At 46.8% G+C, this 72089-nt stretch overlaps 2 protein-coding genes across 3 annotated transcripts in view; both read left to right on the forward strand.

Moving 5' to 3' along the window:
- Positions 1-2182: 2182 nt before the first annotated feature.
- galnt18b (UDP-N-acetyl-alpha-D-galactosamine:polypeptide N-acetylgalactosaminyltransferase 18b) lies at positions 2183-48480 on the forward strand. Of its 2 annotated transcripts, XM_029143609.3 has the most exons (11): positions 2190-2979; positions 23947-24142; positions 25223-25389; positions 30035-30218; positions 30930-31127; positions 31386-31500; positions 39647-39832; positions 42250-42387; positions 44101-44196; positions 46395-46559; positions 47823-48480. In XM_029143609.3, exons 1-11 carry the CDS (start codon positions 2742-2744, stop codon positions 47964-47966), a joined length of 1827 nt encoding a protein of 608 aa, XP_028999442.1. In that variant the 5' UTR covers positions 2190-2741; the 3' UTR covers positions 47967-48480. The 2 variants fall into 2 exon arrangements, with proteins under 2 accessions (XP_055363559.1, XP_028999442.1); XM_055507584.1 differs by lacking the exon at positions 39647-39832 and having other exon boundaries at positions 2183-2979.
- Positions 48481-71613: 23133 nt separating this feature from the next.
- Positions 71614-72089, forward strand: part of eif4g2a (eukaryotic translation initiation factor 4, gamma 2a) — a 5873-nt gene continuing 5397 nt past the window's right edge. The window contains exon 1 of the mRNA XM_029144329.1: positions 71614-71720. The gene's annotated coding sequence lies outside the window, so the exon portion shown is untranslated. The remainder of the gene's footprint in view (positions 71721-72089) is intronic.

Raw genomic sequence — 72089 nt, forward strand, 5'->3', positions numbered from 1 at the left:
CTTGAACTTCATGTGATTCTCTTCTCTCTCTCGTTCCCCGTGTCCACATCCCAGCTACTCATCTTGATATGCGAACGTCCGTCCAAGTGCAAATATTCAAAACAATTCAATTTGAAATTAGAGGAAGAAGCAAGTATTTTGGACTTGGTAACTGCAGTAACTGAACACGAAATGTGTGAAGTGAAAATTTAGATGAGTAGCAATAAAACCTGAGGATTTGTCGTTCAAACCCTCCGTCCATTAGACATTTCTGAGGCCTGTGAGATGGTTTGAAAGCTGCTCTTCTCACCTATTGACTTGTCTTGTCTGTGTTGGCCAGGCCCAAACCACACATGTTCAGTTTGTTGTTGATTAATGGCTTCTGTCTGTACAACTCAGGAACTTGCTGTGGTACCGTCTCAGGAACCTCACAGTTGACAGTACAGGATGACCTCTCACTTGGTAATTAATCAGCTCAGAACGAACCTTCAAAGTTTAAGGTCTAATTACATGTGTCTGAATCATCTTTATGGCACCAATGATGAGGCCTCGTTCTTCGGTTTACAGAGGAAACCAAAATACTGCTCACACATTGTGGTGTTTTATTAAATTAGTTGTAAACTACTCTTCTAATCGGCCCTTCAATGAACTGTCTGCTGACTTAGTGTAAATCTGGTTTTCACAAATGATTCCACCTTAATCGTATGTATCTCTATGCGTGCACAGTTTGCAGTCTGCAAAGGGGACAGTTTGAACCCAGTACAAAAAAATCAATCACTGCTTTGATTAGAAATTTACTGTGTGTGAAATATTATATATATTATACTATTATAAATCCTTCTCCAGCCTAATGTTAAAGTGTGTTTTGGGTTGAATTAGTTCACAAAGACTTTCTTCGTGAGGAAGGCTGAAATTTGGGCGTTTAACTATTGGATGTGTCTCTGTAGTGAAACGCTGACGTAACAAACAGCAATCAAAGAGTGAACTGAGCAGACTTGAGAGCTGCAGCATGTTTTTCTAGTTCTGGTAGAAACCGAAAACAAATTAGAAAACTGACAGATTTGTAATTAATTCACTAAATGCTCCCGCTGTCTCATGTGAGGTTTGCTTGGATTTAGAGTGTGCAAAAAAACTAAACCAACCCATCAATTAGAAAACAGATTGAATATCAGTGACTAATAATTTCAGCTCCAACATATTAGACTCGTGTTTGGAGCTTCAGGAGCTGGTATCAGCTACAATCATACAACAGAATGCTCTTGGTTTAGCTGAGATGAAATGGGCAGAAAATGCTAGAAAAGGCTTTTTCATCACATCCACGTAACTAGCAAATAGAAAAACCAGGGAAAAAAAACAACTTTTTGCTTTTGGCAGGTCTGTTAGCGGAGATGAATGGGCTCCATGTTCCTGCATTGATCATCTCACGGCCATAAATGGCTGCTGCTGCTGCTGAGCTTATGGGGCAGAGGAGGTGGTTTGTCATGAGATGGATTAGCAAATGAAGAGGGAAATCGGATAACAGTGATGCTCTTTGACTGCCAGAATAAATCAATGCTGATTATTGATTCATTGCTTTTTAAATATGAAGTTAAGTATTGGTGCAGGAAATAGTTGTTGTTTAAATGCTATTTTCTGACAGTCACATCCGACAATCTGTTCATCTCATGCAGTTTTCCAGTAGATTTCTGGTATTAAAGGTTTGTGATAATAGGTCTTGTTCAGGACGACTAAAGACACTGTGATTCAACCGGCCTCATTTAAACAGAACTGACAGACACGAGGTTCAGGGAGATGAGACTTGGTGAGTGGTACTTATTTAAAACCCATTTGCCTCTTGATGTGGCATTTAATAAGCTTCTGTTCTTGTAAAAACGTTCTGCACCCTGGGACGGTACAACAGGCCGTGACACGAGCAGAGGCAGAAAACTCCACACATAAAAATCAATAATCACTTTGTGCCACAAAAATGGACCGACACAGAGGCGATGTCAGAGCAAACCTGCTCCAAAGCGCGAGTTAGAAAAGGTTATGTTCCCGATAAACACAGAAATTAACACTTAGCGTGAGTGAGCAATTTATAAATGTGGGTGTTTCATGGTCTGGCTGCTCCGTTCGCCCTCGGAGCAGCTCTGTTGTAATTATTCTACCTGGTGTCGTCTCCTGCGCTGCTCTAATTACAGCAGCAGGAGACGAGAGAGGGCGCGAGAGCATCCTCTCCTCCGTCAACTGGACCGGAGCCAGAAGTTCACCGCGACGCGTCCGTCGCTTCTGATGCGGTCCCGTTGTCTCTGTCTCGTGGACTGAAGCTGAATTGCAGCCAGGAGGAGCAGAGCTCGTAGAAAAAGCTCCCAAAGTGCGCTCTGGTTCTTTCCATAGGCGTAAAACAAAAGAAGCGCCTCCGTAGTCGTGGCGGCGTATGGAAAGCACTTTGTCGGTGAGTCGGTGCGCAGAGGGTCGCGTGCAGCGCGCAGGCTGTCAGTCCATCCCTCCCATTGGCTGCAGCAGGATGCTCTCCGTCTCTCCCGCTTCCTTGATCCTCAAATGCGACTGGAGCCGACGGAGGTTCGCAATGGAGCAGGAGACGGACCCGTCACCTGTAGACATTTGATAATTCCCCGCTCTTCGCCGTCGCCTTTCGAGTGGCAACTAGAGGCAACGCGTCGCTGGAAATAACTTTTCTTTTTCCAGGTCTTCGGGCGGGCGAGCGGCGCCCCGCGCGCCGGTATAACGGGATACTGCGGGCTGCATGGAGGCATGTCGGCATGGCTTGCACCAGGAGAACCAAAACTTTGGTGTCCACATGCGTGATCCTGAGCGGCATGACCAACATCGTCTGCCTGCTCTACGTGGGATGGGTCACTAATTACATCGCCAACATCTACATCAAAGTGCCGATGCCCGTGGCGGAGAGAAAGTTGGAGGGCGACAAGCGAGGCGACACGCTGCGCATCATGGAGCGGCTGGATCGGCTGGAGAGCGTGGTGAACCAGCACATTCAAGGTAAAGCCCGCACGCCGTGCACCGCGTCGACGTGACAAACTTTTACGGTTTTACGTCCCGCCGGTGGAGGTGTGAGGCGGCGCACGCGGCTCCCGGGCGCTCGCGGCGGCCGCTCTCGTAAAATAAACGGGGCAGGAACTTGTTTCGCCCGGGCTCGGGTTATTTGGAGGGCAGAGGAGGAACGAAGGTAATAAAATCAGTACAACGAGCCGTACACATTGGAGAAGTCAATAGAGAGCTAGGATTAATTACAATATTATAATATCTCGGCAAAATGTTGCTATAATGTATAAAACATAAGCAAATTAAAATACAATCACGTGATACGCGTATCGAACACCGACTGTTAATTGTGAGCTTGTTCTTCTTTTCCCAGTGCATTTGCATCAATAGACAAGTGTGATTATGTGTCACGCACACTTCCTACGTCGTCCTTGGTGCATTTGTAAGGATGTGGGGTATTTTTCCACCTTTTACACGCCGTGCCATGAACTTGTAGTTCCAGGAATGTGAGGAATCTCTCTCTCTCCGCCACTCCTTGCGCCGAGTCTTTACGCTCGAGCGCACGGTTAATTCCGTGCCGCGTTCAAGGAGCCGTCGTTGAGAGGAGGCTGCTGTTTGTCGGGCGTTAGTGAAGACGCGGCGCCGCTGCAGAGGCGAATCGCACACAGCAGTCGACTCATGCTCCTCTCCAATGAGCCTCTGTGCTGAGCGTGGGTAAACATTCCTCCTGGAGGCAGGTCTCCATTTCAGTTCGGCACCCACGGGCAACTGCAGGGTGGAGCTTTGTTCAGGTGTCCCCAGTGACTTCCCACCAAAGCACGTTTCAACTGTGTGTTGCTCCAGCAGCAAAGATCATTCAGCGCTGGAATGAAGGGAAAACAGCATGGGAACATACCCCTGCACAGTCTCCTGGCAGTTTGAAGCATAAGTTTAGGGTTAGAACAAAGAGTTGCCCATGAACAGAAAGCACACGATTCTGCCAATTTTAACGTATAAAGTAATAAAGTCGATCTGAACCCAGCAGCTGGCAGAGGCAGAGAAGAGTGTCAAGTGGCTCTGGACACGTGTTTGTTTGCATAAGAGATCTAAAATGTCAATTAGTGCTTAGTGGGTGGATTTAATTAAGGCAAATGCAACTGGCTGCTGCCTTTTGCTGTTTTTTTTTTGTTTTTTTTGGTGAAGGTGGTACCAGCATCATTTCATAGTGTCGAGAGGAACTTTGTCCCATTTGCCCAAATGTCTCCTTATTCACACTTTAAAACTAGGACAGTCTTTATGGAATTTAGCAAAAACAAGTCTTACAAATCAAACGTGTTCCCTACTACTCTAAAACACAGCGAGTCTGCATCATTATTAACTGACTTGAAACTTTCTAGCCATTTGTTTCCATGACGCCGAAGGAAACTGAGGCGGATCGCGATGGCACACAGACAGTAAGTCTCCTCCTGGCGCGGGTTGGAGAGCGCGGCGTCACTGTTGACAGCGGGATCTGTCGTCGGCGGCGGCGGAGTCGCAGCGCGGCAGCTCTGCAGCAGCACACGCTGCTCAGACACAACGACCCGCCGCTTTAAGCGCCAGCCGTATTGTCTGCGTTTCCCTCATAATTGCTCCGAATGCATCCGGCGCAAACACGGAGCCGTAATCCCAGCCTGTGCAGTGAGTGGCCACCGGCGTCAACAGCCGGCGGGCTGAGGCAGAGCCGGGGAGTCATTAGTGCCCTTTTGACATCTCTAAAAATACATCTTCTGCCTATATCACACTGGGAACCTGCAGCACAAATTATGAATTGTGCGTTTTGCATTGCTTAGTTTAGCAGACTTGTGGTGCAGTGTCCTGCTGCACTTCAGCACTCGCGAGGCCCAGATGAGACCCCCCCCCCCCCCCCATCCAACGACAGGACGAAAGCGTCTCTGCAGCTGAGTTCCCGCGGACGATCGAGAGAGAGAGAGAGAGATGTCTCCGGTGTCATCCTCGCACTCGCGCATCACACAGAGCTTTTTCACTGCCGAGACTCTTGCGGAGTTAAGTGGGCTGTTACCAGGGCAAAGCAACATGGCAACAGCACATTAGCCAGCTGAACCGCTCCTGTACTGAGCACAGTCAGCCAAGGGGAATTTATTGGATAGTTGGACGGAGCAGGTTCACACACGCCCACCACGAGGGCCGTTCACCAGCACCAGGAGTCTGTAGCAGCTACATGTTGCCACGCTAGTCAGAGCAGTTCACATGGCGTGTGCTTCTGTTCATTGCATTTGGTCTCGGCTTTCGTTTTGTGCACAGCTAAGAGATGCTGATGGGCAGCTTTACTCGTTTACTGTAAATTACTGCAGCAAAACGAGGTCTGTGAAGCAGGTCAAGCCGAGAAGTTCAAACAATCCTGACGTGGAACCGGCACAGACACAGATAGCGACGCTGCCTCGGGGCCAACGCGCTCTGACAAAGGCCCATCTCACCGGCACTCTGTTCATTAAAGAGCAGCTTGTTACTGTACGCGGCCTGCTCCGACACGCGCCTTTCCCAGGGTGCACTCTGATGAGCCGGCCACGGGGCCCGCAACAGCCAGTCATTACCGCCGCGCCGATTTAGCTGCAAATAATTGTGACAGCTCCCGAGACGGCTCCGAGCAAATGCACCCGTCAACTCGACTGAGGAGTCGGGCAAATCGGCGCCTCCGCCGGCGCTCAGAGGACGGTTATATTTGGGCGTTTTATCTGATGTGATTTTTCCGACAACGAGCGCGGCGTCAGAATAAAAGATGGAGGGGGGAGGGGGCACGCGTGTGTTTGGGTGCATGCTGCCTCTTGCAGGTAACGCTGTGGAGATTGGGAACGTACAGATTCCACCCAGACAGTTCCTCGACGAATGCGTTCTTTCTAAAATGTCGCTGAATGGGAGTCGTAAACGCACGAGAAGGATTTCAGATGGCGACGAGTCATCGAGGCAGCGTCCGTATTGACCCGCCCCACCTCCAGCGCCGCAGAAACGTGTGAGCATCTGAAATGGCCTCCTCGTGCAGCGACTTGTTTACTGTTGCGGCTTCGACCGGTGGCGTAAGTGCGCGCGGCGCATTTTCATTTGGCAGCGACAGAGCTCATCACGTCGGCAGGTGGGAGTCCTGCTGCAGGCGGAGGTGACGCTGACGATTATCTAGGCCACGAGTCGGAAGTCAGTAGTGACCCGCGCACACACAGGGGGAAGGATGATGAGGATGAGGAGGATGAGGATGAAGGCGAAGGGGGATCAGAATCGGCAGCAGCAGCTGAGACCTGAGAACGGGCCCCTCCGTCAGGTGCAGCGCACGCAGGAGCAACGAATGAGCCTTTGGACGTCGTCATCAATTAAACCGGCTGGAGCCGCGGGGACCTCGCTGTTTACTTTACTCGCACACGCGTCAGACAGCGCAAATAGCGGGAGATTTCACACACAGCCATTAAAGAGACCTACACAGAGGACAAACATTAACCAGTCTATAGATTGAGTCCACACCCACCAGGGACAAAGCGCTGTGGGCCGCACCTCACAGACCCTGGAGCCAAAGGAACCACTCACGTAGAAGACTGAAAGAGGTGCTGCTTAAAGGAGGATTAGAAGAAGAATGAGCAGTGAAGTAGTGAAAAAACAAATATTAGCCTGAAATCATGCACAATAGCCTGCATCCTGTATCGCTGCTGGTCCCTTTCAGGGATTTGTAGTTATATATGAAGCAGGAGTGCAGAGAGTCATCTGCAGACACTTTAAATGTGTCCTGTCTTAGTCTGATATACTGTAAAAATATTTGAGGGACTATTTTTGTCCTGCTACGTTGGCAAAGTGTCATGACTTATTCAGCAGGCAGGTAGGACACCGGGCACACGGGCCCATATCTGCGTGCTGGATAGTGCTTATAATAGCCCGGCCCCTTAGAGGTCCACGGTACTGAACCGGTACTGAACCGGTACTGAACCGGCACAAGCAGACTCCTGTGGAAACACGGCGCAGAGAACGACATGTGAAATGAATGAAGCGCGGTCTATAAAGACTCTGCTGTAGATTTGTGACGAGCCCGACCCATCCGTCAGCGCCGGCCCGTCGGCTGCAGCCTGTGGGCAGAACCGCGGTCCGGGGTGAAGAGCCGGAGCGTTGATCCGGGCGCTCTCTGGATGATGACGCTAATAAATCGAAGTTATTGAAACACACGAGGATCAATTCAACGGGGACTGTTTGGTAATGATAACAATTAATTATTCTGACTCCAGAGGGCAAAATCATCACGAAGAGAATAAATTAGACATGTGAAAGCCTCTTAGCAGCGTGTGGATTCAAAGGTCGTCTCCTGACAATCGCTCCCGAATAGATCGCTTCTCTGCTGCGAGTGCTGTCAGGGTAATTTTTCCCCGCTGAATTTTCTGCTGCCACAACAAAAATCGGGGAAAGGAGCCTCGTGCGTGAGGCGACACTCGAGCTCCACATCAGCTCGTCACTGTTTCTGAGCTGATCAGGGAACAAAACAGCACCGCGTCCCACCTGGTTTGTTGTCTCCGACCCCTGGGGTCGTGCTTAGTGTGACCTGTGAGTCCGGCTGCCTCACAGAGGTCCTCCTGGACCCGGTGGGTTCTCCTTCGGGCCCCGAAGCACTGGACCTCACGTCCTTTGACTCCATGGGTGGAGCCGTTGTGTTGTGGAGCTCTCAGGTCACTACTAGTACAGGTCCAAAAGAGGTCAGGCTCCTTATTCACTAAGAAACAGTATGTCAGGTTGTAAGATTTTAATATAGACAATAATTCACCTTTTAATATAGACATTTTTAGAAACGCCATGCGGATATTTTCCTTCCTTGTTCCTCCTCTGCACTTTCTTTTCATAAATAATGGCGCAGAGTGAGCGAGCGCGCTCGAACGCACCGTGCCATTATGATCGAATGTTTTCATCTCCCATCTTCATGACTGTGTGCTGAACAACTCCTCTCCTGTCACTGTGGACTCTCAACTCGTGTTTTCACAGCAGGTGCTATTTGTCTGTTTGGGAGTCTGTAGATTTAATTGACACAGTCAGACTAATACATCAACACAATTAATACTGGCTTTATAGAGCAGTGTGGGATTTAATTAATGTTGCAGTGGGATGGATTCTCTTAACTAATCTTTTAAACTTCACTACATTAGTTATGTTGGCGGGAGCAGCTTGATGCATTAGGCGGAAGCTTCAGCACTGAGCTGCCTGTGTTCCCTTTGCTTTGCTGAGGTTCTAGTGGGAGAAGGATCACAGGGCGAGGCACGACAAGACAGAAGTGAATTACTTTGGCCTTGAAATGCGATTCATCAAAGCTAACTATAATTGAGATCTTCTATCAAAATCCATTTTCCCAACCTTCACTCATCCTTAATCCATCGCTGATCCAGATGAAGCTGAAACTGTGCTTATCGGGCGCGCAGAAATTCAGTGATGAGCTACAGCCTCTCAGAATGAAAGAAGTATCAGCAGGCGCGGCCCCAGATGTCCAACGCTCCTTAAACACATCACCTATGTAAATGTTTTTCCTCTAAAGCGCGCTGCAGCTAAGCTCTGTTCAGCCAAGACGGGAATTACTTGGTGTCGTCCTGCGATTTGTAATAATCGCAAAGGTTGTCTGTGTTCTGTTCATCCTGTGCTAATCTGCTGGATTTGCAATTGGTTTAAAAAAAGACAGGATTTACAGGATTTCTCCAGGGAAGGTTAGGTAGGTGTTTGTAATACCGCGTGTGCAAACCCATGCTCCTAATCTATCCAGAGTGCATGTGTTTGATATTTTGTGCACCACCTTAATGATCATAATAATACTAATCTTTTTAGGGAAAAGCACTCATGGAAGAATCTGCATTTGTTTCAGACACGGGTTTCTTAAAAACATCTTGTGATGAAGTGTCATTTGCAGCTCATCCCTCATGAGTTTTGTTACGGGGACAAGTCTGTCTTTAGCTGCCTCCAGTCTGTTTGATAAGGTTTAGAGATGTAACTGGAAGTGAGAGCAGTATCTGATAAAGGATTTTTCGCTTGACAAAGCATCAGACTATCTGCTATCTTGTAAATGAATGAATAGTGTACATTTGGCCTCTCAAACAGAAAGACTTTAGGTTTTTGGATTTCAAATGAGTCACTTTGGCTCGAGGAACTTTCATCTGGCATTTTTACTCATCATATATTTAACGGTACTAATGTTCATCTGATTCACTGCTAATAAAGAGATTTCCACTGAACCCACAGATGCTCCTCAAAACAAACAAGAGCAATAGAACTAGACTAAAACATGTTACTGTATTTGTACTGAAAAAGAGCTATTTTGTATGAATGTAAAGGAAGACAGCTTGGAGGTAAGAAGCTGAAAACTGAAGACAAACCAAATTATAGTAAACAGAGCTGGAACACACACACACACACACACACACACACACACACACACACACACACACACACACACACACACACACACACACACACACACACACACACACACACGTTTGTATTGCTTCTGAATCCCCCAGTGCTTTAAGTGAATCCCACTTAGAAAAGTCAACTGACTCAGGATTAGCTGCATTATTGAGCCGATGCCTAAAGCCGTGCTCCAGCATCACCTGTCTGTGCCTCATCCTGGCACGCCAACCATCAAAGCCTCCCAGAATCCTCTGCAATGCAAATTCCCAGCATAAAAATAGTCCCAGTCAATTTTAAGAATGTGATACAGAGCAGAAATGAAGTCATTACGCAGCCTCCCCGAAGACGCCGCTCGCTGCTTGGTTTCTGTTTGCTCGGGGATGTCCCAGCTGAACCGTTTGCGGAGGAGAACAACAGTTGGTACATCACAGCCCCAGAACGGTTCCTTCAGCACTCGCAGCCACCATCTGCAGCCTGTGACGGAGGACGCGTTTATTCCTGGCGCTCTGAGGTGAATAAAGGGGCCGCGCGGCCGCGTCGAGGTTTTATTTTTAATAACTAATCTATAAAAATAACCCAACTCCAGCCTGGGTTGTAAAAGCAGAGGGTTCATATTGATTTAATGATATTTGGAGAGCGCGGCTCTCGCTGGTGGACCTCCATGCGGAGCCGTGGCAGCCGGATGCAGCAGGACGCAGCCTCCGGGCTGTGTTCTGAGGGCCCGGTGCCGTCCAGCCCGCCTGGGCCGAGGTTCAGACCCAGTCTGTGCACAAACTCCCCTGCCCTGTGCATCTGTGTGGCGTCTGCTGCGCACTGATAAGAGCCCGGCACAGAGTTCGTGGAGATAATTACATAAGCGTCGCATTGTTGCTGGAGACGTTTCTGCCGGAGCCCAAGTCATGACTCGTGAAACGCGCAGCAGGAGCACAGAGGAGCTCAACGTGTGTGTGTGTGTGCCGGTGGTTCCTCTGCCAGAGAAACTGGGTTCAAAACGGGACCTGGCTGTGATCTCTGAGGCTTCACCCTCTGAAACGCTGCCCGTTTCCTCCCGGGTTTGTTGGTTCGGCTGCTTTTTTTTTCTGGTTGGCCTCCGATGCAGCTTGTCTTTCACCTGCACCTGCTCTCATGCAGACGCTGAACTTCGGTCTGTTAGAGTCCTAGTCCCTCCGGAGGTGCAACCAACACCGATATATTTATTCTCGGAGCTCCTCCTACTGTAAATCACCCTCTACACGCTGTGCGACACCTATTGAGCGTCGTTCGAGGCCTCCCAGACGCTGCGACGGGAACAGAAGCAGCGCTTGCTTTGGCGTCGTGATGAAGGAGAAGAGAAACTTTATCAGTGTTTATATGATGTACAGGGACGTGACGCGTTCCTCTCGGCAGCGCTCCCCGACGGGTAGCACATGTCTCCTAGCAACACCAGCTCTGTCTTGAGTCTGCACAAATTGCGTTCTTCTTCATTGGACAAATAAAAGAATATTTAAAAAATGCACACGAGCTACGAGGTATAACTTCTCGTGCACATTTTCCAATAAGATTTGTCTCGTTTTGCTCCTGCCGCTGAACAGGAAACGCAGATACGTGTGAGGAGCAATGTCTCGTTCGCTGCTTTTCGTCGTTTGCGGCGTTCCACTTGTCGTGGGCCCTTTTCCTTCCGCTAGAGGCCTGCCGAGCCTCATTACTGGCCTTTTAGCTTGTTCCCTCACCCTCAGCGGTGGATGTGAGAAGGTGAAGCACATTTAGCCAGCTGCTCGTGCGAATGGAGATCGCCCGAGGCCGTTTTTCTCCGCTTCCTCATGAATGAACACGCCGGTTCATCGTAGCATCTGGGCCGCTAATGCTTTTCGCGTGAGGCTAATGACACCTATGTCAATAAGATGCATCGTCTCTGTGGCTCATTTTATTTTTCCCTTTAACTTTTTTTTAACGTTTTGTATTTCTCAGCATGAGTAATTGTGGCAACGTCTTCATCTTGCTTGCTGAATAGTGAGTGCAGAGTTCTGCAGCTTTGGCTCTCGTGTGGTTTTTGGGGCGACGTGTTGAGATTCTTCTCGCCTTTCTTCGCAAACAAATCAGCAATGCATGGCGGCGCAGACGTCGGCACATCCATCAGCGCTGGAGCATTGTTGTAAAATTGCTCTTTGCGAGGAGTTTTCTGGCCACTGACGGCACCATCGGATTTATTGACGCCTGCACCCTCTGTGGAACACAGTCGTAAAAGCAGCGAGTTCGGCTACTGTCAAATTAAAACCTTTGCTTCTTTGACACCAAGAATAAAAACATGCAAGAGCTTTGCCTCATTTAATGGTTAATATCTGCAAGATCTGGTTGTAATTCTCTGGTTTATGTCACCGTCTTTGATTTTCACAAGTCCTAATTTAAAGGTTGTCATGTTTATTTCGAGTTTATTTCTCTTTTCAGAGAGAGAGAGAGAGAGAGAGAGAGAGATGGGGGGAAAACACGGATGAGATTTTATAAAGAATCCTCAAAGAGCTCATTAAAGTCCCCCCAGTAGCAGCAAGGGCAAACAACATGCAGGGACACTGACTGAACCAAAGCCCATGTGTGGCGTCGGCGAGCAAAAAGCGCCCGATTCATCTTCACAAACTGTAAAATTCTGCAAACCAGAAACAAGCGGAGCCGATCTCGAGCTCCTTAAATTGGATCTCGACGTAGATTTGTGTAGTTGCGAGCCGCTGCTGAGGAGCATTAAAACGCGCAGGCTGGCTCCCCTGTTTGTGTTTGTGCGACTGTCTGCGACTGTGTGGGTTTTCATCACCCAGTTCAGATATGAACGCGATGCCAGAGGCTCCGCTCCTGTACAGTGTGTGGGCTCCTACATGGAGCCTGGTCCCCACTCCTCAGCAGCAGCAGCAGCATTCACATGTTTGTTGTCGTGGGTAAAATGCTCAACGAGGAGACATGAAGCGCGCGGCCTTAGCGTGTTTCTGCACTTTGTCTGGATTTCGCGTCGCTCCTGATTTAATGATATTTGGAGAGCGCGGCTCTCGCTGGTGGACCTCCATGCGGAGCCGTGGCAGCCGGATGCAGCAGGACGCAGCCTCCGGGCTGTGTTCTGAGGGCCCGGTGCCGTCCAGCCCGCCTGGGCCGAGGTTCAGACCCAGTCTGTGCACAAACTCCCCTGCCCTGTGCATCTGTGTGGCGTCTGCTGCGCACTGATAAGAGCCCGGCACAGAGTTCGTGGAGATAATTACATAAGCGTCGCATTGTTGCTGGAGACGTTTCTGCCGGAGCCCAAGTCATGACTCGTGAAACGCGCAGCAGGAGCACAGAGGAGCTCAACGTGTGTGTGTGTGTGCCGGTGGTTCCTCTGCCAGAGAAACTGGGTTCAAAACGGGACCTGGCTGTGATCTCTGAGGCTTCACCCTCTGAAACGCTGCCCGTTTCCTCCCGGGTTTGTTGGTTCGGCTGCTTTTTTTTTCTGGTTGGCCTCCGATGCAGCTTGTCTTTCACCTGCACCTGCTCTCATGCAGACGCTGAACTTCGGTCTGTTAGAGTCCTAGTCCCTCCGGAGGTGCAACCAACACCGATATATTTATTCTCGGAGCTCCTCCTACTGTAAATCACCCTCTACACGCTGTGCGACACCTATTGAGCGTCGTTCGAGGCCTCCCAGACGCTGCGACGGGAACAGAAGCAGCGCTTGCTTTGGCGTTGTGATGAAGGAGAAGAGAAACTTTATCAGTGTTTATATGATGTACAGGGACGTGACGCGTTCCTCTCGGCAGCGCTCCCCGACGGGTAGCACATGTCTCCTAGCAACACCAGCTCTGTCTTGAGTCTGCACAAATTGCGTTCTTCTTCATTGGACAAATAAAAGAATATTTAAAAAATGCACACGAGCTACGAGGTATAACTTCTCGTGCACATTTTCCAATAAGATTTGTCTCGTTTTGCTCCTGCCGCTGAACAGGAAACGCAGATACGTGTGAGGAGCAATGTCTCGTTCGCTGCTTTTCGTCGTTTGCGGCGTTCCACTTGTCGTGGGCCCTTTTCCTTCCGCTAGAGGCCTGCCGAGCCTCATTACTGGCCTTTTAGCTTGTTCCCTCACCCTCAGCGGTGGATGTGAGAAGGTGAAGCACATTTAGCCAGCTGCTCGTGCGAATGGAGATCGCCCGAGGCCGTTTTTCTCCGCTTCCTCATGAATGAACACGCCGGTTCATCGTAGCATCTGGGCCGCAAATGCTTTTTGCGTGAGGCTAATGACACCTATGTCAATAAGATGCATCGTCTCTGTGGCTCATTTTATTTTTCCCTTTAACTTTTTTTTAACGTTTTGTATTTCTCAGCATGAGTAATTGTGGCAACGTCTTCATCTTGCTTGCTGAATAGTGAGTGCAGAGTTCTGCAGCTTTGGCTCTCGTGTGGTTTTTGGGGCGACGTGTTGAGATTCTTCTCGCCTTTCTTCGCAAACAAATCAGCAATGCATGGCGGCGCAGACGTCGGCACATCCATCAGCGCTGGAGCATTGTTGTAAAATTGCTCTTTGCGAGGAGTTTTCTGGCCACTGACGGCACCATCGGATTTATTGACGCCTGCACCCTCTGTGGAACACAGTCGTAAAAGCAGCGAGTTCGGCTACTGTCAAATTAAAACCTTTGCTTCTTTGACACCAAGAATAAAAACATGCAAGAGCTTTGCCTCATTTAATGGTTAATATCTGCAAGATCTGGTTGTAATTCTCTGGTTTATGTCACCGTCTTTGATTTTCACAAGTCCTAATTTAAAGGTTGTCATGTTTATTTCGAGTTTATTTCTCTTTTCAGAGAGAGAGAGAGAGAGAGAGAGAGAGAGATGGGGGGAAAACACGGATGAGATTTTATAAAGAATCCTCAAAGAGCTCATTAAAGTCCCCCCAGTAGCAGCAAGGGCAAACAACATGCAGGGACACTGACTGAACCAAAGCCCATGTGTGGCGTCGGCGAGCAAAAAGCGCCCGATTCATCTTCACAAACTGTAAAATTCTGCAAACCAGAAACAAGCGGAGCCGATCTCGAGCTCCTTAAATTGGATCTCGACGTAGATTTGTGTAGTTGCGAGCCGCTGCTGAGGAGCATTAAAACGCGCAGGCTGGCTCCCCTGTTTGTGTTTGTGCGACTGTCTGCGACTGTGTGGGTTTTCATCACCCAGTTCAGATATGAACGCGATGCCAGAGGCTCCGCTCCTGTACAGTGTGTGGGCTCCTACATGGAGCCTGGTCCCCACTCCTCAGCAGCAGCAGCAGCATTCACATGTTTGTTGTCGTGGGTAAAATGCTCAACGAGGAGACATGAAGCGCGCGGCCTTAGCGTGTTTCTGCACTTTGTCTGGATTTCGCGTCGCTCCTCGGCTCCATGACAACGTTATTCCTACTGGGTCTCATCGTTCCCCCAGAGTGTCGGCAGGTTGACCCACTGGTCCCTTCTCCTCTTCTGAGCAGAGATGGCCAGATTATGATTGATACCGATGTCTGGGCCTTTGGCTCACTCGTAGGTGTTGATAATGGATGGTGTGTTATATTAAACCCTAAGAGCTCCACCAACATTTGTCACGCTGAGGCCACTTTCACTCCCCGGCATTTGTCTTATTTTCTCTCATTTCACTTTCTTGTCAGTGCCTCGGCCCAAAATAATGTCACTATCGCCACTGATTTCATCTCACAACACTGGCTTTCATGTCTCACATCAGGCAGTCGCACAAACGTCTTCCTCCAGTTTTCGTCCACGTGGGTCAGCGCTTTCGGACGCCTCTCATCATTTAATGTGGCACAAACACGTGGTCCTTTCTTATTTTAATTGGGGAGAAACAGGGTTAGTCAGAGGCAGCTCCTTGATCACATTTGCGTCTACATTTGCACACATGTACACGGTGGCTGTGGCAGGAATTAGATTTCTATAAACCACGTTACGGAAGAAGTAATCTTGTAAACACGTCAAGTTAGAGCGGCTCAATAATCGCAGCTGACTAATTATGGCACGATTAAACATTTTGTGTTTTTTTTTTTTTTTACTTCCCACTCATCGCGAGGAGTGTGAACGTTACATTTCTGTGCTCCATCGTCTCCATCGCAGCCAAAAGCCTGGGCTCAAACCTCGGGAGAGGAGCTGCTTGAAGGCGGACGCCCGTCATGACTCGGCTCCTTGAGTGACCTGCACCGCGTTGTCCCTCAAAAGCGTCTCCACCTGAATAATTAACGTAGCAGCCGTGCAGAGGCCGTGATCAAAAACGAAACAGAGTAAAATACAGTGCGTCTGCGTCTGCGATCCAAATCCTTGTAGACTTCATTAATGTGGAGCAGAGACGTGCTTTTTTATGCAGAGGGCGAGGAACAGACGCCGTTCGCTGTTTTAAAGCTTCTGTTACTACTTGTCAGTGAAATATTAAAGACGGCGCGTCAGAAACCTTCACAAACCTTAAGATCTCTCCCTGTTCATTAAAAAAACGTCTTGGCGGCGCGTTCCCGCGCAGGTGAACAGCTTCTCCAGCAGCTTGGCTGGAATTATCCTCCCCGCTACCACAGGCAGCATCAAACGCTGAAGTATTGAAGAAAATAAACTGCGAGAGTTCAGCTGCCTCTCGGTAGAGTTCTACCATCGCCTCTGTAACACAGCAGATGAAATGAAATATAATAATATCACAAACCTGGGTTTTTTGCTTTGTAGACTCCTTGTTCTTTCCATGATCTTTTAAGAGTCATTTCTTTCCTAATATAACGAGGGAGGAATCATTTCTGCTCACCACTGTGAGCGATACCTTTAAATCAGGCCACGATACCGAAACACGGCTTTTTTCCCAACATCTACGAGACTGATTGGCACAAAAAGCCGCCCACAGCTCCCAGACGGGCTGCTGTATTTATTTTATCTATCCTAAAGGTCTCCCGTGAACTAATGAACAGACTGTGTTGGTGCATTTACAGTTTGTGATGTTTTTAGCTGTCACTCTGAGTCTATACAAACACTGCAGCTCAGGTGTGTTCAGATGACGAGGATGCTGAAATCTCACTCCTCCGGTTCCTGTGACTTTTTAAGCGACTGCTTAGAAATTCGCCGTTCAGGGCAATTTCAGTTTTTCTCTCCTTATTCAAAACTTAATTGTTTGCCGTTTCGTCTTGATTGAAGCGTTTCTGGCTGCTCGGGTTGTGTGACTCTCTTACAGTCCTATTGTGCTGTTATACGCTCTGACAGTTCTGCCTCATAAGCAGTAAATTGGTCTGATGGAAAACGGGAGAAAAATAGGTCTTGGTTGAAAGATTCCAGGAGATACTTTAAAACATCATTGCCAGTGAATAATTGGCGGTGGCGCTGAGAGACGGACGAGTTGGTGGTCCTTACGTGGGTCCCATCACTTTATTTCTCCTCTCTCTCTCGGACACCGTAATGTTTTTTATTGATACGAAACAGCGAGGAGAGACATTTATAAAGGAAACAACCACCGGTAGAGGACAAGTGCTCTTAAATGCAGGGCACATGCTCCATATGACTTATAAGATTGAAAGTGAATAGATACTGTACAGAGAAGAAAGGCTTTTTCACAGGCTCCGTTCTGAGGGTGTCAGATGTGATTGGAGGTTAGAGAGGAGGCATCTGAGATGACTGGATGTAATGGAATGACAAATCCAGCTTTTCAAGTCCAACAGCGGGAATAAGAAACGTGGCGCCGGCGCGAGCGTCCAGAGCGTCGGTGCGAAATAACCCCAGCGCCGTCCTTCATTATGCGCCGCAGACGCTGCAGCTCCGCGCTCAGAACTTCGCCCGGCGTTAATGACGCTGAATCTCGCTCCTGGAGGACGAGGCGGCACAAAGGACGCCTTTGTGGGCGCCGTGAAGGGCGCGGGTGATTTCGGCGCTTTAATGAGGAGAAGGCAACAAAAGGGGGGCAGAGATGACAAAGGGCCGGCGCCAGTAAACACGGGCCTCCTCCCGCATTCTGCCGCCGCGCATCTCATCTGGGGAATAAACACGGAGCGGGACAAAGCGGCGGGAGGAACATGTCAACGTTACGCGGCCGCCGCTGATGTGTCCTAATGAGAACCCCCCCCCCCTCCTCTTCCTCACGCACAGGCTGCACCTACAGCAGCCCGGACCTGCACCCAGCAAACACACTAATTGCTTATTAGCTGTATTTACCGACAGGACAGGGAGGATTTCTAGTGGGATGGAAGTAATTACATAGTACAAACTATCGCCGCTTGAGCGCAGCTGGTCGGCGTCCGTGAGCGCCAGCAGCTGTTTGGGGTCTGCGGTACTTCATAAAGCACTATTACGTGCATTGTTAGGGGTCAGGGTGCACAGCGTGTTCCATCACTTTCCTTTAGAACTACGTCTTGAGGACACAGCCGAGGCCCCACCTGCCTAATGCTGGGCCTGACTGCCTGCGGCCTGTTGAGGCCTGGACTTCCCACAGTGGATTGGACTGTTTGCCCTGCACGTCTCACAGGTGCTTGGTCGGATAGAGATCTGGGGAATGCGGAGGCCAAACAGACGGAGGTCACTGTGGGCGCCTCGACTGCAGCCACTGCGATGCATGTGTAATTTCTCCGAGCCGTGACTTGTTCTTCAGCCCGTTGGGAGTGACTGACTCCCGTTGTCCTCTTTAGGGTGAAAACAACAGGAACAAACAGGACCTTGCATACATTTTCTATAAATGTATGTGTCTGAAAAAGGCTTCTCCCAAGGCCCCGCTCCTCCTCCTCCTTTAATCTGAGCTCGGGACCAGTCAAGGTTAAAGATCTGAGACTCCCACGGTCTGGCTCTTGGAGGGCACCGATTCTAATCCCTCAAGGCGGCTCACGCAGCGATAATAAAACCCACGGCCGTGTGTCATTCAGCTGCCTATACCGGCAACGTTTTCCACTCCATGCAGCTGAAATGATAAAGACGGCAGGAAAAAAGACTAGTTCAATCACAAAGAGTTAAAAGCACCACTGACCTTCTGACGGTGTGACTAAACCCAAACAGAGCCGAACACGCCTCTGAACTTGCTCACATCAAGTCTAGACTAAAGCAAGAATAGACACTATGTGACCTGAGTAGCTGTTGATATAAGAACAACAGCAGAAGAAGAATGAAGCCAGACAACAGAAACAATATGATGCAAAACAACATATACTGTAGAGCAATGTTCCAGTCATCACATTACATTATGGTGAAACAAGCTCCGACATCCACAGCTGAAGCTGTCGAGACGTCTGAAGCTGCAAGCGATGCATTCAGGGCCAAGTGTGACTGCATGCGAGGGCTTTTCTGCGCCGCCGCCACAACTTACTTGAACGTGGAAAGTTTTCAAAACACTTGATCTTGTTTCGCCGACAGCCGCTTTGATAAGAAGCTGCAGAAACATCGCAGCGTCCTGACATTTTCATGTAGATGATGAGATCCGCTCCTTCCAGACTGGAGTTTGCGTCTTCTCCCCCCTCTCGCTGCTCGTCAGAGTGAAGGCACAATGGATATTTTGACGGCGTTTGATGTTCTGACTTTGCTCCGCTCTCGTTACGTTCAGTCGAAGGTACAGTCGCATTTAATTGGAGGTTATTTACTGATAATAATCAGGAGGCGAGACAAAGAACTACAACCTGATTTCTCAATGCATTTCTTATCAAGGTCAACAGGGAAAGTCTGATTAAAACTGTGTTAACATCAGGTTTATTTTAGATCCTTTTACTACGACGGCAGCAGTGTAAGAATTGATTCATTTTTTCTTTGCTGTAGATTTAGTGATAGTTTTTACCGACGCACTGAAACACAGCACAACAGCCATTTTAACTTTCCCACTGAAGTCTCCAAACAAGCGTGGGCCGAGGAGAAACTCACCGTCGGTATGAGGGCTCGCGCACTAATGACCCGCCCGGCTGCGTTTAACACGGAACAGACACTCACCTGTGAAAGTCGGCCGGTCCAGACAGACGCTGGCGGCACCAGCTGTACTACAGGTGTGTGGTTTCCCACGGTGAGCACCGGCCCTCCAGCTGCCCGTCAACAGGCGCACGGGGAGGAGGAACCCTGCGGATATGTCTGAAGAATAAATACCAGTAACAATACCAGTAAAAATATATAAATCAGTGTTAGAGGATTTGTAGAATGAAAATGTAGCTTAATGACAAGAAACATCTTCATTTTGTTAGTGAAGAACACAGAACGTGACCTTGGATGGGATTTATTTTCCATTTTTACACCCTTCACGTGTCTGAGGCGCTTGTTTCTAGGTGTGTCGTACTGCGTCACAGCTTATAATCGTCATCATCCTTTCATTTCCAGAGTAACGGCCGCCAAAGCCATCCAATATAAGAGGAGGTGCTGCTCTGCCAACGCACGCACACACACGCACACATGCACACACACACACGCACACACACACACACACACACACACACACACACACACACACACACACACACACACACACCGGTGCTAAATCACCAGCACCAGACTGTGATGAAAAACCGCGTCCGCACAAGAGCTGTTTTAAAAAAGATCAATGTTCGATCACATGAAAGCACAACAACGCGTGACAGAAAGAAGCGGCGTGGGCCAATCCGACGCCTGCGAACGGCCGCATTAGCACAGTATCGATCACCAGCCGTGTTGTTATAAATGAAAGCGCTGTGGAACAATCAGAACGTAAAGTTTTATTTCTTCCAGCCCTTGCTTTGTTTGGCCCGACCTGGCGCCCACTCGCCGACTCGCTTCTGTTTCTTAGTTTCTTATCCGGACCGAGTCATTGGGCCACACTTTGCTCCGCTTGTGGAAGGTGATGATCGATGGGTGTCAGAACCAGCGCTCGGCCTGCGTTGACCCTGGACGGAGCCTCCGCTGGCTCAGCCCGGGTGCAGCATCGGCTCTTCCTCCCAGAACTCAACTTATTGTGAGTCAGGAAAGCGTGTTTATCAGGAGTCTGCATCTCCAGCGCGGTGAGTTATTGGTGCAGGGAGGAGAGTTATCTGTGAGGTGTCAAAAACGATAATGATTTTAGTTTGAAATTTAAACCAGCTTCCACTCCAGGAGAGCAGAGGGTGAATAAATACAGTATCATTCGATAGCATCCCTGCATTGTAGGGCAGCTTCATCATCTTTAATGAGATCTTGTTTAATCATTTCCAGTACAGTCCGAAAGGGGAGTTCACGGAGGTGAGGTTTTGTGGTCTTCATACACGTTTCGTCATCTTTCTGACCTCCTGCGAGCGCTCCGTCCTCCGTCTCCGCCCCAGCGCGCCTCGCCGTGCACGCCTGCAGCGCGGGGAACGCGCCGCGCCGCGCCTCGGCTGCTTGGCTGCGCTTCACTTGAGCTAGCGCAAGGTTAGCAGACTGACGGTCTCCAGAGGAAAGTGAACAGCAAGGTCGCGGAGGTCATGTGACTCGCAGCCCTGGGCCACTGTGTCCACACCATTAGTGAAGCGTGGTAGTATTTGTTATTCTGTGTACTGTATTAGAAGTACTTGATGTCTGTATTTAATCATTAATGAGGAAAGAACATGGTTGTTTGGCCTCGAGGAAATATGCAAGCGTGACTCTGTAAAGTTTATAAGAGAAATGTTGAGTTTAGGATTGAATCGTCTGGAAATCAATTTGTTACAGTTCGGTTATTTTTTAAGCAATTTACTCTTTGAACGTGGTTAAGCATTCATCCGGCGCCTGCCGGCCTCATCCAGAGTGCTGTCGTGCGACGGGCTGAGCGTCGGCGCCGCCGCCCGCACGCCTTCCTCCTGCATTCTGCATGAAGCCGAGCCGCGTTCCACCGCTGTCATTAGCTCTGGGAGCGTTTCCATCCAGACCTTCTAACTCTGCTGTGAAAATATGAACATGCTCTTTTTTTTTCCTCAGCTCCTACTTTTGGGTAAACAGTGAGAAGCTTATTTGCTGGCTGGGTTTGAACCCACTTGAACTCACTTTGCCACCAGAGGCTCGTTTGCCGGCTGCCGGTCGGGCCTGCTGTGGCTGCGGGTGGTGCCAGCTGTAACGTTCTGTTCACTGGGACCGAGGCACACCGTTTTTAAAGTGGTGCAAATGCTCCTCGAGGCTCCGGACGCCTCCATAATTTAAAGGCCGAGTCCGACATCTGACTCTCCATGCGGATGGAGGTGCTCATTGCCACGTTTGCTGCTTTTCTCCTGTCAGCTTTATCTCGAGTGCTGTTGTCTGGTAGTGTTACTGTACATTACACTGGCAAACGCTATTCATCCGCTTATCATTGCGGTCATGGGAGTTGGCTATCGTGATAGTTATCAAGTCGGTTTTATTTTCCACTTCTGTGCGTGTACACTCCATGGACTGAAGCTGCATGCTAAGCAGAAAACGTTTCCTCTGTTGCCTTGTCCAAACAACACCGACCTGCTCCAACAGCAGCTTCAGGGACAAAGGAAAGTGCTGCAGTATTGCTAATTAATCAGCAGCATGCGGGTTCAGGTTTACTCATTGCACCTAAAGTCTTTCAGAGGTGTTATCTTATTGTTCTTATTGTAATTTATTATTGTTGGTGTTAATAAATAACAATAAGGACAATCCTATTAGAAGTGAAGTCACTTTAAACAAAGTTTTTCTGCCCCAGTGGTTGACGATATATATGAAGATATGTTATAGTGTATATTTGTGTTGTACTGTAGGTATAAGAGGCGTCAATACGAAAAGGCACAACGACATCTGAGGAGGTTTGGGATCAATTACAATTAGAGGCGTCTAATCGAAGTCTTCTGAGCAACAACAGCAAATAAAGGCATTTGGTTGGGATTAGGCACTAATTCGTCTGGATTAGGTTCAGGCACCAAATAAACGGGACCGGGCTCATTCTCCTCCTCAGTAACTTCCAAGTGAAGGTCCTGTGTTTTGCTGAGGCATCCATCCTCTCCAACCTTCCCTTGACAAACAGTATAAGTAAATACTGTAGTTGGTGGATGGTGGAAAAAGATATTTATTGGTTGTTGTTTGCTGCTGTGGCGAATGTCCTGTAAAGTTTTCTCAGTATAAAGGTCTGTGAAACAAACTGTCCTCTGTAGCAGGTGGTTTACAGTAGGATTTAAGAGCTTTGGATTTAAATGTTTAGCCAGTGTTGGTATCAGCAGAGGTCTAGAAACCATTAAAGGCATCCTCTAAATGCTGTGTGAAGGTCACGGTCAGTTAAAAGAGGAACTTTTAAGAAGCTTTTTGTATTTTACAGCAAGGATCTTCAGACACTGTGAATGTATTGTTTTGGTTCAGTGTCACTCCGTCACCTACTGCACCTCCTTATTGTTGTTGTTGTAAACATTGATGCAACTGTGAGTAGAAATCATTACAAACAAAAACATTCTTACGTTTCTATTTGGCATTACATTTCAAAAGCAACCACAACTCTTTATTACCTGTTAGGTTGTGAATTATTCCTCATAACCTTGGTCTTTTCAGCAACCTGGAATCTTGCAGCTCGGTAATAAAATTGGTCTCTGTTTTTTATTGTTGCAGCCTCTTTGTGCTGCAGGGGACTGATGCCTTGGCTTTAAATGAAATCATTAAGCGCTGATACAAAAAACAGTTTTCACAAAATTTCATTTCCTGCTGATTAGGACATTTTAATTAACAGTGGGCCATTATTCTCCATCACATTCAGCTTCACTCTTTTGGGCCATAGTTTATACATACTGTAGGATTAATTTTACGTTACAGTATGTGCAAACTACACACACACGTGTGTTTGATTCACGATGAGGCATCAAGCTGCTTATTGTCATGTCACTAATCAGAGTATGTTTTGATTTAGCAGCTAGAATCAGGAATCGAGTGGATGTTTCAAGAAGTTATCAATTTTATCTACCGTGTGTGGAGACCACAAACCTACGGGTTGAGGCTCACTGACTCATGAGCTCAGGCACAAGGTTGGATTTGAAGTGCGTTAAGACTGCGTGGAAGCAGAGGCTTTAACAGGTGCCCCCTGTTCTATGAAGTCTGGACATTAACAGAGTCTGTCAAAGCCCGTGATGTACTGTCCGTCACACCAGGTGCCTCTATATAAAAGGAGTCATTACGTACACTGTTGTCCATAAAGGGTTAGTTCCCATCAGTCATCACAGGTAAATAAAAAGGTTTGGAGAAGATATACCCTTTATAGCTTCAAAAATAAATCATATTATTTCATAAGCAGTTAAAAAAACACTGTATTTGGCCCTTTAAAAGTAAAGACTCCTTCAGCAGTCAGTGTCAAAAACATAAAGCTTCAATGACTTTATAAGTCACATGTAGCCATTAATTAGAAGCTAGCATGTGCAGCTCCCTCCGGGATGAGCTGTGGGAAATCACTTCTCCTTCCTCGTCCCCGTAGGTCGCGGCGCAGCGGCAGCCACACATTCAGCCGCTAGCCGTCAGTTCGGCCCGAACGTTCGCTCCAAGGACACTGCAGCGGCCTTATCGCGTGTCTGAACGCCTGCTGCTGCTGCTGAAGGACAGACGGCCGGGTTCTTTATGTAACAGGACACCCTTCACCCGCTGCCGTACATTAGCCCACGCGGAGCGGGGCGTTTATCACACTGATTGGATCAGCGCTGTCACTCGCCCCGCGTTCCTCCCCCCCGGCTCGCACTCACGCCCTCCGTCTTCCTGTGCCCCTCAGAGACCCCAGGGAGGGGAGAGGACAGTCAGGCGGACGCCTCCTTCTCCGACTCGTCGCTCTTCGCCCACTGGGGCCAGGAGCTGGGCCCAGACCACCGGCGGGTGGCACTGAAGATGTTCCAGTACTACGGCTACAACGGCTACCTCAGCGACCGGCTCTCGTTAGACAGGCCCATTCCAGACCTCAGGCCCGACGGGTGAGAGACCAGATGCTATCTGCCGATTGGCGTCGCATGCTCCAGTAAATTAATTCCACTGTGTTCTAACAAAGAATTATAGATTGTCGGTGAAATAAATTCACTTGTGGTTATCGCTTACCCTCCAATTTCACGCACTTGCACTATGGGAGCCGGAGCTTTTCTGTTGATACAACTGTGAACACCATTCTGCACACAGACAGCAGGAATTAGCCTTTGTGCTGCAAAACAGGACTGGACCATCCACAGTCCTGCAGCATCAACAGTGTCCTATTATTGTTATTGTTAATTGCATTATTAGAATTTAGGAGATGTCCTTTATTATCACGACTCTAATTTAACCTTTAGCCTCTCAGCTTCTCCAACTTCTTCGCAGTCCGTGGCCGTCCAGCTGTTGTTGACCCAACGACGGTGAAAAAATGTCAGAGGAAATGTCACAGGAGGCGACACCCCGGCGCCAAAGTTTACACAGCTCCAAGATCTTGGGGGCATTCGCTCCGCTACATTTCACTGAACCTGCCTCCCATTAATCCCAGCTCTGCACATTCATCCAAAATGGTTCCAGGGGATGCATTATTCACACACATTTTGCATCCGCATTTCCCACATGTATTTATTGTCTTTACTGAGCCTCACTGCTAATACAACAGGCTCCTGTCTCTTCTTATATAATGCAGATGTATTCTTGTCACAGGAAGGTCATTTATCCTGTTTTCCGATCAGCTCCCTCTTTTTCCACTTATAAAATGTTAAAGAAAAGGCTTAATTGATGCTGGACCTTAACACGACCATTCGTCTCATTGTAAAACCATCCCTCTCCTAAGTGCATTGGAGGTGCACCGCCGTTCCAGTAGCACTCTGATCATTACATTTCCAAAAACCCATGAACTGGTGCCAGTGTCTACATTTATACCTTTATATATAACAAACTGCATCTCGATACCGTCTGCCAGGGAGCTGAGTTGGCATGAAATCTGACCTGCTCGCTTGGAATCAATGTCAGATGTGTCTGTTAATCCTCTGAGCGAGAGGCAAATCTGGACGCTGCCTCGCTGACGGTTTGTTGTTTGTCCTCCTTAGGTGCAAAAACATCACTTATCCTTTAAACCTGCCTCAAGTGAGCATTGTGTTCATTTTCGTCAACGAGGCCTTGTCGGTCATCCTGCGGTCTATTCACTCCGCCATCAACAGGACGCCCTCCCACCTCCTCAAGGAGATAATCCTGGTGGACGACAACAGCAATAACAGTAAGCAGCCTCCTTCTATGGTGCAGCAGATGTCTGTGTGCTGGTGGATGACAGGCGTGTGATGCTTTAAGCTTCTGCAACGTGCAGGGAACCTTAACAATAGTAGCATTAGACATATATACATATATATACAACTTGTGTCATTGTCATCAGGTTTAATTACAATATTTTGGCTCTGGCCTGAATACCCCAGTATCCATACGCCTCGGGCACAGGAGCCAATCAGACGCGTGGACGGTGAACTGTAACTAAAGGCAATTCAACGCGTTTGAAGTCGCAGAATGTGTTCACATCAAAACCCAGACACAATTAAAACAAACTGGTTCAAGCTGCTTCTTTAACAGTCTGTGCCGGTTCTTGCCAATAGATATTGCAGACTCCCAGCAGGAAAGTATTTTAAAAAAATTAGTTAAATGAAGAAGACCTTTTCATAATCTAATATCTTAACAGTTGTTGACTTTTGATTTGAGAAAATGTGTGAAAAACAACAGGCTACAATATTAGTCAGGAAACCTGTTGTACGAGGAGACGCCAAGTGCGTGTGACCAGACCCGCGGGACGAGAGCCAGCAAGTTACCGATAATGACGTGAATGAGGGAATAGGTGGGAGGATTTCTGTCAAACTGTCTAAAAAGACTCCCACTTTTCAGGTTCAAGGTTGACTGGACCTGCGTTTGCTACTTGGCTGCTCTTAGCAATGGCTTAAACAACATGATTTGAACACAGCACCTGCAAACTGTCAGTTTATATATCATGCATCAGGTATGGACACACATCCGCGGTGTCTTCTGCTCCCAGACTGTCTTCTGATAGATGAAGAACTCTAATTAGCTGCAAAGCCGGGAAAATTTGCCCTCAGGCTGATAACAATCCAGCAAAGTGATGAAGTATTTGTACAGAACTTGTCGGCATTTGCAAGCCTGATTTTTTTTCTCTATTCGTATTCAGTGGATGTAGCGTAAACAGTAAGTCAGAATGAGGCTTGTTATTCGTGAGGTGACTGACAGGGGACCAGGTCACAATACAGAGTTTAAGAAACACACTGGAAGTCGCCAAATGTCGCCAGAGTGATTATACAGACTTAAGTACATTAAAAAGGCAGCAGGCAGGTTATGGAAAGGTGACGATGTTGTTCCAAGGTCAACTGTAGACAGTAAACCATCCAATAGCCTCTTCTGATTAAAAAAAAGGCGTATCAAGGACTAAAGAGGCCAGTGATGGCGATCTACATGAGAAATACTGGCACTCGCCCCCATAGTGTGTCAACACAGGATTAGAAACGATTACTCCCCCGGGCAATTATCGATCAGAACCTCAAACGAGACTTTCTCCCCGTGGGAGATTCCAACATCATATCACACGGACGTCCATAATTCATGACGCGACCGAGCCGCACGGGCTCCTTCAGGAACCCGAGGCACGCGCTGACATTTCGCTGATGGCATTTCACCCTCTTCGCCCGAGCACTCCGTCACGTCGCTCCGATCGGCCCGCTGTTGTCATTATCACCGTGACTGTGAATCCCATCGCCGCTAAACGTGGTTAGCCCGGCGACCTGCGCTGCGGCGGCGGCCGCTGAAGGGGTCGCCGTCCGCCGCCGACCTCCCAGGCTTTACATTAGTCACCCGCCGCCGCCACGCCTCACCTCCGCGAGGCATTAGCATGCGGGGGAATGTGTAGCCATCAGGGGAGAGAAGGGCAAATTGACCTAGCTGATTCCTCCTTAATTGGATAATGTCCCGAGCTGTGGCCCGAGAAAGGCTCGTCTGTGGAGGAGCGCGGTTTTGAGAAGGGCTGACTTATTGCTCTGTCAGAGGACCCGCGATCCCGCAGTTTGACTTGAGCGATAACGCCAAGGAGCTGTCAGCGGACGCACTGTACAAGGGCTTCAGACGGCGCTCGGACCGTGTCGCCGGTTCTGTAGATTTTTAATTTTAAATGGAAATTGATTTTTTTCCCCCGCCCATCAGGCTACAGAGCGACAGAATGAAACTTGGAATTGTATTTGTTTTAAAAAGTTAGAAGATAAGGCCTCTCGCGTGCAAACGCTTTTAATGTAGTGCTTTGTATTCGGAGCTAAATCTGTACCAGAGTTGAGTTCTTTTTGTCTCATTGGATGCAGACTTTAGTGTAAATGTCTGTCTGCTCTGATCTGGACACTCACGACATGCAGTGATCCTGTCGTGTGCCTCTGTCACTGGTGTCACAGTTGACCCAGCGCCCTGTTCTCAGGTTCCCTGCTTTGACCTCTGTCTGTGTGACTGCCTCCATCCTTTCCCCAGTCTGAACCACTAACATGACCCACCCCCTCCCCCACATCCCACCGCCACATGCTCCACTGTGTGGTGGGTTTCAGGCATGTGATGGGCAGCGAAAGGCTTTTGATAGACTTGAGTCAGAAATTCTGACAAGAGTCGCTGATGCTCCCATTCTGTTCAGGTGGGCAGTCCCATCCATTCTCCTAAAGCTGGCAGCCAATAGGCCAGTCTGCAATGAAAGCCTGATTAATGGAGTGCTGCTGAGGTGGACACTCCTCTGATAAGTCCTCCTGTATCACAATTATTATTTTATTACATTGTGTGAATTGGGGCAACAAACGTGCACACGTTCATAATGAAGTCCAGTCGATTCATTAGTTTCTAGATAATTGAAGCAAATAGGATGCACCTGTAGTTCAGCAAAGCAACTTGTTCTCATTTTACGGCCAAAGTGTGATTGTGGAATGAGACCAGTGGATCTGGCGTTAGCATTTACAACGCTGACAGTGTGTCGCAGCCAATAACCTTGGACAGGTTAAGCGTGGATTCAGCACCGCAGGTTTCAGGTCTGGCCAACAAAGGCTGGAGGGCACACACACGACTGGGACGGAGCAGCGCTGCCTGTTACGAAGTCCCACATTTGCACTAGAACCGTAGCAACACGTGTGTTTCCAGCAATTCTTTGCTAAAGGACCCAGACTTCTTACAACTCCAGAGCTGTGTCGTCGTGCAGTGCAGAGTACACAGCGACTGTGAGACCTGTAACCATGGCGATTTGCCATCTGCTGTGCCTCCAGTGGTGCCTGCAATGTGATGGGGGCCTTTTTAGCTTGAACACGCATCAACACACAGGCTGGCAACATGCGCTCTCATTCATATGCACTCGTTCCCAGTGATGACGAACAGAAACAAATGAAGAAATCTCTTTTTAAATTTGAAACACTTAAAAGGCAGGTTTCGTATTAAATAAAGCGTCGATGTTGGATGCAGTCATCTAGTTAACGATACAGCAGATCATGAGATTTCTTCTATCACACTGAGAAAAGAATAAAGGTGAGCTAAACGACGTGTTCACCATTACATTCACTTTTTATCGACCCTCAAATGTTCTCTCGCAACACCGAGGACATGTTGCGGGCTGTACCGCATGACTGCACAGTAATGTTACAAACCTGTTTACTTGTTGTTTCAGTCCAACTCCATCTCGGAGCCCATTGCTCTCCCGCTGAGTTTCAGCAGGGTGTCGGTCCTGAAAAAGTGTTCGCTGTTGGAAGGCAGCCATTTTTGGTGTAATGAATCCCTCAAAATGAAGCCTAACACATCATTAGTATTTTCAACTCAAACACACAAGCTGTAATTTGTTGATGGGTTGAAAATTGTTATACGCACACCCCTGTGCTGTGATGTGGTGGAAACAGCTCGTGTGACTTTATATTTAGCCAGACGTTCGGAGCGAATTCGTTTTTCCTGCGGTTCAAATAAAAGTCAATTAGTTTGCATTCATAGTTTTTCAGTCCTGGGTTGAGAACCAGCCGCTGCTGCTTCTTTGAGTTTTAAAGAGTTTTGTTTGTGCTGTGTGCAGAGGCACTTAGGTGGAGATAATTGTTCCTGTTGCCAGTTTTGCTTTTCAAGGACCAACTCTGTGCGCTGGAAAACTCTACAAGACTCTAAGACACAGCACTTGGACTCTGCCCTTCACACGAGCCCTCGTAATCACAGTCATTCGATACTTCAGTGCTTCATGAGTAATTTATAATTCGCACACGCGGCGGCATATCGCATTTTAAATTGTGCAGCGTATAATTTTACACTCACAATCGGTAACAAGCGTGAGTTCCAGGTTGTTGTACAACTGTACACAAGCCTCATGTTAAATATACAACCTCGAGCAGATCCTCTAATATGCTGGTGTGTTTATTGTCTTTGTGGGGGAATTTGTGCAGAGAATGGTATAAGCAGCACATACGTTGCTTTATGCTCTGGGGCGTGAGGCATCATAACGCAGCTCAGGTAATAATGGAGGTACCGTGTGAAACCACATACTTTAGCAAGCAGCCTTCCTCCGTCTCCTCCCCCCGTCTTTTGAAAGGCATTGCAGGCAGATTCCTCAATATTGCAATATCCCGTTTCGACCGGTGAGCTCCATGGAGGTCTGCAGCGCTGGCGAAAGCTGCTGCCTCTTTGGTCCAGTGATCAAAGCAGTGAAGCATGAGTGCGTTTGGCCTCCCACCAATGAAACACTACCCGCTGGAGGAGGACATCATGACATTTGGTGGGTGGAGGCTTGAGCATAAGCAGCGTTGACTTTACTCACCTGCAGTGTCTCAAGCGGGGGCTTCGGGGCGTCCGATCGTCATGCAAAATGCACGTGTGTGTATGTTTCGCAGATGAGCTGAAGCAGAAGCTGCAGGATTTCGTGTCCGAGACCAACGGCCAGCATCCAGGCTTCATTAAGATGGTGCGGCACGGCAAGCAGGAGGGTCTGATCCGGTCCAGAGTGAGCGGGTGGAGGGCCGCCACTGCCCCAGTGGTTGCTCTGTTCGACGCCCACGTGGAGTTTAATGTGGGGTGGTGAGTCACTCATAACATGTGCGGCGCGAGGTTAGCACAGCTCAACACAAGAGGGCTGCTTGTTGAGTCATATCACTCGGTGTGGGTTCAAAGAAATGGATTTCATTAAAAGATGAAGGCAGATTTTCTCTTTTGTGTGAAAGTGTTCTGCTGTCTGTTACATAAGGACACACACACACACACACACACACACACACACACGGGGAACAACAGGATGCTGGCACTACAACGGATAAACCTGCAGTCCAAAATGTGTCCTGACAATATCAACAGAGTAACGTGGCTGAAATCCTCAAAACAAGCCAAATAAAATAAAAGTATGTTACAAATAATAGAAAATAATGTGAAATATATGAAATAAGACTGGACACAAAGAAGTATCTTGTAAATAATTAAGAGGGTAATTAATTAATTACGATCCTGTAGTTTTGTTTTACACAGTCTCTACAGTCACAACAGGCTGTTTGTGCCCGAATCCTCACAACGAGCTCATGAAATGACGTTAAAAGTCTTTGACTGTTATTTTTTTAGCTCCTCGCATTTCATTAGTGAATAACTTGCCTTAGCTCATCACAGTCATAAATTGGCAAACTGGTAAAGTGAACTGCGTGACAGCTGTGACAGGCGTGATCTCAAGGTAACTGAGAGAGCGCACGCGTGTGTCAGAAAAAGGACCCACGGTGAAATTGCTTTCCCCGTCTGCATCTGAAGGGCCGAGCCCATTCTGCAGAGGATTAAGGAGGACAGAACCCGCATAATCTCCCCGTCGTTTGATAACATCAAGTACGACACGTTCGAGATCGAAGAGTATCCGCTGTCAGCCCAGGGCTTCGACTGGGAGCTGTGGTGCCGCTACCTCAATCCACCCAAGTCCTGGTGGCACCAGGGCAACAAGAGTGCACCGATCCAGTAAGTGAACACCGCGTCCTCAGTGGCTGAATCAAACAATGTAATGTGATTAATGCGATCCCAAATCACATAAACAAATACCAGCTCTGCTAAAAGGGTAATTTATGCAGCATTCATGAACCAATTATACTTTGTACTTGGTTACATTTCTCTTCCTCTCCGTGCTGTCACTATAGCAACTGTGCCACGCTAACATTACCTGTGCAGAAACCCACGACGGACAAACAAAACTGATCTTAATCATCTTTAATCCCCCAGGAGCCCTGCCCTGATTGGCTGCTTCGTGGTGGATAGGCTGTATTTTGAGGAAATTGGTCTGCTGGATGAGGGAATGGAGGTGTACGGGGGAGAAAACGTGGAGCTGGGCATCAGGGTGAGTAATGGCGTCACTCCCCGTGGCCCGTGGGCTATTGTTCATCCAGGTAATGTGCGGATAATTACTTGTGATAATGACACATAATGGTTCCTGGGAGCTGGGTCACTCTGGGCCTCACTCTGGCTTTGTACGTACAGCAGCCTGTACGACTAGTTGAAAAAAGCGCCGCTTAGCCTTTCGTGAGGTGATCTTTGCATTTAAATTCCATAAAGAAGTAAAGTGGCGATTAGTGAATGCAGCTGAGAAGAAAGCTTTTCAATAACGTAATGTATCCCAACTCACTTATGGATTTCTTTTCTCAGAAGGTCAAACACCTCTTACATGTCAACAGCGTGCTTTTGCTAATAAAGTAGGTTCACTGAATGCCACAATATTTAACCTCAAACCTGACTATTTGTATTTAATAGGTCACACTATGCATAAATTAGGAATGACTCCATTCACATGAGATTGTCTGATTCATGATTGACCACGATGATCATCAAGAACACAAACACATCACTATACTGATATAAAATGTACTGGATGATGCCTGGTCCATACGTCTGGAGCTCAGCAGTAGATGGAGCTTTGGAAATGATGTGAGCCGCATCACAGGGAAGCACTGGGGGGAAACCGTCACCATTAGAGCATAATTCATGGCCCATTTGGAAAAAAAAATAGCAAATACAAGACATTTTTTTCAGGCAGCAGACACATATTTACTGACTGGCTGTGGATTCCTCCACCCACACAGGTACAGTTAAACCAGACTCATCCTTCAGCAACAGAATCACACTGCACGCCGGGGCCGGTCCATTCAGGAGGAGTCTGGGACAAATAAAAACCTTGCACAATGATGGAAAAAACAAACTTCCATTTTTATTGTTCGAGCACATTTTGTGTAACGTGTGGCAGGACGGCCTCTCAGGTTCAGTCCAAATTTAAAACATTGAGTTCCTAAAGTCGTCGTCCTTTAATGTGTGGAGTGAACGGTTCAGACCAACTAAACGTTGAAACCGTTGAAATCAGCTCTGAACGGGAGCTGAAAATCGCTCAGTGTGTGCGTGCGCGTGTGTGCGTGCGTGTGTGTGTGCGTGCGTGCGTGTGCGTGTGTGTGTGTGCGGTGCCACAAGCAGATGGGCCAGAGAAAGAATAACCCTCCTCAGGGACAGCTAATGATAGAACACATCTACTGTACAAAGACCATTAAAGCAGCGATCTGCCGGTTCAATAACAGCGAGAAGCAGAAACAAGTCCTCCTTAGCTGCACTTTCACCGGACCGAAGTGTGAGACAGAAACGGAGACAAGTTCAGAGCGAAATGAAATGAATGTGGAAATATTCATCCTCTCTAATGACAGAGATGCAATCGTCAGAAGGCAGATTAGCCCTGCAAGTCATTTTCCTCCAAGAAATTATATGTATTTAAATTTCCTGGGCTTGATGATACCCTCACTGGCTGCTTCATAGCGGATTTTATCCCGTCCTATTTTCAGCCCTGTGTGTGTTTTTTGGATCTGCTGGGCCAAAGGAACGTAGGGGTTAATGGAGTCTGGGCTTGGGGAATGTTTCTGCGACACAGCCACGCAGCGACCACAAGGCTGGAGGACCCTGGCGTGGTCCCCAGATTAGCAGGCTCCCAGCAGGCTGTGCCACGGTCGCGCCTCCGGACCACCTGCCAGCGCGCAGCCTGGGCTGTTGATGGATCCTCAGAGACGCGGTCCACGCGGGCCAACGCCTGCAGGCTCTGGCCCAGGCTGCGAAGGGCTGTCCCTTCGTGATGGCAAAATGAATTGCGGATCTCCATTCACGTGTGGTCGCTAAGTGGAAGCTGACTGTTGTTGCCCGGGTGTAAAAGACTTAGAGTTCTCATTAGGACTCATAGGATACAGATTTGTTTTACCGTTTCATAAACCGCCATCCTGTGCGTAACATGTCCAGTCACAATGCCTTGTGTTTCTCCCAAATAACCATAGTCGACGTGTAGCTAGACATAAGATGTAGTCGTTGCAGGCTGATATTCCAGACAGCTCAGACGTCACGCTTCCGCAGAAGTTCTAATACACCAAACACCTGCGAAGGCTGGTGATGTGCCAGCGTGGCCAGCCTGCGACCATGCATCACACCAAAACCAAAGCAGACGTTATTACTCTCAGCGGATGCCAGGAAGGCTGTGTTGAGAAATGATGATCATTGAGGGCCATGATAAACAGCTATCAGACGGGCTTTGTGCTCAGTATTTATGGTGGGGGCAATAAAACACTATTACTGTCATCGGAATGATTTACACATTTAGAGTTCACCCAAATATTGGATTGGATCAGCATTTTAAATAGAAAGAGGAAAATATCTAATCAAAACCTCTTTATTTGAATAGACTCATGTCCCAGTATATACAGTAAATATGAATAAATAATAACAAAAATGGCAATTCAAAGAAGGTTTAACAGAAGAGATTCACTGCAAAATGACGTGCAATAGATAGAAGTGTGTGGCTTTGCAGTATGGACCATCAGGACAGATTCAATATAAATTTTAATTAAGAATATGATTTCCAAGGATCAGCAGCTTCCAGTGTGCCAACAGACAGATGCGAGCTATGCAACCTCGTCTCCGTCATGTCGTCCTTGAAAAAGGACAGAACACACAGAGAGTCGAACCCCCGAGAACGCCTTCCGCACAGCCAGAAGACAGGAAAGGAGCGCAGAGGGAGCAGGGAGAGGCCGGTACGCCTCGAGGCCAAAGATCCAGACACCAAACATGCGAAATGAGGCACAAACAGCGATGAAAGAGAGGCAGAGGGAGGCGCCATGACAGCTGATGGCCCAAGACAGACACCTTGAGTGGAAAAAGGAGAAGCTGGAGGGAGATGAGAGAGAGGGGCCTGGACTCTATGCGCTAGAGAGAACAGAGAAAGGGCAGAGAAACCCGACGGCTGTCAAAGGTTCCCCACTGTCTGTAATGAGGAAACTAAACAACTAAAAGTCCCGTTCTGGGTACAAGTCGTGAGTCACTCAAAGAATGCACGAGAGTGTTATCTGACCACGCTCCCGTGATCTTTACTTATTACTGGGTTAACCCAAAATAAGAGCGTGCACTTTGTGCCTGACTGATGCTGATTCAGGCTGATATCAGCAGGGACGTTATTCATGAGGAGGGAGAAGCCCTGCAGTCATCTGACGGTTTGAACTCTGATGACGGACGGGGGCCCTGCAGCAGCGGGGGACAAATATTAGGGCGCGTCTAGTATTGTTATTGAGTAGAAGCTGTAGTAGTACAGTAGTGCTTGTTTAGGGTTCCGTGCACGAGCCCAGTGATTAAAAGTGAAGAGTCCTCAGGCCCGTCCATGTCTTCTTCATGTGATCTGCACATTAACCCTAAAGAGGAATGTTGTGTGAGGCTTTTCTCCACCTTCTAAAGCTTTGGTGTAATAATACAGAATGAATAACAACAAGTTGCATCATAATGGCACAGTTTGTAATTGTAGAGGCCTGGGCGGCTTTTTTTTTTTTTTTTTTTTTTGGACCCTCGCTGCGTAATCGCAAACCAACAGGACGATCAATTGAAGGTAATTTGGCTGGCAGAGGTAATGTGTTTAGTTGCCTGCTGCGTTTGGAGCTCAGCTGGTTTCCAGTGACACGAAGAAAGACTGCGACTGTTAAAGTAAAAATGAACACAGACGTGGGAAACAGTTACGCTCGCCTCCATGCAGCTGGTTGCAGCGTTGTGGTTCCCCGTACAGTCGAAGGGGGGGGCAGCACCGTGGGTGATTTGTCATGTCAGAGAGTGAATATTAAATTTGAATCTCCATGGAGACGAGGGTGAGATTTGACGGATCTGGCATCAGATGTCAGATTTGCGTTTTGATGCGTGGCACTAAATATAAACACAACTTGCCCGTGTTGCACTTGGTAACAACTGAGGGAGGAAGAAGCTGTTCGGAGCCAAAAATGAATCAAGTGAATCGCAGATACAGTATTTCACATTCTGATTAATAGAAAGCCTCCAGTGCTTTGGGTTTAGTTAGAAGCATGGATCAGATGACTATGTGATGAGGATGACTCTTTCATTCTGGCCTTGAATGACTGCACTGGACCCCAGAACCAGTCAGGAAGCTCGGCCGCGTCTCCTCCCTCCTGGAAAACGCCCGTTTGCAGTTAGACAGGATGTGATGTGAAGTGATGCATCAATAATTCAAGTCTGCGTAAGCGTCCCGTACAGCAGCTGTCTGTATGTGTTACTGCAGACTCATCGCCTATAAATTACGTTTATATGCATTAATTCTTCATTAGCGACTTGCGTTCAAGGGCAGCGCTCAGAGCCAAGTGCAGGTCTGCAAAGATAAAGAGGCAGTGGAGAAGACTGTGAGGAGGATTGTAAAGCATTAACCCTCTGTCTTCATTTGAATGTGACATTTGTACGTTTCCTCCGTCTGAGCAGCAGCTTCAGATCTTTCAAGATATGACATAAAAACAACGAATACGCAGAAAACAGAGAAGTGGCAAATGTTATGAACTGAGGGTGAAACACTGCTGCCTTCAAGTGCTGTTTTCACGGCTTCATTGTCGGCCACCGGTAACAAGCGTTTTTACTCCTAGTGGAACTGTTCTGTCAGTGAGTGGGTGGGTTTTAACACTCAATTTACGGATGTATGTTTGAACTCCTATTCATCTCTGTGGTTTAATTGATGGCCGCAGTGGAGACGAGGGACGCTCACCACCTCCTCTTAATATAATCGTATATAATCGTTTTCTCATCAATGTCATGTTTTTTTTAACATTTTGTTTCCCATCACCTGCAGTCCTTCAGCAGAAGCAATGTTAAAACATCCATTAGTTTTACAGTAGCTCCAAGCAGTGGCAGTGAAATTGAAAATAAATCCCTTTACAGTAAATTACTAGTAAACGCTGCTCTAACTGTTGCAGCTGTGCCACGTCACCGTAGCGTAAATTTGCTGATATTCACTGTAAGGTGTTTGCAAAGACCAGTCGTCTGCTGTCAGACGCCAAACGTCACTGTAAGGAAGTGTTTCCATGAAAAAAGCGAGGGTCCAGAGTTTGATAAACACACCTTCGTGCTAAGAATAAATCACGGCGGCCGCCTCAGCTGTCTGCTCGTGGAGGCTGAAGGATGTATCCCGCTCTCTCTACAAGTTGATTTAGATTAGTCTGAAAATGATTCAGCCGCTCTGTGGAGGACAGAAACAGTAGCCACACATACACACACACGCACACACACACACACACACACACACACACACACACTCACACACATGCACACACACACACACACACACACTCACACACGCAAACACACTCACACACACACACACACACACACACACACACAGACACACACACACACACACACACACACACACACACTCACACACGCAAACACACTCACACACACACACACACACACACACACACACACACGCTCTGCCAGTTGTCTGCTGCGCCGCTTCAACTGCACTCCGGGCGCCTGAGCTTTACCTCACAAGAACGTCTGCTCTTTGATGTCGGGGGGGTTTATCATCCCAAAATAAGAAAGAAATGTGAAATCAATGCGGTGGGAAATTTGAGGACGTTTAAAAAAAAAACGGGGGGGGGGGGGATATCTAGGGGGCACAAGAGGTGGTGCAGGGAGATGAAAGCAGATACACAGACACGTGTAAAATGAAAGCGCTGCTCCTGAAGCAGCATTGCTAATCACAGGGACGCACGGAGCGGGACGCTTCCGAGGCTGCGCTCGTCTCGTCGGGAGCCGGTAGCGGCAAATGTTTCCTTTGCTGTTGCGCTTCTTTTCAAGTCTGACAGTCATCATCGACGAGGTGTCACCGCATTTGCACATCAGGAACCGTCACGACGCCGGTAACGTCGTTGCGGCACAGATTCCCAGACTTTGGTCACGCACTTAGTCTTTTCAGACTTTTGGTGTCGAACCTTTTTCGCCCTCCTTCCTTTCAGCATCCGGCTGAAAACAAACTCACACAGAGACGCTGCCTTGTTTATTATGAGAACGGCGCTGCCTACTTCACCGTAAGCCCACCTCCAGCTCGCAGCGATGACTCATGACATGGCTGATGCGTGAACCCTCCATATTTCAGTCCACCCAGCTGGAGACGGGACCCTATCATCTTTTTTAAACCCTCCGGCGTGTGGAGCGCGTTCACCGTCTCCGCAGAGAGGCAGAGCTCCATCACAAAAGGCCGGGATAAGCATCTGTCGCACAGACTCACAGCACATGGCTGTAAATCGCTGTCTGAATATACACTGGCAGTTGAGATTCTGTGCATTACACTACGGCGGCCTATTGCTCCAGCGGTGCAGCCTCATCCTCCCTCCTATCACTTTCATCAAACACGTGTTTTGCTCGGTAACTGGCAGCGGCGTAGACAAACGAATTAAGGCAAATTATGATGAGGGCAGCAGTAAAATGAGCTCAGGCTCAGCCTCACGGTGCCCCCGATAATAGATCTGAGCGAACGCTGCAGTAATGTGAAACCACGTCTCTGCCGGGAAAGTTCAGCGAAGACAAATGCGAAGAGGAAGAACGGCAAAAGAGAGGAAGGAGGAGGATGCGACGTCCTGCGTGCCGGTGATCTGGTTCCTGCGCTCCTGACGTCCAATGAGAGCAGGCTGACGTACGCGATGCCAACTCGGAGTGATGTGGATCAAGCGTTGGAGGTTTTGTGGAGCTAATTACTGTTTAGCCACTTTGTGACAGCCTGGCGGCGGAGTGATCGGCGGTCCTGGAGTGATTGTTTGCTGCCGTCGAGTGGCGTTTTCTGCTCCGGCGCCGCGCTGCCAAACAAACTGCGTGAGTCACCATGCAAATGAGGGTGGGCGATGTATTGGATGACATAATACGGGCCCGCATTACAATAAATGACTCTCTGCGGTGCCAGTAATGATGCGTTTGGTAAAGGGCAGCAGACAGACAGCGGTCGGAGGCAGGAGGGGAAGGTGAAGAAGAATCTAAAACGTCTGGTGTTTTAAAGCTGCTACGGCCTCTCATCATCATGGTCCCCGTCACATCCAGGCCTCGTAACACATCTTTTACCACTCAATGACACTCATCCACACATCACACGGTGTTTGCGCTTCGGTAGCGGCGTTTTTAATGGGAAATGACACGGCTTCCTTTAAAACAGGAAGGATGTCAGCTGTGCCGGTTCATCGCCACATAACGGCACAGCGTGATGAGCTCAGTCTGATTCATAGTCAGACACCAGGTGTCCTGGCCTCATGTTAAGCTCCGCACATGTAAGTGATTTCCGAGCATCCTCCACTGGCTCGGAGAGTGACATTTCTTTGATGGGCCCCACAGAAATGTGAGCATGTAAACAGCAAAGCACATCTTCGTTGCCTTTGTGGAGTTTTTCAACTGCTTTGAGACACTATTCAAACCCCAGCTACTAATCAGCAGCATTGTACCGACTCATTCATTTCCCGTTTTTGCACGATTCCCTTTAAAAGTTTCTGCAACTGAGACATTCACATCTTTTTTTTTGACTCATTAATGTTTCATATGGTAATAACAACTGGGAGAATAGAACTATTAAACAAGAAGGAATGAAGCTTAACAAGAGCATAAATCAAACGGCTGCGCATAAAGAAGCAAAAGACCGACTTTAAGGCAAGCCTTTTAATGCGTGATTACACGTGATTAGAAATGCAAAGAGGAAAATGTGCACATTTAATAATGTGATTGATGAGGTACGCAGCAATTACTGGCAGGTACAATATGAGTCAGGAAGTTTATTTGTTCCCTGCTGCAAAGATTAGAACAATCAAAAGATAATGTACCCCTCAACAATTGGAGGACAGAGTTAACGCAGGCTGAATCAAAGCATAAATATACTGTATATAAATACATTTTAACCCTTATGGACACATTGTGTAACATTTTAGTTCAATCACAACTGGGGGGTGGTTTGCACGGCCCCAGCCTCCCAGAGGTCTCTATTATGTGAGGACTTGATGCCACTGGCTCTTGCATTAAGCACTCAGGCTTCTTCTCCTGGGACGTTCGCCGCTTCCACCACCGGGGCCCTTTCCAAACAGACAGCGGTGGGGATGAATCGTTTGCCCGTCACGCGCTCTGCAGTGCGGGCCTTGAGCGTTCTCTGTCCTGTGCCTTTGCTGGGCCGGTTTCAGGTGTGGCAGTGCGGCGGCAGCGTGGAGGTCCTGCCCTGCTCTCGTCTGGCCCACATCGAGCGCGCTCACAAGCCCTACACCGAGGACCTGACGTCGCACGTGCGGAGGAACGCCCTGAGAGTGGCCGAGGTTTGGATGGATGAGTTCAAGAGCCATGTGTACATGGCCTGGAACATCCCCCTGGAGGTGAGTGAGCGATGACCGGGATTCAGGTCCACAGGTTCTGTCATGATGAAAAAAGGAGGATTTGAAACTATGACAAATAAAAAGTGTGAATATAATGATTATTTTGATATTATTTATATTAGAATTGAACAACTTTGGATTTGAACATAAGGTAATTAACTGATGAATGGTGTATTAAGTATGGTACAGCATAATGGTATAGAAACTGTTGCTCCTAGTGTTGTAGCATGAAGATTAAATGCAGCGAGCCTAACTACGCAGCTCTACAGGCTCATTTTTCACTCGTCGGCTCTAAACTGAGGAGTTCAGCTGATTGATTTAGGAATTTAGGAAGGAAGAAAACACCAACACAGCTACAGTAGCTGTCGCTGCATCAATAGTGGTGCGAAAAAAAGCACAGTACAGTAAATAACCGCATTGATTATTTGTCGCATCCTCTTATGATAAAAACCTCTTGCTGTTGCATCTTTAAGGACGCATGTCCTCCATGAAGCCTGTGTCATTATCTAAACGGAACATTCACACCGATATCTACAATAATGCACCAGCCCACGTTCACGAGTACAGATTGAATTAGAGCGTCCCCTCACAAATCCACAGCACCGATGGGCTCCGTTCTTGGGCTCCTCATCTAAATGTGACGAGGTTGAGTGTCATCTGCTGCGAGCTGCTCCGCTCCCATCGCAGATGCTTTTCTCAGTCAGGCCCGTGACACCTCCAGGAGGCTCAGATCAAACGATTCCTTGTCACTCCTAGAGCGGCCGGAATCACCAGATCCGTGCCGCGGAATAAATACATTTTGAATGATTCGATTGAATAATCGGAGCTGGAGCTGCAACAGTTAGAAAATCCAATGGAAAGAGAGGGCAACAATGAAAAGATTAATTAAACAGCTAAATGAATCACATCTGCGACTTGGGAACGAAATAATTAATAACAGAGAAATAAAGCGAAGTACAAGGAAAAAGATGATGTGTAATTCATGTTTCATAGCCGACGGGCAGTTCATTCATTGTAATGTCGTTATTTGAGCCTTTATTGCAGATGACATCATCACTTGTGTGTTGTATTAGTGTGGATGCAGACTCTTGAACTGGATTCAGTGAACGGACAGAATCACTCCTACCATGTTGTTTTAAGTCAAATGCAGCATCCCTCAAAGGCAGCGTGGTTTTTTCCGTCTCCCGCATAATCTGTTTGAATATGTAAATCCACGTTATGAATAGATGAGCATCTGCAGGCGATTCATTCAGTCAATAATGAGCCGTTTAACAGAGGCTGTACCCAAAGAAGCGTGAAATTTAGCCCCAGCTTTAGCCCCGTGAATTTACCACACAGCAGAATTGTCAGTGTTCATTTACCTTTAAGAGTGTAAGAAGCCAACGCGGTGCCAGGTCACATTATGGCCGCACACGTCCGGGTTCGCGTTGGGGGGATTTGAACACCACACAGCTCCGTCAGCGGATCACTTGGGCATTCAGTGTTCTCAGATGCCTCCTGTATCAACAGGAGTGAGGCGAGCATGGAAACAACTCTACACTTCAGTCTGGACCCCAGGACAGATGATGAATGTGGGCACATTGTCTAGTTTATAAACTATACACACTTCAGTAAAATTAGTTCTCATGAGCTTAAAGTACTTCCTGACTGCTGATGTCAAGCTTTGTCAGTCTGTGCCTGACAGTCGACTGGTGGAGACTTTTATTTCCTAACTCTCTTCAAACTGGTGAGCATCAACAAGTCTTCCGTCAATGTCTTACACAAAAATCCCCCGACACACTTCTAGCAGCCTGTGTTGTCAAGACGTTGATGGAGACTCACATTTCTTTGCTTTAGATCAGGCAGGGCCTCCCCATGAGCTCTCCTCATCATCATTCCTACAACTCAAACTAATGAAAAGTCCACGTTACGATGCAGGCTGTTGTTCTGTAACTCACCAGTTCCTCTCTGGGAGTTTCATGTGTGAAAAGCAGAAGCCCAGGCAGCGCATGACAGTGGTTCCTGTGAAGTGCCTCAAAATGTTTAATTTGGTCCAGTACTTCAATAAATGTGTCTCTGCTGTTTTCCATCACTGGTAACTGGACTGTGGCTGAGGGATGCGGCAGCGGGAATAGTTAGAAGTTAGAAAAAGCACAAAATCAAGACCATCCAGTCGAAAATACAACAAATGGCCCCACGAAGTGCCTTAATGGCCTATTATCCAATTCACATCTACACAGAACCCAGTTAATCAATTGTACACTGTGTGTGTGTGTGTGTGTGTGTGTGTGTGTGTGTGTGTGTGTGTGTGTGTGTGTGTGTGTGTGTGTGTGTGTGTGTGTGTGTGTGTGTGCGTGTGTGTGTGTGTGTGTGTGTGTGTGTGTGTGTGTGTGTGTGTGCGTGTGTGCGCGTGCTCCTTTCTTTTTGTGCGACTCCAGGACTCGGGGATCGATATCGGCGACATCTCGGAGAGGAAGGCTCTGAGGAAGAGGCTGCAGTGTAAAACCTTCCGGTGGTACCTGGTGAACATCTACCCTGAGATGAGGATGTACAGCGACACCGTGGCATACGGAGTGGTGAGCCGCCGTCCTCTTCATCCCAGACGAGGTTAAATCGCGGCCGAGCAAATCTCTCCAGTCCCTCGTGCTTTCGGGCTGCGGTCAGAACCGAACCCAGGGCCTGCTGCAGCAGCTGGCTCTTAAACGTAGCTACAAAGAAGACTTTTTGTTCTGCGCTGTTCCATCATCACGACTGGCGACGGGTTCGTAGATTTATAGCTTTAATGAGGCGTCGTTTAAATGCAGATGTGGCCATGAAGCCCCATAGAACGATACCAGTCAGGATAAGTCTCAGTGGAAAGGCCACAGCGGCGGCGCCCGTGTGGGGCCTTCGTACTGTAGTTGTTCTCTAACGGCTTCATTTCCACAGTCCTCCCACCTCACATCACTGCGACGCCGCCTGATACGCGGCGACGCTCACACCTCAGCGTCGAGCCCGCGCTCTCCGTGCAGCGTGGCTGATGTTCGTTTTCTCCCACGCGCCGACACATTGTGCACGGGCAAACCAGAGAAATGGGTCAGCCTCATTAAATTCATGCTTCTGACTTACTTGAACTCATTATTTTGTATTTATGACATGCATTTGATGAGCTCGGCGGCGGCGGCGGCTGCAGAAGTCGATGCAGTACGTGAGAATAGATTGTTCAGCACAGCAAGAAAAAAGTTGAGTGTGTATGAACTTTAAAGTTGTGGTTTTTGTATAATTTGCGGTGCCTCCAAAAGAGGAATCTATAAAAATAGTGAAATGACTCATTGGAAGCATGAATCCTGGCATGAGTCGGTCACATCCACATCAGTCGCGTCCTCAGGTTCTTCACCTCAACTGTTGCTGCCGTCCCCACAGGTGTCACTTACTGCCGCATAATCAGAATTTTTCCGCGCACGCTGGAAACCGTCAGACCTGAGCCGTCGCACGGGCCCATTTGCTGCCTGTGGATTTGTTGATTATCAGATAGAAGTAGGTGCCTGGTGAGCTGAATCATCGCTGGCTGCGTTCTTCTGATCTCGCATCTTTGCTTAATTCGCTCCTCGCACAAATCACCGTCCCTGGACTCCCCGCGGTGAAGTTTGTGTCTCGCAATCAGGCAGACCTTTGTCATGACACGCATGAATACTCCTCTGGGCCCCTCATGTCTGACTCATGTTCATTAAGCGTGACGCTCCTCATTTGCATTTTGATACAGCCAAGAGAAACTTCACAGGATCCAGAGATTCGCGTTAGATGTTTGACTCGCGAAGGTCTCGTCTCTGTAAACATCTGTGGAGCCGCCTGGCGCTGGCATGAGGTGGTTACTGTGGGAAACGTCTTCCTTCCGTCACCTTTCTCTGATTTAGTTTGTAAAGCCGGCCCAAACTCACACAGTGAGCGGATACGCTTTCATACCAACACAGCCAGTAGTTCTCAGTGCTGGGATAAAATGTCCTTTCACTGTAGCAGAAATGTTACAGAGCAGATAGAAAAAAGGTAGATGCAGTTTTTCACCCTCTGGTCAGCTTCCCTACAAAATACACTGTCCTTTAATCGGGCACATCAACAGTAGATCATCCTAAGTGCATGAGGGGAAGCCAGGCCCGGGGATTCAAACCCGCATCCACACTGCACCACATCCCACAGCAAACAGCTCCGGATGTAGCTCCGTGCTTGTAAATACGCTTGTATCATAAATAACCCTGTCTTCTGTTTCCGGCTTTGTTTATTTGTGTGTGTTTCTCTCTCTCTCCATCCGTCAGCTGAAGAACTCTCTGAAGACTGATCTGTGTCTGGACCAGGGCCCCGACAACGACAACGTCCCCATCCTGTACCTCTGTCACGGGATGACGCCTCAGGTTAGCGCCCCCCCGAGCCTCGCTCTGTTTTATGAAGGGCGCGGCGTCGCGCAGCCTGTAATCTTTCACCTCCGTATTTTATTTCCATCTTCCTTTCTGAGTTTTTCTTACTCAATAAAAGCGGCTCCATCATGAAGAAAAATGACCCGTCCCTTTTTCCTGCTTTCATATCAGATCAAACTCAGTAGCTTCAACTCATAACATGATTAGGTTTTCTATTTTACCCTTTACAGAAACAAGCCTTGATGTTTAAAACACACCTCCGTTTAGAGGTGACATGTCCTCACTGAATCCATCTCTGGATAAAATGCCATAATATTGATGAAGCACAGTGAAACCTCGCTTTTGATTAGGTGAGAGTGTACCTGAGCGTTTGTCTCTGTCTGCAGCTGTATTCATTGTAAAATCAAAAGAGAAGGTGAATGATTTCAAGCGCAGCGTTTTCCACAATAAGAGCACGCCGGTGCTACTTCTCTGGCAAACGGGGAGTTTAAGCGTCTTCAAATGTTGGCACAGCTTGATTATGGTTTGCTCCCTCAGCCTCCTCCGGCTCCGATCGATCCCACCAACCCATTATGTCTGAGCAGATTTTTGCAGCGATTGTTTAACCTTGCTCTGACAGTTGTACACTTGTCTAATAGAGTCAGGCTCGATCTCACATTATCCCACTCGATTCAAATGAATCTGCCTATTGCGTCACACCCAGAACACCTGTATTGACATTTACCACCACAGGTGAATTACAACAGATCTGACCACAAGTCAGCTTCCTGACCTAGATAACTTTACAACTTGCTAATTAAGTTATGTGCTATAAATCTCTTATTAATCCAGACATCTCAAACAAAGGATTGGAGCAGCACCAGCATTCCTAATGAGATTAGGGATGTCCTCTGTGAGACAAATCTAGTCTGCTCTATTTTTACGCCTCGGTGTTACATCATCGGGAGAAATCGGTCCCTGTGTTGCTTCTCGCGTCGATGTTGCAGATGTGGGTGTCGGCCTCCTTTTTGTTGGCGGCGCCTTAAAAGAGCGACATTCGTATCTCGTGTCGCATCAGAATGCTCAAACAAAAGCGCTGTCGTCGCACGCGCGAAGGGAGGAGTGTTTAAAAGTTTACAGTCGCACACATGGCTGCTCATGTCACTCCAAAGATGAGCAGCAAAGCAAAGCAAAGCACACGGGTTTTATTTTTAATGAAGGAAAGTCCTTTAACTCAACCCCTCATTAACTGTCCCTCATTAGAGCGCTAATCAAAAATGCAGATTTCTCCAGACCCCATGAAAAAAAAAAGCTTAACTCTGCGATGAATCAGATTCCCACATCTTCGCCGCATGCTTATGTAGTGTTTAGATTCCACAAACCAATTAATTGGTTCTCTCTTTTGTACTTTTGTTAAGGAGAGCGAGAGCAAAACACTGTAAAATACCATAGCATAAATATCATGGGAGCGTTAAAAGTGTGAACATTCATTCCGTATAAAAAAAAAAAAATCACTTAAAAAGATGTCATGAATATGCCTCTTTCTGCTCCTCATTACAAGCGCCGAGCTTGTAATGAGTGTTTTTTTATAGAATGTTTTCCAGTAATGAGAAAAATCATCATGTGCAAACCTAATGAATTTCTAAAGTTTATTTAATGTAGAGGATGGACCCCTTTCAAATAGTCATTAAATAAAGGTGAGGAAGGGAAGGAAGGAGTTGTACAATATATATTACTGTTTATACAGTATGTAAATTAAACTTTAGACCATTTATATTTTCTATCACTGGATTGATTTAGTTACGCTCAAACTTTCAAAGTTGCCTCCAACTTTGTCAAATCTATTTGCACGAGCTCATCTTTCATCTCACATTCACATTACAGCCAGGTGTTTTCGCAGCTCCTTGTTTTTCGGGCTCTTTGCTGCAGCACAACAAAAAAGCGGCGCGTCGCAGCAGAACCCGCCGTAAATACAATGGGCTCAACCTCCGTCTGGCGCCTAAAGCGCGAAGCTTTTTCTCTCCTGAAACTCATTTTCAGCCGCTGTCGTGAACAGAGGCAGTTACTGGAGGGAGGCTCACAATGGGCCCGGGTCCTCTCTGGTCCCTGGGTTGTGCTAACGAGCCGCCATTGCGTCCCCCGCCTCCATTCAGCCCAGATAACTGCAGAAACATGCAAATGCGCCGTACGTAACCCCGCCTGTGATGTCCCTGCAGAACGTGTACTACACCGGTACCCAGCAGCTGCACGTCGGGCTCCTCAGTCCCACCGTCGACGACGACGACAACAAGTGCCTGGTGGACGTGAACGGGCGGCCGCGCCTGGTGGAGTGCAGCTACGCCGCCGCCAAGCGCATGAAGCTGCACTGGCTCTTCTCTCAGGTGACGGCTCCCGTTCGTTTCTAAGGTTCAGCTCCTTTAACGTGAACACCGGAGCGCCGTGAAGTCCAAACGAGCTCCCCGCCCGCTCCCCGCTGGTATACACAGTCATCAGGCTGATTCGAGAAGCACCACGTCTCACACTGAGCCCGTGAATATTACAGATTTGCTGGGGATCCGGGGCTTTTACTGCGGCTGTAGACTTTTAAATCAGCGCTTCAGTAAACGTCTGGCCTTGTGCTGTGTCGACGGTGGACAATGTCTTTTCTCTGGTCTCGGGCAAGATTGGGAGAAGGAAGCGAATTCGAGGCTTCTCGTCTGAGCATGCAATGTGAAAGTCTGTTCTATACAATTACGTCTGAGAAGATTAAATAGAACCAAACGAATGCGCTTCTCTCTCCTCGTCGCTTGGTGCATTTTAAGACTTCAGATGTGATTGTTCAGTTTCCAAAGCAGAGTTCAAGAGGAAATGGAAGCACTCGATGCTTGTGAAGCGCCGGTATCAGCCTCACTTCGTGTCTTTCCTCAGCAGACGGACTCACACGGTTGTCATGGAGATGCTGAACTTCTTATCACATATTACCGATTTTGAGGCCGACTTTTGGGGGTGTTACGCGGCGCTGGCTCGGGGGCATCTCCACACAACGGTCCATTAATGGCCACTGTACCAGCAGGCCGTTATCTGTAAAAGCACGTCTCGTAGGCAGAGGTTCCTCTCCTCTCTGCCGTGGCCTCCCGTTCCCACTCGCCCCTTTGTTACAGGAGAATCCTGCCTCGTTTCATGCCAACACGCCGATGTTCTCTGTCCGTTCAGACTCCAGACTATTAAAGTTCGTCAATTGCGGGGCTTTTCTTTCTGCACTAAAGGTTTTGCTCTTTCTTCAGGCTCAACATTTCCAGTTTTCCCATAAATCAGACTTCATGTGCACATTCTGACAATATTCTGATAAAGTGGAGTTGACCTTCAAGCTGTTTCGCCCTCAAGATGCTTTTTTCTTCAGTCTGTTTCTGTTTGTCTTTTTGCATGTATTTAGTTGATTCATCTACTGTATTATTTTTAAACAAACAATTGCTTTACTGTTTTTGCCCTGAAACCGCGTTGATGCTGTCTGCTGAGGCCAACGAGGACGCTGGTGCGAATCAGCTCGGGGCACGTTGGCCGCTCACATCCTCATCCGTCCGTGGGTCTGAAAGGAGCCCGGTTACACTGTGGGCTCAAATTGTTCTTGTGAAGTCTTAACCAGCCGCCTTTTTCATCTTTTCCAGGGAGGATCCATTCAGAACCGGAAATCAAAGAGATGCCTGGAGCTGGTGGTGAGCGGCGACAATGAGTTCGGCTACCAGCTGGCTCTGCAGAAATGCACTGGACAGAAGTGGTTCATCACAAATGTGCTGTTTAGCGGCTCGTGAGCGGCCGCCGGCGGGAACGGCGGGGCGGGGAGCTCGCGCCGACGGCGGCCTCCTCCGACCGCGCGCATGCGTGCGACTGCGGAAGAACCGGAAGCAGGTGAAGAACGCGCGGTGGAGAACCGCAACCTCCTCCGAGCGGTCGGCATCACATCGTAAATGTTAAACATTTTATTTTCCCTACGGAATCAGCCACAGCTGGCGGATATTTTACAGCTTTGACAAGGTAGTTATTCGGTATATTTTGTGGTAAATACAGTAGAGCCAGATTTTGGTTGACTTGAACGATGTAATGGATCCGGTATGTTTTTGTACTTGGTTCGTACCTGCTACCGTGTAGCGGGGTTTCTGAACGTGTCCCCGCTGTCATTACCTTATTTGAGTGTCTCAGGTTTGTAGGTTTATTATGAGATTCGGATGTACAGCTGCGGGAAAATGTTGGGACAACTTTGATTATTTTGTAAGTGTAAATATCTCGATTGTTTGTATTCAACAGCAGTAAAATAACTGATGTGAACAGTTTAGTGCCGACGTCTTTTTATTCTAATGTTTTAGCCACAGTGAATAATTGAGCTCGTTTTTATGTTGACCTTCAGACTTTGAGCAGAAAATAGAAATCAAGATGAGGCCGTGTGTTACAGCATGAAAGCAAACAAAACTGAAGTATTTTCTGAAGCAACGGGGGTTTTTAGAGGGCGACAAAGCCGAGCGGCTGTCGGGGTTTGTGACTCATGCGTGATCTCTCAGTTGTGTGTGTAGATAAACAGCACAGCGAGTTAATCAGCAGAGCAAATGTTAAAATATCCAACACAACTGACAGATTTACATTGTTTGGGTCACGTGTGGTGTGGTGTCTTCCTCACGCTGGCCATTAACGGACCGTCGACAGTTCCCTGGCAGTAACTGGCCTCAGGGTCAGTCTGTCATTGGCTGCTTCCTGATGTAACCACAATTACGATTACACCGACAGCCCTCACAATGGCAGCAATATAATATTGTATAGCGTCGTATTGCTATACTGTGGCCATCAGTGTGGTGTCAGTGCTGCTGGAACCAAAGCTCACAGTGTGTTTACATAATGATAAAGCTTCAACCTTCCTGTTGCAGTCTCACCTGTTGAAGCGCCATGATGGGCACAGGACAGTTCAGCCAGGCTTCACTGACAGTGAATGGCAGCTGTCACTGCTCCAGCATTTTAAATATCTATCTTCCAGCTGATTCCACAGCAGCATTCGACGGGGAACCAGCCCCATGAGCGTGTGAATATTGTTTTATTCGGTGACTTTCACTGAATAACACGAACTGATGCACACGCTGCATTGGGGACGAGCGGCCGTGGACATGGTGTCGTGGGTTTGTTCTGGTAAGCGCTGATGCTGATGCTGAGGCTGGTGCTGATGCTGAGGCTGATGCTGATGCTGAGGCTGGGTTTCCACCCTGACTGCTGCCTGCACCTGGGGAGCAGACGAGTGGCACAGCCTGTTTTCAACGTGCCAGTCCTCATTACCGTCCACATTCACGCGGCGCTCGGCAAACCAAGGCATTAAATATACATGGAAGCCTACTTTCATCAAAAGGACCTCCCTTACTAACAAATCCTAATGTATGCTAGGAGCTCGAACCTTTGAAGGCAATGCACAAAACGGTATTCCCATTCCTATGCATTCCCATTCCCAGGCCTTCCTGCCGTCCTCATTGCCGGCTGGTGACGGTAGATAGGGAATCTCTGTGTGTACGTTAGTTAAATATTTTACTATCCTACACGGAGTTATCACTTTTGTTGATTTAGCACATCGTCGTGCGCCACAGAAGGACTTGAAAGCAGTTTTTTTCCTCCAAGTTGGCACAGGGTACACAGCAGAATCAAATTCCCCCTAAATCTGGAGTAAGAGATACATCCAGCCGTATCCCACAGTGATGGAGCTGTCTGAGCATGAGTCACACGCAATATCTCAGAAAAGTGCTGGCCTGATTTCTCCGAAGCCGCGGATGGTAATATGTCTGTCTTCCCTTTGAGATCTAACATTTGCAAAATTACAGTCATTTTCCCCGCTAAGGGAATTAAATGCTCACTTCTTACAGGTGCACATGCTGCCTTTCCTTCGTGAAAATGTATATAAGCAATTCGTCACGGGAGCCACATCTTTTTATATTGAGCTCTTGTTCAATTTAAACTTTCCAGAAATACACAGATCTAATTTTTAACATTTGTCAAACCCACACTGACCAGAAGGACACTGTGTATTATTTGTAGGAAACATAATGTTCTCTGCCGGGTAATAGAAATCCCCGTCGAGGTGGAAATGTGTTGCTCCTTTTGTGTTTGTCCTTGTTAAATAATTTATATGTGTTAGTCCAGAGACCATCAAAACTAAACCGCATGAACTTACTGCTCACAGTTTGAGCATATGCACCATGCATCAGGCTTCGGGAAGTCACTGATCCCAGCCAGGAAATGCAGCGCATAACATCCCAATTAAAAAGCATTAATGCGAAGCTCACTGGTTCCTGCCTGTAGCTTCACATTGTCGCTACAAAGTGGAATGGATGACTATTATTCCTAAAAATAGACGCCTCCTTCTCTGTGCACATCTCTTTATCTTAACCTCTGTAATTCCCATTTTTTTGCCTCCTGCGGGAGAAGGCTCTGAAAAGTAACCCATCCTATCTTGTCATTTTGATCTGCCCCCAGTGTGGCGGCATAAAATATTGAGGAATACATTCCTGGCAGAGGCTGCGGTGAGATGAGGGGGGATCGGCTGAGTTTTGAATACCATATGGCAAAAAGGAAGCAGCCTGTCAGAAGTGGAAATATCTGAATGCCCCCTAGGAACCAGAGGAGGTTTTCTCTGTTCCGTCTCCTGCAGGTGAGCCACAGGTAGCTGTCACGCTCTCGGTGCTGCAGGGTGTATGGGACAGAGACGCAAACTGGGAATAGCAGTTGAAAGTAAACACAAACCCTGCAAACGACGGAGCGGCTCCTCTCGCACAGGCGGCGGCGTTACGGGGAGGCGTTTGAGCAGGGAAACAGATTTGCCGGTACAATGCGTGTGGGTGTGAAATCTGTGTTCGCCCGTGCAGCCAAAGCGCTTCACATGTGGATAAATGTCAGCGTTAATTGTTTTCTGCGAGAGTGAGTTGTAGCGGCGTTACCATGGCGACCACTTCTGAGCCCCGTCTTCTCCGTCGGGCCCATAGGTGAGCGCGTCGGCTGGAGGGGCCTGACAGGACGTAATTGCCCCCAGATGCAGATGCAACTTTAATCTTTGCCCTTTCGATGTCACGGCTGTGTGCTCTGACCTATGCAAACGCACCGGTTGACAAATCCCTTTGTTTTGGCGCGCGACCGGGGCTCGCGAGGGATGGGCGTAATGGTGAATTAAAGATTTGGCACAGCAGAAAAGTAAAGTGGAGGTTGGAAGGTTTCATGAGCAGACGCGTTCATCAGGAGACGGTCAGCGTTTAAGAAGCTAAGTGGCTGCTGGCGTCAGCAGCCCAGATGCTTTCAGGTAGAAATAGGGAAGTTTTTCTGTTTTAAATATAGTAATACAATTCAATTCAATAGAACTTCTAATAATTTATTATTAAAATAGATTTATAAGAGACTAAATATATATGATGCATTCAATGTGCTTACAACTAAAGATACAGCAGAGCTTTAGTCCTCTGTGATGAATCTAGATAGAATTAAATCTGGCTATATTTATATATATGGATATATTATATGCCACCACAAATTAGAATTAATGTCACCGCTGAGTACAAAGAATTCCTGCTCATCATCCTGCGATACAGAGGCTCCAGATCCCTGCTGAGTAAATATGTCAATTTTGTTCAATTCAAAATCAACAACACAATAAACTAATAGACCGTAAATAATGTGACATTTTATTGATTGTGATCTAACTGGCTTCTGACAGTGATGGATGAGTCCCCGTGAAGCAGCCTATGAATCAGAGTTTATAGTGAAAATAGATATTGACGGAATTAACTGCACTTCATTTGATTGCAGCTTATAGGATGCATGTTTGTGCATCTATGGAGGGACTTCATGATCAGCTGCTACCGATCACTTGTCATAATCAAAGAGAAATTGTGATGTATTTTATTCTTAGGTCATTGCATCAAACCCAAGGCCTTGTTCGGAATGAAGCTAACATTGAATTCTAAGGGGAAAATCCATCGGGTCAGGTACAGGTCGTGGCTGATGAGAAAGGTCCTGAAATGTTCAGATCAGCATTAACATGTTGCTAGGACAGTTTACTTCAGTGTCTTAAATGTTGGAACCAGTCTGGCTTCATCCATGTTTCCGTGAGGCTTCAGCCTTTTGCTGTGTTTTCTGTAGTTTGTCTCATCCTGCCATTTGGCTGCCATCAGGAGGAGTTGGACTTAAACAATATAATTAAATATCAGATTCCATCTGCTTCCAATGCTGCATAAAACCCATCAATCTGTGTTTATAACTTATGTTATAATATACCTTTTGGCACGGTTTTTACTATCTTTGAAGGTTTTTGGCATCTTTGTCTCTAGTCTAACTGATTCTGCCGTCTTCACTACTGCGCTGAGAACTAGTGGGTCCGGCTACACAGACACATGTGTCCAAGCAGTAAATCAGAGCGAAGCCTGGGAGCGAGTGAAGACACAGGTTCCATTCTGCTGTAGGTGAGTGTAGGTGTGAGACAGGTTGCGTTAGCGTGCTGCACAGTGGGCCGGACACATTTATCATTAATTCCATGTTACAGTAATAACTACTCACAGACAATACCTGCTCTTGACACCGGCGGCCTGAGAAGCCTCAGACGGCTCTTTTATGCAAATGAGACGAAAAGGCCATGACCGCACACGCTACACTCTCCAGCTACGTCTAATCACTGCAGTCTGGATTTAGACTCAGCCCCTCCACCGCCGCAGCGCTGGGGAGAAAGACGTCTTGTGAGCAATGAAGCAAAACTCCATTTCTATTCCTGTCCTGGTGCGCAAAGCGCTGCATTTGATCAAGATCCTCCTGAACAGATGAGCTGATCGTGACGACTTCCACCGCTGAAGATTATCCTGCTCTGGTTCTTCCACAGGATTTGATTTCTCTGAGAGATTTCCATTTGTCTAAGTAAACACCATGCTCTGTGCAGCATATGCATGGAAGATTTGTGGTTTAGTGCAGATTAGAGACATCAGAGATGTTGTGTCATGCGTTTTTGGGATTTACACGGATCCTCCAGACATGTGACTACTGTTATTGTGAAACCACGTGAACGCATAGAAGACGGACGACAGACTGCTGCTCTGCACCTGTCTCTCAGTCTGACAGCCGGTCCCCGCTGATTCGAGACACTGGACTATGTCTATTTTCTGCTATTCACTCCACCACAGGCACTTTTTCAGATTTTTCTTTTTTATTAAATACACCTGACAGCCAGATTCTGGATTAATATAAGACACACCACACTTTAAAACCTTATTTATAATCCCATTAAACATTAAACCTGTGCATTAGAACCTTTCTAGATTTCTAGACTTCAAACGTCTCACATACATAAAGTTAGGATGAGAATGTTTTTTTATCTTATGTCTTTTTGGAGAATCTTAATCACACATTAGAACCACTGGACTATATGTAGGTAAAACTATCTCCATCTCACTAAGTTACTGCAGTAGAATCATGCCCACACCTTGCTGCAGCATATCAACTTAATCTTACATTATATATCAGACATTGTTCATAAACACGACCACATGATTTGATTTTCATAATATTGTGAATGTAACAACTTTTCCACTGTTGGTGAATAAAAAGAGCTGCAGAAAGTTATTGCCTTGAGTTCTGGCAACATATTCTGACATTTTTAGGATGAAAAATGATTCCAATTAAAAGAACAGCTTCCACAGCGAACCTGTTCAGATAGCTTTTAAAGTTATCTGCTATTTAGCTGTTAATTACACTGAACAGTCCCAGGTTTATGCTAATTGATACAAGAAATATGGAAGATCGCAACTTTCAGGCTTTGCCAGACAATTATCCCCGAAGATGGTAGATGCGACTTAAATGAGTTGACGAAAGGCAACAAGCTGACAGATGATGATTCTACCTGCATCACAGGGTTGGAGCTATTTAAAATTGTTGGCTAGCTACAGATTTATTCATAGATCAGTGCATAAACATGTTGACTGTCTGCTGTCATAATAGGCTGTAGAAAAAACATTGCCAAGTTATAGTAATGACAAGTTGTGCGTTGGATGTAGTATTATTTTACCGGCTTCGCTGCTGAACTCTTCAACCTTCTAACTCAACTCAAAAACATGGCTTCCCCTGAAATACGTCTCCAAACAGGAACCGTCCTTAAGCCTCTGACTGAAGACACTTCATCTGAACGTGAGCTCTGCATAATCTGTCTACACCCGATCAGAGGTCACTGGTCCGGGATTTAATTGCAGAGTAAAATGAGAAATCGTCCAAAAAGCAAACATGACGACGTCGTTGGCGAGTTGCAATAATGTAAAGTTTGTTTTTTTTTGAGTCTGGTCTAATTGAGTTCTGTGCGGACGTTCAGAAGCAGGGCATTGATGGATTTTCTCCTGCAATATTGGGAGGATTATAGTTCATATTATTGTCTGTGCCCTTGATCAGTTCGGAGCCAGGTGGCGATAGAAATGAGCTGCTCTCCTTCTAAAGCGCATAGCATTAGTTCATTGCGCTCCATCTGCTTGACAGATGCCGTTTGCCAGAAAAGATTAATTTTCCATCTAGGTCAGCATATTTGTTCAGAGCTTCAGACATCAAACACATGCTAACATAAAAAGAGATTCAGAAGGGAATCATGTGAAAGAATCAAAGGAGTTTGCCTTCGCTAAGCTAATGTTTCATATCAAATGCAGCACTGGGCTGAGTTTGTCTGCTTATTCAGACTCACGGCACGCAGCTGGTTTATTTTTATTAAACAGGATCCCATCACTCAGGTCGACGCACTGCCAGCTACAGGTAGAGGAGCTACAGAGCTGCAACGTAGAATTATTATAGTGATGCTTTGTGGTTTGGTGCTTTTCAGATAATCTCCTTAAGAAAACAACAACAGGACAGGCCCGTTTGTTTCTATTTGTCCATGGTGGACAACGCGAACCCGGCTCCATGCCTTTATCTGCCGGTTGCAGCTTTAGACTTGTGTGACGCTGAGCTTTTTATCTCGAACTCGACGTTGGCCGTGCAAATGCTTGACTGTGTCACATGTCACAGCTGCCGGAGGACTGAGCAGCCGCTTCGCAGGTGACAGCTGCATGTACGGGCGTGGGCTCAACCCTGAGGACGGCGACAGGCTCCTCGCTGAGAGGAACGTCCTCGCCGTGAAGCCGTGGCGGCGTTTGAGACATCTGAGCGGGAGGAGGCGAACGCTGGGTCCAGACGGAGACGGGTGCTGGTGGACGGGCTTCAGCACAGGAAACACACAAGGTCCGATAACCTCTAGCAGCTACTAATGCAGCTCAGTAATTGCATGAGTTAAAGATGCCCAGATGTGTTCATTGGTACTAACTTAGTGCCTTGAGTGCTCCCACTTATGCTGTATTTTAATTTCTTCTGCAAATTTGCTGATTTCACACACATCCACCGCTGATGTGACGCTTTGATCTCGCCTTCGTCTGCCGAGGAGACTCGGAGGCACTAATTGTGCAATTAGCCGCTGGTTCTGTGAAGCAGACAATACACCGCCTCCAACGGCAGACAGTAACCGAGCAGGACGTTTTCAGCGCTTTCATGCACGTTTAGTTTAGTTTCATTTGGATGTGAAAACAAGGTTTTTATTCCCTGGGTTTTCAGGGAAAACATGACAAATGGCGATGCAGCCAAATGCTGTGTTTGATAAACTGCAGCTAAGAATCCCAGGGTTGCTTTATTCCTCATAATGTACTTTAGGTGATGACAGTGACAAACATAGTCGATATTAAACGTCTTGTTATATTTAAATCTCCCTCTACTTAGCCAGTGCCCGTTATGATCAGCAGGGATGCAAACTGCAGACAGACGCTTGCAAACTACTGCTGGCAGAAGTTAGAGGGCTGTGCACAAATTGATCATTACCCAGACAGCGAGCACGGACACTTCGGATGACTGGTCCGGCCTCATTGATAAGCAGGGCCAGAGTTTCATCGGGAAGAAGTCAAAAGAGCCCGTTAACAATCGCTTGTTTAATATGCGTCTCACTCTGCCATCTTCAATGAAAACAAATGACCTGAGCAGCAGGACGCACGGGGCTGAGCAACTCTGAACCTGTTTCCCCCAGAGGACGGATATGACAGACTTTTAGATGCCGGACTTGTTTGAAATGTTAATGAGCCTTTACAATAAATTAAGGGAGCAGCATCACACTTATGTGGAGCGTCGACGTCTCTCCCAGAGCTGCTGTAATTGCTGTGTGATTTACGGCCAGCGTTGTGTTCACTGCCCCGAGACGCCAGTGACTCCATGCAGCTGTGCATCAATGTCCTCTGTCTCCTGCACAATAAACTGTGCGGCTGAGCCAAACTCTGACTTACAGGTAGCCTTGCTCATTTGGGCTGCGTCTGCACAGCCAGAGGGGTCACCCGGAGTCATGAACGTGGGTGAACTGTGTGACTAATAGCGAGGGCGGCGTGACAGCAACACAAACCTTAATACCGGACCTTGGGAGCGACGACGGGGCTCGGCGACAAATCAAAGCTCCCGACTTCCTCGCCAGTCTTAGTTACGACTATCAGCCGCACGCGCGCGCTCGCAGCCAGATGAAAGGGAGCTGGTCATACACTGAGTGACAGGATGAGGGATGGGCAATTTCAGGGGACCTTGGCATTCAGCCAGTGCCCCTCCGCACGGAGATAAGGCAGCAAAATAAAAAGTCCAATGAAGGAGACAACAGGACGGACTCTGTCACGACGCGCTGGAGGGACCAGCCCCGACAGCCTCCTCCTTTCACCGCGCTCCTGACCTGGATAAAAGGATGTGCAGCATCTTTTCCCGGCTCAGCGTGATGATTCAGCATTGCTGATGCTGCAGCACGTGGTTGATTAATCACAAATATGTGTCTCATTAAGGGCCCAGAAAACTAGTATTTTACATAGAAAAGTTCACATGGAAATTTTCATCTCTATTCTCACTATCTCTCTCTTTCTCTCTCTCTCTCTCTCTCTCTCTCTCTCTCTCTCTCCTTCTCTCTCTCTCTCTCTCTCCTTCTCTCTCTCGCTCTCCCTCTCTCTCTCTCTCTCTCTTTATATATATATATATATATATATAGTACAATTTCCTTTCAAGAGGATTATTAGCTAGTTAGTGATTCCACTTCCTCAGGGCCACACGTCAGACCCTCATTGGATGTCATCTTTGCTCAGCGCTTCCAGATCTAAGCTGATTAATAAAGTGATGGATATGTACTTTCTCCAATACTTCATGTATAATTAATGTTTCATATTATTTTGTCCATAATTTTTAGTTGAGGAAAAGGATCTTAACGACTTACATTATTTATTGACAACATCTCTTAAGTTGCCAGGCAGCTGCCAATACAAGCAATCCACCCAGTTGCAAATAGTCCCGATGAAGCAGGTCAAATGAATTGCTGTGTTAAATAGCCACTATATGGCCGCTGTTTGTTTACACTAAACCAAACCGAACTGTGTGTGATATTAAAACTGCATTCAGAGCATGCACAGTGTGGTCAAGTAGAAATCAAACCAGGAGGAGTTGCTCCGAGTGCATGCATTTTTTAATAGCTTAAAACATCGACACTTTGACCCGCTTCAATTCCACCACTGCCTGTGGCGTCAGAGAGGAGATTCAGTCCTCAGCTCTGCATCGTCCATCTTCAGCTTCCTGCCAACAACTAGTGCTCGATGCACAATGTGTCTCCTCCTCCTCTGTACAAAACCCACTTGCCTCTGGTTGCATATGTTGTTGTTATAAACAACGTAGGAAAAAACATGCACAGCAAACTTAAAGTTTGTAAAGTTGTTTTACTAAATACTTTTATTTTAATTTATGCAACTCCCCTGAAAGGAACAATAAGTATAGAATAGATTTTAATTTGAATAGAAAATAAAGGACATATGACCATTAGCTGCTCTGTGCCTGGTGAGTTTGTGTACTGGCTGTTACACAGTGACAGGTATTCTATTACCGTGCTGTTTGTGTAATCTGTCGTCTGCAGACTGTTGCAGCTTTGTGTCCTGGACGGGTCAATTGGAAATAGTCTCCTCTGAGACAGAAGCATCTGGAGTCATTTAGCGTCGAGTGATACGGACGAGAGAGCGTTTCCTGAATAATAGATAATATGAGCTTCAATGCACTTTGTTGTTCGTAGTCACCAATTTGCTAATGTTCTCCAAGCACCACAATCACCATATGCTGGGAGGACTGCTGGGTCAGAGCAGGATGCTTGGGACCGGGATGAGGTGCAGACCAGTCGGGTGACCGAGAAAACAAAAACAAAACACTGAGGACCACAGATGGCGTGAGGTCCTGCCAGCAGCAGCTCTGATGGTGTGAACTGGCAGCCTTGTTGCTGCCGATCAGATCCAGTATCAATTTTAGCTATAAGTAGATGCCATCTTTGGGCTGATGGTTTCAGATTTCTATTGATTTTTCCAAACAAAGCATGCATTACACAATAGGCCCTGAAAGAAAGGAAATAAATTCAAATAAATCAACTATGCATTCAGGGCAAGTATGGAATGATGTTCTATGGATGTGGGCGTTACTGCAGTGTTGAAATGACTCCACAGTTGCTGCACCGTAATGAGGCTCAAAGAAATCTGGGAAACTTTAGGCCTCTCTTTGTATTTTCTTCACCCCATGTCAATTGCTGGTTTTTGGTGAGCAACGATCAACTAACTTTCCCACTGTCTTCATCCACTCTCATGCCGATAAACATCTGTTTTTGACAGTTGCATCGGCTTCTTAATTCAGACTGGAGAGGATCATTACGGATTTAATGGAGCACAGCAGACTCTGGGAGGCTTGTTCGCTCCTAATCGAAGAGGACTGGTTCAGACGCAACTGCAAAACGAGTGGGAGGTGCTGAACCAGCTGGAGATTGGGTCACAGCTTTTGCCCTAAAGACAAACAAATTACACGAGAACTCAGTGGAGGAGCTGAGTAAAACATACCAAGACTAATATAAATGTCCCGTTAGGATTTAAAGGCAGAATCATCTCCCAGTTCCAAGGCTGCAAACGTAGCTTGACACCCAGCTGGATTTCAGCCTCTACGATGTTGAAGGTGCTTCTGACTGTGCATGAAGTGTGTATTTGTTAAAGTGATGAATACATGTGTAATTAGTTTCCTCTGAAAATGTTTGGCATCTTCTTTTTACTGAATATTTATAAGTAAACTGAGCTGGTATTTGAGACTGTTCTGTGAGACAGACTGGAGTAAACATGAAGTCGGACTAAAAGGTTACAGGGAGGTGAGCAATTAGCACGAGTTTAATTACTCTGGTGACGCTGCGTTTGTCGAATGCTATTATTTACATTTGAACGAAGCCGCCCCTGCTGCCTCTCTGAAACTAGACACAGCTGACTGGTCTGACAGCTTGATTTCATAAATAGAATCTAACACTGAGACATTTTTAAGAGGACAGTTATTTTATTAGTAATGAATTTTATGCAGACACCAAACAAACGTGAGTTATTGTTCAAATCAAAATGTTCAACAGTGCAGATTTCGCCCTACGTGAAGCACCTGCTGGCGTTTAAATAACCCAGGAGATGAAGAGAAGATCCCTTCACCACAAGAGGAGAAAATCACAGAGCAGAGCAGGCAGGAAGCTGCAATCCAAACACGGAGCTAACACCGTGTCTCGCTGTTGTGTTTAGTGGAACAATGGAGGAAAATGAGAAAAGAAAATGTGCATCCACACAATGTTTTCATAAGAGAAGTGGGAGTGGTTGACTGGGGGCCACATTCAGCATCCTTCCAATAGATGTTTCACTGGGGTTGAAGCCTGGTGACGTTGAAGCCAGGGGTTGTGATCGGACATCGTCCCACTCATGTCCCATCAGAACAGATGCTCCCTCACGGGATAAATGTCATTACTCATTCCTTACTTCTGCTTTCAGTGACTCTTACCTCAAGAAGTGAGGGAGTCAGGTACTTGGATCTGTGCCGTCCTCTTGGTGTCCTCCACCCATGCGGTCATCCACTTACATAGGATATTAACAATGACTCCTTGCACCATATCACTTCTATCACCATTTATGTTTCTGCACCATCGATATGTGCATTCATAATTGTAATATTGTGTATCACATTACCAACACGCTATTTATATAGCGATTTTCTGTATAAAATAAATAAAATGTTGAAACTCTGCGTCCTGTCTTTTGAGTCTTGTTTGGGTTTAAACCTGAGTCTGCTGCCACTGCAGCAATATAACTTTACACCCACGGCCTTTATCACTGCACTGTTTCTTTGGGTTGCCAGTTACTGGTTTAAGACCTTATACAACTAAACCCAGCAAATCTCACATACAGCAAGCCTTTAATTATAATTACTACAAATTCACAGCAACAGTGGAGAGGAAAAACTCGATCTCTAATGAGGAAGAAACCTCCAACAGAACCAGGCTGGATGTGGGCGGCCATCTGCCTCGACCGGTTGGGTTGAGGGGAGAGAGAGAGAGAAAAGCACAGCAACAACAACAAGCAACAACAGAGCACAGGCAGGACGGTTGGATCCACAGCTGCCCATCACAGACACGTAGCTCTGAGTCCGATGATACCTGTAGGTGAGGACAGCGTGAGGGAGAGAGGGGGGGCACAACTATTGGAGAGAAAGAGACAAGGTTAGTTGAACATAGAACAATGATGGGAGGTCATTGGACAGAATAGGTAGAAGGAAACAGAGGAGTTCAGTGTATAAATTAAGTCTCCCAGCAGTCTGTGTCTATTGCAGCTTAACTAAGAGATGGTTCCTGTGACTAACAATCATTGCCAGTGACCTGAACCATCTCTAACTATAAGCTTTATCAAAAAGGAAGGTTTTAAGCCTGATCTTAAAGGTGGAGAGTGTGTCAGCTTCTCCAACCTTAAGAGGGAGCTGGTTCCAGAGGAGAGGAGGGTGGTGGCTAAAAGCTCTGCCTCCCGTTCTACATTTAAAGACTCTAAGAACCACTGAGATGATCAATTAAAGCCAGCGTGTAACTAATGGTTTAGTTGTTCACTCTCAGGGTTTATTGTGGTGACAGGTTGATCTCAACAGGAAGGTCATGCATGAGGCTTTGGCTGCACATATTATCTATTAGTTGGGTCCATTTTACAGCCTTGGAAGGGAATGAAAAGCAGATGAAAAGTTTGAACAAAGTTAAAATCCATTTTGCCTCAACAAGCTTTTAGTGCCGGTGTGGAGGTAAATCATTCTGTCTGTTTTTGTTTGTGAACAGCAGCACGATGGTCCATTAGGCCCACAGAGTTCTGGCCGTAGCACTCAAATACTCCGGGTACGGATCGAGCGCTACAGGCGCTGATCTGATCATGCAACATTACATTTCCATGGCTGTTGCTCTCCTAAATCTCCTGAAAAACGGCTTCCTCCATTCTCCCACTTCCTGACCTTCCCCCGGTGTTTTTCAAAAAAACAATGTTTGCTGCACATAAGCAACGCGTGCAGACTCTAGTCTTTGCTCCGCTTCATGCTACGGTGCGTGGATGTCTGCAGGCGCAGGACGTCCACAGAATCAGGCCAGAGGAGAATGACAAGGCAGTGCCTCCCCGCACCGCCGGCGCAGCGCAGCGCCGGCGCGCGGCTCCGCATCCTGTCACGCGCGGGCGTAAGTCATGAGGATGAGGACGGCGGCGTCCGCAGCGTCTGCAGCGCTTCGCTTGATGCGTATCCAAAGTGACACAAGTCTTGCCTCCACAATGGTGTCATTGTGAAGTCAGAGCACAATGACAGCCGGCGCTCTGATCCGCAGGATGCTGGGCCTCCTCATTCATGGCTTCATTTGTTACTGTACATAATGGCTTTGTCACTCATTATAACAGAGCAGCTTGAATCCCACCAAGCGAGGATGTTCTCGCCGTACGGGTTGATTCCTGCAGCACAAATTCAAGAAAGCTAAATATATCAACACATATTTAATATGGGTAACATATAATTTGTGGCCTTTCATTCAAATGTAAATGATGTATAGTCATACTGTATGTCTTTTTCATGTCCTTCAAACATGCTCACTATGGCCATTTTTCAAAAAAATAAAAGCCATTTATTCCCTCGAGGCTGTGAGATTGCAACGAACATAATGCTTTTCAGATGTATGACGGCTGATATAGCGATGAATTGTGATGAATCAAAAATGTCTAGCTCTGCCTGGAAACGCTCCCTGGCATTCACACTCTAAAAATAAAAAGGGTGTTTGATTTTTGACTGCTGGTGACTCTTCACTTTGCATGGAAATAATTAAGTTTTATCATCTTTGCGTGATACTGAATGAAAATGAGGATGTTCTGTGCCTGGAGATGTGGAATTGATTGCCAGGTTCTCCTTGAATCTTTGTTATTGATTACGTGTGCCAACCTGACAAGCCTGCCCTTGATCAAGCATTTAGCGATGACAGAAAATCATTTCATATGAAGCTGGCTTGGCTGAAAGTTGTAAACATTATGTGCGCCTGCAGATTTCCAGACTTTTGAGTAATATGCGCCACAGGGGACGTGCACCAAGTACATCTGTGGGTTGCGGGGATGTGTGCGTATTGCAATTAACTCCCCACACGTGTGCAGAAGAGGAAGCACTCTTTTAGAATGCAATAACTGGTGCAACCTTGAATCAATCAGAGCCTAGAATCAGCTAAACATAATCAACAGATGAATGAAAGCAATGAATGAAAAATTCCCTCACCCAGTAACACAGTAGTTGACACTGGACCCCAGAGGCAGCACGGGTCCTAGCTAACTTTAGAGGTGACAGGGGTTAAGATCAGTAGTGGTGTAAATGCATAAACCCAGTTTAGCGTAGAATGAGGGCAGAGACCAGAGAAGCTCTCTGCTCTGACGACATGTCTACATGTTGTGAGAAGGTTCTTCTTCCATTGTGGACACAGTTCTGCAGAGATCCACTTCAGTTGTGCTCTGCTGTCTTCCAGCTGCCTTTTCAACTCGCTGCCCATTGTCTTTGCTGTTTCTCTGATGGGTTTATTCTGATTGCTCCGCCTAATGATGGCTTCCTTCAGTTGCACAGGCTCCCACTGGATCCCATGCTGAGCCTTCCATTCAACAGTTACACAATGTGAATGTAAGCGCTAACTATATGCTTTTTATCTGCTTGATTGTCACCAAGTTGCAAAGGAACAGGCCACATCTGGCGTGGAGACTGATTGTAAGCCATTTTAACGCATGAGACCCCAGAAAGGGGGAGGCGTGTGAAAATGGTTGCTGACTTGCTAATGCCAAACCACCAACGAAGGGCTGCTACTAATCCGGCTGTGGGTGAGGACAGACAGACCGCGTATTTCCAACATCTGGTTTGTGCTGGAGGTGCATTTTGTTGATATTCTCATATTAAGGTGCATAAGGTGCATTTTGTTAATATTCTGCATGGATAAATCACTCGGGCTGCAGGTAAATTTCAGACACAGCTCCACTGACTGATGTGTGCTGACAGGCTGAAAGACATCCGTGCGTCCCACAGACCCGGGCACCAGGATAGACAGGCAGACGTACAGAGCGACAGGGGGACCGGGCTCCTTTCTTCCCGTGCACAGCTTCTGAGGCCCGGTCACATTACCTCAGCCCGAGCGGAGTTTGTCGCCCTGTCATTCTACTCTACTGGGATCTATCCCTGTCTCGGTCTATGCTGGGAGACATCTGTCAACGCGTGTAATGCACTCCAGGAACAAAACTGAAGCTTGTACCATGTGGGAGTTAGCTATCATTGCCAATGCATCTCAACCTGCACAGAGAAGCGACGTGGCGATGGGAAGAAAGAGAAAGAATGTGATGTGGGATAATCTAGTCGTTCCCTGGAGCAAAGTCAGAACAAAAAGTCCCTTAAACTGCAATAAAAATCTCATTACCCTGATGTCTTTATCTGTAAAGACATTTAATAAGTTATATGATCGTGTGTGTTTAAGGTTCTTAGAGGATGAACATCCTTTTCTACAGTTTGATGCAGATTAGCATAAAAATGTGCAGAATAACCGCTCCACAGCTTCCATGCTAATTTTCCAAACTGCAAAAGGGAACGCCGTAAATTTAGCGACGTCCAAATCCAGAGCTACATATATTCTGCCATCAACCAGCATCAGCAGTTTGCGGCGTATGGATTGGAAACATTCAGCAGCGTGGCAAAAAGACCATCAATCAGAGGGAAGCGAGTGTTGGAGTCTTTTCAGTTCAAAACCTCGGTGTGTTTAAATTGAATGTGCCCTCTTCATGTTATTATCTATGAAATTAAACTTCGCTCACACTTCTATTAAACTCAATTTGTCCTCACATTTTTTTATAACCAGCCACATTAAATGTGCTATAAACAATGACTCCGAGCGTCAAGACAGACTCTGCTTGTTAAGACTCTTCATTGTAGATCTAATCTGTATGTTAGTTTGTTGACCTCTTATATGAAAGTGGCAATAAACTCTGCCTGCAGAGCTAATAAACCTCTATTCAGAGTGGAGCATTGATCTTCGCCGCCGCCGCCACAGAGTGAGTTTGATGAATGACTTTATTACTTGTTGGGATTTTGAGGGAAGACGTTTTCTGCTGCCCAGTACATTAGCTCTTTGTCTTTACAGATTAATGTCAGCGGGCTTCTCCCAGGGCAGACGGAGCTGCACTCTCACTGGTTTCACGGTGATGGGAAACGCCTCCCCCGTCCTTCCTGCAACTAAGAAAACTGTGTGTCCCGCGGTGATTCCTCGAGTCTTTATAAACGGAACGTTGTGACCTGAATAAGCAGACGAGGCTATTTGGAGAACGAGCACTTTGTGCACTTTGTGGCAGCAGGGTTGTTTGAGGGGACACGGTCCCACCCCCACGGTGGAGGTGGAGCTCTGGTGACAGCAGATGTCCGTGGTGGTCAGTGTGTCCTGGATCCTTAGGCTGTCTGACAGTCATTTACACGCTTACTGGCTTTGACTATTGCCTGGGTTTTAAGGCGTCTTCCTCTGGGGACCACGAATGTCCACACGCAAGTCAAAATGGCTTTTGAATCCAGTACCAGTGAGCTGCCCAGTGCACACCCTGGTCTGGGTCCGTGATAAATGATGCTGAACTGCCTTTGTGACTCACAGGATTGTTCAGTATTTGGTCTCTGTACTTCTTTTAGCTTATTACGGAGAAAACACTTTAACTTTTCCTCGGGGAGTTCTCTCCCCTCCAACAAATCTCATGCTAATACCATCAGGCCCCAGGTAGAGCCCAGTCGGAAGCTGGAATCAGACACAGTTTGTCACTGATGACTCAGACAGTCCCTCAAGCCCAACACAATTTGGCGAACAGGGCAGCTACCATAGCTTTACCTCAGCATATTCATGCGCAGTGTGCTCTGAATATTGAACGCAGGGTCTGGGAGCTAATTTGGACCTATATGTTAATGCCCAATGATATCTGAGGCCACACGGCTCTTGGGCCATGTAGGAACCTCTCCGACAGGAATAAATAAGAGCCTATTAGGCAGGTGAGGGAACCCTCATGTAATAAATGAGAGGCATGTCCAGCATTAAAGCTCTGAACAGCATCATGCACAAGGAAAGGAGGCGCTGAGGCCCAACATAACTATGCTGGGACGTCGGGTCGGGAGTCCAGGGGAGGCTCCAACCGGCCAGTATATGGATGAATAATTCAGCCCCAGTTGTCTTAATGTGATCCTTGTTCTGCATGCAGAGAGCTGGGTCGATTCCATTTGCATAGCAAAGAGGATTTTTTCCTGCTGTCCACACTCTTTAGTGGACGATTTGTAAACTCGTTGAACAGTACGTATAGAGCTCTATTAATCTCAGTGCGTCCGTGCGCCCCCAACAATAAGAAAAGCGAAATAGGAACGTACAACTAAAAGCAGCCACTCGCTTTGGCTTTTATTGCGCGCGTCACATGGATTTTCAGTCTCACAGTTGACGGGTCTTTCCGCATATGTGTGCACGTTTGGCGTCTCTCGCACTGAATTTCACAGCATTAAAGACCCGGAAGCAACGAAAACCAAACTAAGTCAGTCCAAAAAAAGAAATCCATTATCGCCGCTGACCTGAATTACAGTTGATGGGGACATTATCACTATGCATTATGGTAATTGCCACAGTTATGACATTTTAAAATAATAGGATGTGGGATATTGTATGTAATGTCTGTGGTACTTGCTAAATCCGGTTTAATCTGCTATTTAATTTTTTACAAAACCCAAATTTTCTTGAAAAGAGCTACAGTTAGAGCTGCATATTTAAAGACAAGGTAAAAGAGATTAACTTCGCCTTTAACTGACAAGCCTCACTTTAAAATAAATACACCGCCATACTTTAGTAGTTGATCAACATTTATTTGTGTGTCGGTGATGTTCAAGACCTAGAACATGATTTGTTAAAGGACATAACTCCCATGAACCATTTAATTTACATTTACATAAGACGCCTCTTTTACACAACAATCTTTATATTATGATAAACTGCATTTATTGAGAACAGTGGGAAAAATCCCATGAAGCACTGGAGCGCCATCTACTGGTTTCAGGATTTATTAAGCACTAACAAATGAACAACTGCAAATGAGTTTTAAGTTTTCATGAGTTTGTCATTAGGCTTAAAAATAGGAATAAACTAAACAAACTTAACTTGGAAGAGGTTCTCGCAGTGCTACAATTCTGATGGCTGAAATTAATTTAGTAATTTACTAATGTGGTTTGAGTTGTGAATAATTAATAATCTGATGAGATTAATTTATTGGCGCTGTGAATATAAGGTCATCTTCCACCAACAGTCCACAAGCCGGAAAAAGAGTCCAGTGAATCCCTAACGGAGCAGCCTGTAGCTCAACAATTACGTATCAGTATAGCTAACGAATGTAATACGCCTCTCAGATAAACAACTGGCTTCAGTGGATGTCATGACAGAGTGTGTGTTTAATAGACACAATGAGGGCATATCTGTTTGTGTCCAGTCAAGTGGAGGAGAGATGCTCAGTCAAGTTAGAGTGATGCTTCACTCACAGGACACATCCGCTGGGTTTGAGATGCCACTGCACATTGATCATCAGTTTCATTTGAGCACGGTCAGGATTATGTTTTTCTTTATCAAAATAAAATATTGGTACTATTATTTTAAAGATAAATCCATGCATAGTTTGCATTGAACATCTTTCTGCTCGTATACTAAAGTTCCAAACTACAGATTCAAACACCATTAGGTGATGAGCAAGCCCAGATCAAAGAGAAAGGATGCGATAACCAACTTCTCACCAGACCAGACTGAAACTATGCTGTTATTCCTCAAGTACAGAGGCCGCCTGTGCCGACTCTATTGGCACATTGGGCTTAATTAAGTTGAAGTGCAGTTTTTCCTGTCAGACCATTGGCTTTATTTTGCTTTTGATGAATGATTGATGGCCCCTGGGGCTGACACAGCAAATTAGCTCAGGAAAGGTCTAACTCCCTCAGGACTAACAAGGAAAATGACTAAATAAACAGGGTGACACAGGCGGCATTCAGCGTGATGGGATCCGGAGCGCCGACGTGTGTCAGCAGTGAGAGGCAGTTACCTTTAAATCTAATATTCCACAATGCACAGGGCTTCATTAAACCGGCTGTGTCGCTGGGTTTCTGGTATATTTGTCAGCTCAGAATTGTCTGTTATCAAGCATTTGGAGTAAAAATAAGACCTGTCTCAATCCGACGAGTTGTGAGGCTTAGAAATATAGACAGATTTGCGTCCCTGTATCTGTGCGTGACAGTCCTTCAACACAAGGACCACTCACTTGTTCCATAATGTATGTTGTTCTGCATCGGTGAGATGAGCCTGTAAAAATAGAGAAACTCTGTGTTCGGTTCAACTGCTCATCCTCACCGTCGTATCAACTTGTGTCAAGGGGTCGCGAGTGGATGGTGTTTTGCTTCACAGGGACTCGCGCAGAAGTGGCCGAAGTACGCGGCAGTCAAGTAGCAGAGCAAGTACTTTTAAAAAAAAGCCACTCCACCACCAGTAGAAGTACCACTTCAAATTCTTTACTAAGGTTGAAGTACAAAATAAACTGTCACAAAGTACTTCACTGAGAAATAGATTTCTCTGGGTAATAGTCTGACAACAATACCAATAATACAACCACTGTTGAACCTAATGCGGCCCAGTGGGTGCATATGTAATGGAATCTGTGAAACCTTCATACTTTGAAGTATTTGTACCTTGCTCACTTATCACCTGAACCGCTGTATCCTCATAAGGGTCACAGGCAGTGACAGGTAGGCAGTCCATCACAGGGCTACACATAAACAGTGTTTGGAGCTAAGAAGCTAAAGGACTTTAATATGCAAAAAAGTCTTTATTTTCCTAATTATGTTTTGCATCTAAGTAGCTGGAGCAGAGAAAATGTAGTAGGTAAAACACAGCATAATAGTAACTCAAATTAGGCAGTAGTGCAGTAGCATTAGAGTTCAGTTTATCCTACAGTAAGCACACAGTCTAGGACAACATCCGTAGTTTCCCAGACAGTCTTGATATTCAGGTTTAGTCAGGACGACACATGCCAGTGGAAATGTAGACTTCTCAGAAACTGCCACACTTCACTGCTGTTTTAATTCATTGACATTTGATCCTGAAGACGCTCACCATCATGGGAGCAAAGGGTGCACAGCCCTGAATTTGCATAATAGGCTGAACATGAGCCGTCACCAAGAGGCGTCACCATTCTTACACTGTACTCATTTACTGGCAGATGAAGGAAGTGACTCATTTTGCATAGTGCATGCGGACAGTACCAAGGCGTCACGTTGATCCACAGAGCTGCGTTTAGAACAGCAACACCTCACCTTCCCCTGCGCTGTGAAACAGTGAAACACACAAAACAGAATGGGGTCATGACAGAAAGTGTACACAGCAACACAGCCCTGAACACAGCCCCTTAATGAAAGCCTGAGGAGTAGGTCGGCAGTTTGTCTTAAAGTGGGGCTTCAGGAAAGGTCAGCTGATAAATATTAGGCTGGGGCCTCTAGGGTCCTTAATGACTATAATGACTCTAAATGTAATGAAACTAAAATGATGACATTTCAATTAAAATGATGACAAATGTGGTGAGCATTTCATTGAGATATCTTTTCTTTTGAACTCAGACTAGTGGGAAGAAATGGGAGTCAGGTCAGTGAGTTAATGGTGTTTTCATGGTTCAACAGATCAAACTGCTTCACGTTTCACTCTGCCAAGTTGTTTGTTCGGTGAAAGGCTGTCGGGCTGAGGCCTTAGTAAAATACTAATCTGGATTTACAAGATCAGCACTCACTGACCTTGTTGACATAGACAAATTGTGCGGTGATGGCCTCATGTTTGGCAAAACCTGAACTGGTTTCTGCTGAGAGTTGTTTACATCAAGATACCAGTGAGCTCACTATCGCACAAAGGCTCTCAAGTTGTCACTGCAAAGACAAAGAAGTCTTTGGCCACTTCACAGGTGACACTGTCGCATGTCGGACACCTAGCGGTGGTCTACGCTGCTTACTGTTACCAGTGATTACCTCAGTCCCACTGTTTCCTTGGACTTTGGTCGTGGGTGTTGTCTTTCTGAGAGTGGACATGGAAAATTAATAGCCGGTTTCTACCGATTGATGATCACATGATAGAATCTGACCTTCACGCTCGAGGGAAGACGTTATGCAGCGAAGCATTCAACCTTTATTAACAGCACAGCTCTTAAGAGGGAGCACAGAACGCAGACAACATCACACTCATCAAATCATCCTTGATTAATATACAAACTCCAGTGGAATCAGGCATCAGGGTGAAGTTTTGAAAAAACAAACAACCTTGAAAATGTAAAAGAGAATGTCTACGTGATTTAAGTCCTTTAGGAAAGTGTCTTGTTTATAATAAACACTACAAGACGTTTAGTGTAACTTTAGCGCTTTGGCTTCATTATAGACTTAACCTGATTGTCGTTTCATATATACAGAAGAAAGCAGCTCCAGATATAAGGAGGTTAATAATTCTTCCATTCTTCGAGTGGAAAGACTCCAACATGCCTGTATGCTCAGATAACATTAAGCTGCCAGCTGTGCCTGGTTTGTTCCAGACATTAATAATACGAGAACAACCCCCGGAGGCACTTGATGTTCCTGTCTGTTGCGAAACGTTCGGCAGACTTTCTGCTCGTTACGTCGGCAGGGTGGGATGATGACGTATGCGACGGCTTCGTATAAAAGGTGGGCTCCACGTGACGTCGACGGATAGTCAGCATTCTTGCCTCAGAGTAGCCGGTAGCTACTACATTCCACTTGTCGTGTGGTTGTTTTAAAGCAAAACATTATCGCCGTCAACGCGACCTTCGGGTTTCTTATCTATTCTGTATTTATTTTTCATCTCCTCGTCTACAACACAACAGCTAAGCTGACGTTCTCCTGCTAAGGTGAGACACTGATGTATTTGTTCGGCTAGCGTTAGCTAGGCTTAGCTAGCGTCAGCTAACCGGTAGGAAGTAGATTTAGACTTGATTGTCATTTGAGACGGTGAAATATACATTGGGTGTACTGTAGAGTCGTACTTGACATTGTTTACATATAAAGGTTGTGTCCAACCGATGTCACGTTCGACCAAAACTAAACCTATTTCTCCCCGAACTTGTTTACAGCTCGTTAGCTGTTAGCTTACCGGCGGCCTCCTGAACAAAAGCCTGAAGATGTCGCTGCGTGGACTTCCGGTGTTTAAACAAAGACGATCGTAAAATAACCAGAAACCAGGGGATTCTTCTTGGTTTACAGAACAAAATAGTCTGGTTTTCTGAATTTTCGGAATTCCCCCATGTAGGAATTCAGACAAACTGTCTTAATATTTCACAACGTAATCGACGATAGTCTATATACACACCTTTTATTTTTTGTCTCCTTTGTGAACAACGATACTGTTTAAGATATGGGATATAATGTTACGCTCTTAGGCAATAGCATATACTTAAATTTGACTGCCAGTTCAGCTAATTTGTATTTACGCATAGCATATTTCCCCTAAACCAGTGTAGTTCCCCTTCGAATATAGTCTCCCGTGTCGCTAACGTTACTCTGGAGTGAATGTGCTTGACTTGGACGAAAGAACCCGTAAATCACAGCCAGGACAGTCGAACCATCGCTATTAAGGTGTTGTATAACCAGACAAAGCGGCTGACACCCGCACTGTTAGCTTAGCATCCATGTTCGCTTGCGGGGACACGTGTTGGGAGCTGGTGAACAACTTAATGTGATTTAGGGACATTAAACTGGTCTCCGCCATGTTCTGTCAAGTTGGGCGCGTCTTAATCCCAGACGTGCGTGTCAAAATAGGTGTTTTCAGCTCCATTTCCTGGTTGTCTTTAATGATCTAGCATTTTTTCTGATGTCAGCGGGTACAGACGCCAGCGTATTCTAGCTCGTGATGCGTCCTACTTGTTCCTTCATGTACATCCTGCATGTGATCTGTATTGGTATGGTGTTTTACTGCAGTCAGGTGTGAGCTAATGCACTTTTCTCTCCTTCCAGGTCGTGTTCTCCCGCCCTTCTACCAGAACTTTATTCTTTTCAGACTTTCTTTGTCAAGCCGCCAAAGTGGAGAGTGTCGTTGCACCAGGGGGTCCTTCTCGTTTCAGGTATTGGACGTCACATTGTGGCATTTGCTAGTCACGGGCCAAAACATTAGACTTCTCGGGTAAAGATTAGGCTCACGGTTATAGTTGAACCCTTCTCCTTTTTGTATCACAGCGTAGGGGGAGGAGGTGGGGGTGCATCGCAGCACTATCCCAAGACTGTCGGCAACAGGTGATTTTTTTTTTTAAATATGTATTATAATGTAATCAGATTTTTCTTTAACATGAAACACCTGGTCACTAATAGCGTTGCGCTTCGCTGGAGATAAATGCTCTTACCACAACAGTGTGAGCAATGTGATTACACATCTTAACTAATGTGACTATGTGTAGATGTTTGGAGAACAATTTTATCATTTCTGTATTGATGAT

The sequence above is a fragment of the Betta splendens genome, chromosome 3 (assembly GCF_900634795.4).
Source record: "Betta splendens chromosome 3, fBetSpl5.4, whole genome shotgun sequence".
NCBI lineage: Eukaryota > Metazoa > Chordata > Actinopteri > Anabantiformes > Osphronemidae > Betta > Betta splendens.

What these genes read in the sequence shown, in the direction of transcription:
- galnt18b (XM_029143609.3), top strand. Translation starts at nt 2,742, where the DNA reads ATGGCTTGCACCAGGAGAACCAAAACTTTGGTGTCCACATGCGTGATC. An exon ending in GTCACGGGATGACGCCTCAG is followed by an intron (nt 44,197 to 46,394) that starts GTTAGCGCCCCC and finishes ATGTCCCTGCAG; the next exon opens with AACGTGTACTACACCGGTAC. An exon ending in TGCACTGGCTCTTCTCTCAG is followed by an intron (nt 46,560 to 47,822) that starts GTGACGGCTCCC and finishes CATCTTTTCCAG; the next exon opens with GGAGGATCCATTCAGAACCG.